Genomic DNA, 72089 nt, shown 5'->3' on the forward strand with positions numbered 1-72089 from the left:
AGACAAGGTGAGCGCTACCATCAGTCCTGTGTCATGCCAACAGTAAAGCATCCTGAGACTGTTGGCATGACTTCTCAGCCAAGGGAGTGGGCTCACTCACAATTTTGCCTAAGAACACAGCCATGAATAAAGAATGGTTCCAACACATCCTCCAAGAGCAACTTCTCCCAACCATCCAAGAACAGTTTGGTGACGACCAAGGCCTTTTCCAGCATGATGGAGCACCTTGCCATAAAGCAAAATATTGACTCTTTGCATAAACTTTATGTAATTGTCAATAAAAGCCTTTGACACTTATGGAATGCTTGTAATTATACTTCAGTATACCATAGTAACATCTGACAAAAATATCTCATAACACTGAAGCAGCGAACTTTGTGAAGACCAATACTTGTGTCATTCTCAAAACTTTTTGACCACAACTGTACAGTCCACACATTCCATACAGATTTTCAGTACACTTCATAATGACTAGGTTGCATACTGCACTCTCATATCTAAAACAATCATGTCTAGCATCAAATGTTTTGATGAAGGGGCCTGCTTCGTGTTACAGAGAGGCAATAGCTAGTGGAGTAGTCTCTCAAATGTAGGTCCTTTGGCAGTTATCATTGCCAGACCGAATGCCTTGAATAGCATGTCATTAGCTACTTTGACCCTGCGTGTCACAATAATTGCAGCACTAAAGGAAGGCAATGGAAAGGATCTGAATTTCATGCGTAGCGTGAAGTCCCTGGGTGGAATGAAGGAATGTTTACATTTGCTGACTAAAATGAGGACTGTTGTTTATGGACTATCCAGTATGAATGTATTTTTTGACTTTTTGACCACGAGTAAAAGACACCTAATAAATACAATGAACAAAGGTATTAGAATAATGTTTTATGTAAGGGACAGAAACTCCTCTTTGAACACTATATGTACAAAAGTATGTGGACACCCATTCAAATTAGTGGATTCTGCTATTTCAGCCACACCCCAATGCTGACAGGTGTATAAAATTGAGCACACATTCATGCAATCTCCATAGACAAACATGGTCTTACTGAAGAGCTCAGTGATTTTCAACGTGGCACCGTCATAGGATGCCACCTTTCCAACAAGTCAGTTTGTCAAATTTCTGCCCTGATAGAGCTTCCCCGGTCAACTATAAGTGTTGTTATTGTGAAGTGGAAACGTCTAGGAGCAACAATGGCTCAGCCGCAAAGTGGTAGGCCACACAAGCTGAATGCCGCAGCGCGCAGCGCGTAGCACGTAAAAATAATTTGTCCTCAGTTGCAACACTCACTACTGAGTTCCAAACTGCCTCTGGAAGCAACTTCAGCACAATAACTGTTAGTCGGGAGCTTCATGAAATGGGTTTCCATGGCCGAGCAGCCGCACACAAGCTCGCAGCCATTGGACACTGGAGCAGTGGAAGCGCGTTCCCAGGAGTGATGAATCAAGCTTCACCATCTGGCAGTCTGACGGAAGAATCTGGGTTTGGCGGATGCTAGGAGAACGATACCTGCCCGAATGCATAGTGCCAACTGTAAAGTTTGGTGGAGGAGGAATAATGATCTGGGGCTGTTTTTCATGGTTCGGGCGAGGCCCCTTAGTTCCAGTGAAGGGACATTTTTACGCTACAGTATACAATTATATTCTAGACGATTCTGTGATTCCAACTTTGTGGCAACAGTTTGAGGAAGGCCCTTTCCTGTTTCAGCATCACAATGCCCCCGTGCACAAAGCGAGGTCCATACAGATGTGGTTTGTCAAGATCGGTGTGGAAGAACTTGACTGGCCTGCACAGAGCCCTGACCTCAACCCCATCGAACACCTTTGGGATGAATTGGAACGCTGACTGCGAGCCAGGCCTAATCGCCAAACATCAGTGCTAATGCTCTTGTGGCTGAATGAAAAGCAAGTTCCCGCAGCAATGTTCCAACATCTAGTGGAAAGCCTTCCTAGAAGAGTGGAGGCTGTTATAGCAGCAAAGGGGGGACCAACTCCATATTAATGCTCATGATTTTGGAATGAGATGTTCGACGAGCAGGTTTCCACATACATTTGGTCATGTAGTGTATGTGATGTTTGGCCTATAAATGACATTCTCAAGCCACGTGTCTGGTTGTGTTTCAGTAGATTTAACGAGCGATACATTAGCTATCTAACTTAATCAACCTCATTTGATTCAACATAATAATAATAATAATAATATACGCCATTTAGCAGACAGTTTTATCCAAAGCAAATTATAGTCATGCATGCATACATTTTAGGTATGGGTGGTCCCGGGAATCGAACCCACTATCCTGACGTTACAAACACCATGCTGAAAACCTCACTGAATATATTGCTTCTAGATTCTAAATGAAGGATGAAGGTCAATGGAGAACATATTAAGAAATATCTTACAGCTTCTCAATAACAGTCTTTCAGTTTCTACATGATTTAGCCTGTGTGTTTGCATGATCTTCACCGTTTGAGGTCTAACTATCCAAAAAGCAAAATCCTTTTTTTTTCTTTGCATCTTGGCAGTGTTTGTGTTGGAGGTCATGCGGGCATTGATGTAGATTTTCTCAAGAGGGCTTGGAACACCAACATACAGAACCTTCCAAGAGTTGAGAAACATATTTACTTGTCTACATTGTCAGTAGACGTGGCTGTCTATGACAAGTATTCGCTGTGTCCTTTTGGGTAAAAAGTGAATTAGTAGAGGGAAATTATTGAGAAAAAATAAATACATTGGTAGAAGGTTCATTGCAGTTATTTGTGACTGCCATTAAATGTCTGAGAATTGCAGAGCCTTCAATCTGCAGCTACTGATTGCTGCTTAGCTGTATCTAAATCAAGCACCCACATGCAGACGCTCTGTGCCAACATTGTGTAAGTCTGCTATAGCACCACTTCCAGCTCCATATCTGCTTTAGTACATCCCAAGTTATCAGCTTGACTTAGGCAACGCTTGACTTCCCTTCTTAGGAAAATCTACACATTTCCCATGAAAGATTTACACTAATTTAAATCACAGCCATGTGTGAATAGCCCCCCCTTATCATTGAATAACGTTGCAAACGACAGACGTAAAAAGACGGCTGTGTGTTTTCCTTAAGACTTGCCACAGACCCAGATATGTCTTTAAACTGTGAGAAAAATGAACTGTGTTTTCGAATCGTACGTCTAAACAGCAACGGCTACCTCAGGGATGCTTTCGGAATCTGTGGATTTTCTTGGCACTTTCGCTGAAGATGTTGTGTTGGCTTATCGTTTGGCCATACCATTCGGCCAGTTGCTGTCGTCACTTTGACTCGCTTTGGAGCACTTCACCTCATTATAGAACGTCAAAAAACTGTCCTATATCCTCCTTCCTGTTGGATATCTTGGATAAACAAACCACTTGGCTTGTGAACCACAGGCCTCTGTTTCAGAAGGGGGAGTCGAGTTTATAGCTGTGTTGTCCCGAGCAGTTTCCCCAGCTACTGGTTACGCAAGGCTAGGTCAATAAAACCCAATCCCCCAGAAATGTTCTCTCAAATTTTACAGGGCACTCCGTTTTTTTTTTCTTCTTCACTTTGTGTAAAACAAATGAGCAAGGTAATAAAGTAGATAGATATTTTCATCTTTGGGGCCAAGTCCAGCATAAATACATGACTTGATGCAGCGAACAACTAAATAACAGTGAGACAACGGTAGTAATCCAATACCAGTGGAATGATGTAACTAAAATGCGGTCTGTAGCCTAATAATGTCAACGCTAATAACTGTATTAATTTGTTTTATTGAGTCGGTGTAATGGTGAACTGAACATGACACGTTATGCTACTCTGGGAATAACAAGTGATTCTAAGTTTGAGTTTCAAACTTACTCACCAGAAAAGTCCCCCCCAAAAAAGGAAATGACATGCATTCCTTCTCAGTTGCTGTATTGCACATGTACACAAAACAGAAGTTCATATAAAAATGTAGCGAATCAAAATGCAGGAATACAGGCTTTACCTGCCCCCAGTGTAGGCCTACATGATTGAGAGGCCATTCAAACATGCATTAGAAGGTTTACTATACACTACATTGAGGTGGCCAGCAATATATTTAATCAAAACTGCATGCAGTGCACTTTGAAAAAAAGTTGTAATGCATTTAAAGCTGCAATGTGTACATTTTTGGGTGACCCAACAAAATTCACATAGAAATGTCAGTTATAGACCTGTCATTCTCATTGAAATCTAAGTCTAAGAAGCGGTAATGTGTTCTGTGTGTTCTATTTCTATGTGTCCCGTTCTTACTTTCGGTTTTGTACACCGGCTTCAAACAGCTGAAAATAATATATGTTTGGTTATGGAAAATATATTTCACAACAGTTTAGATTAAACCGTGATTCTCTACACTACACTTGCTTGTTTTCTCACATAAACTGAAATTAGGCGAACTATTAGAATTTGAGCAACCAGGAAATGGCGGAGCGATTTCTGCATAGTGCCTCTTTAAAAGGTAGTAACAGATCTTATTTGTTGATTGGAGCCTACACTGTAAGTCACACAATAAGGAATTGCAATACTTGGTAGCATAGATTACCTCCACTTATGAGGCACCAATGCGTTATGCATCATTAATGACATATTATGTTCCAAAATTAGGCTTATTTTCTTTATTTGTTAAACAAACAAGATTTATCTTCAATGAGAAATGCCCCGAGACCTTTTCTCAGCGATAAAGATGGACCGGATAAACTCTGCTATACCCTTGGATCTCCAACTTGTTTTCAGGCTTGTCGGTGCTCCTTCTAAATGATCCAGAAAATGCCCCTAATGGAAATTGCAGGTGGGAAATGCATTATAAATCTGGGGGTCTTGCAACCATTTCATTTGGAGAGAAGTGGTTAATCTACCGTTAATATAGAGAGAAAACATTCCTGAGTAAATTACTGTGCATTATAAAACACTGTATACAGGTCAAGCAACTAGCATGGCTGATTAGGGCCTAACTGAGTTCTAAAACGGCACCGATTTAGGACCTATTTTTCCTCCAAAGTGAGTCTGTAAACGAAGCCAGTCCATAAGGTTTATTCAATTATGAACGGACAATAATGGACCCTTGTATTTCCGCACTATGAGGAAAACTATCCAATATGAACTCATCCCTGAGAAAGGTTGAGGCCTTTTCATTTCTGAAAAATGTCAATGGATAGATACTTCCGAAAAACAAACACACTGAAGGTGATGCACACCACCGAAACATCTGTGCAATTTCTCCCCAACCTGCTGTCAAAAATTAATAATAAAACAAACAAAAAATATGCCATTTAGCAGACGCTTTTATCCAAAGCGACTTACAGTCACGCGTGCATACATTTTTACGTATGGGTGGTCCCGGGGATCGAACCCACTACCCCTGGCGTTACAAGCGCCGTGCTCTACCAATTGAGCTACAGAGGACCACAAAAAAAAAGCATTAAAAAAAAAAAAAAGACATTAAAACAATAAATAACACGCTTTTTGAGTTTGTGTGTTTCCATGCTACATTGGGCCAAAGCAGCGTGGAAGTTATTTACATCACTACTTCAATTAAGCACAGGCTGAACTGGAGACAGCAAAACAACAATGATATGCAAGCAAATCACTTATTCATGGCCAGCTAGTAGCTTTAGTCAGTGCATCACAGGTTTGAAAACCACTCAAACCAATCATTGAAATAGGAGGCTCCATTACAGAAGTGGCATTACCCTGTATTCATCAAGAGACATGAGTTACCGTTAACAGGATAATTTGGCATGACTGGTACGTTGGGCATTAGGTTACATTAGGTACATTGTGCGTTAGGATAATTCAAGTCCATTCATAATGGCATAGTTTCATACATAAGAATTAGGTTGATCACAAAAACCCATCTCAGAATTCACTGATAATCACAGTGATAGTACTGAATCAAGAGTTCTCTATAATTCCCCTAAACATCAAAATAACCCCGTGCAGCATGTCATAGTATATTGTTTCATGTTGTGATTGTATGTTTCAGTTAATACAGTGTGTTTCATGTACATACAGTTGTGGTCAAAAGTTTTGAGAATGACACTAGTATTGGTCTTCACAAAGTTCGCTGCTTCAGTGTTATGAGATATTTTTGTCAGATGTTACTATGGTATACTGAAGTATAATTACAAGCATTCCATAAGTGTCAAAGGCTTTTATTGACAATTACATTAAGTTTATGCAAAGAGTCAATATTTGCAGTGTTGACCCTTCTTTTTCAAGACCTCTGCAATCCGCCCTGGCATACTGTCAATTAACTTCTGGGCCACATCCTGACTGATGGCAGCCCATTCTTGCAAAATCAATGCTTGGAGTTTTCAGAATTTGTGGGGTTTTGTTTGTCCACCTGCCTCTTGAGGATCGACCACAAGTTATCAATGGGATTAAGGTCTGGGGAGTTTCCTGGCCATGGACCCAAAATGTCGATGTTTTGTTCCCCGAGCCACTTAGTTATCACTTTTGCCTTATGGCAAGGTGCTCCATCATGCTGGAAAAGGCCTTGGTCGTTACCAAACTGTTCTTGGATGGTTGGGAGAAGTTGCTCTCGGAGGAAGTGTTAGTACCATTCTTTATTCATGGCTGTGTTCTTAGGCAGAATTGTGAGTGAGCCCACTCCCTTGGCTGAGAAGCAACCCCACACATGAATGGTCTCAGGATGCTTTACTGTTGGCATGACACAGGACTGATGGTAGCGCTCACCTTGTCTTCTCCGGACAAGGTGTTTTCCAGATGCCCCAAACAATCGGAAAGGGGATTCATCAGAGAAAATGACTTTACCCCAGTCCTCAGCAGTCCAATCCCTGTACCTTTTGCAGAATATCAGTCTGTCCCTGATGTTTTTCCTGGAGAAAAGTGGCTTCTTTGCTGCCCTTCATGACACCAGGCCATCCTCCAAAAGTCTTCGCCTCACTGTGCGTGCAGATGCACTCACACCTGCCTGCTGCCATTCCTGAGCAAGCTCTGCACTGGTGGTGCCCCGATCCCGCAGCTGAATCAGCTTTAGGAGACGGTCCTGGCGCTTGCTGGACTTTCTTGGGTGCCCTGACGCCTTCTTCACAACAATTGAACCTCTCTCCTTGAAGTTCTTGATGATCCGATAAATGGTTGATTTAGGTGCAATCTTACTAGCAGCAATATCTTTGCCTGTGAAGCCCTTTTTGTGCAAAGCAATGATGACGGCACGTGTTTCCTTCCAGGTAACCATGGTTAACAGAGGAAGAACAATGATTTGAAGCACCACCCTCCTTTTAAAGCTTCCAGTCTGTTATTCTAACTCAATCAGCATGACAGAGTGATCTCCAGCCTTGTCCTCGTCAACACTCTCACCTGTGTTAACGAGAGAATCACTGACATGATGGCAGCTGGTCCTTTTGTGGCAGGGCTGAAATGCAGTGAAAATCAAAACTTTTGACCACGACTGTAGAGTCATTGAACACTGGTCACTTTAATTATGTTTACATACCGTTTTACCCACTTCTTATGTATATACTGCATTCTAGTCATGGCTCATCCTATATAACTACTGCTGTACACACCACTTCTATTCATATACTGTCCATTCTGTCCATACACACCATTATACACTGAGTGAACAAAACATGACATAGAATGACCAGGTGAACGCAGGTGAAAGCTATGAACCCTTATTGAGGTCACTTTGTTAAATCCATTTCAAATCAGTGTAGATTAAGGGGAGTGTAGTGTGTATTGTTAGGTATTACTGCACTGTTGTGTATGTGACCAGTATCATTTTATTTTGATTTGATATTGTAAATGGTATGTTTCAGTTAATACAGTGGATCATGTTGTGATGGTATGTTTCAGTTAATCCAGTGGATCATGTTGTGATGGTATGTTTCAGTTAATCCAGTGGATCATGTTGTGATGGTATGTTTCAGTTAATCCAGTGGATCATGTTGTGATGGTACGTTTCAGTTAATCCAGTGGATCATGTTGTGATGGTACGTTTCAGTTAATACAGTGGATCATGTTGTGATGGCATGTTTCAGTTAACACAGTGGATCATGTTGTGATGGTATGTTTCAGTTAATCCAGTGGATCATGTTGTGATGGTATGTTTCAGTTAATCCAGTGGATCATGTTGTGATGGTATGTTTCAGTTAATACAGTGGATTATGTTGTGATGGCATGTTTCAGTTAACACAGTGGATCATGTTGTGATGGTATGTTTCAGTTAATCCAGTGGATCATGTTGTGATGGTATGTTTCAGTTAATCCAGTGGATCATGTTGTGATGGTATGTTTCAGTTAATCCAGTGGATCATGTTGTGATGGTATGTTTCAGTTAATACAGTGGATCATGTTGTGATGGCATGTTTCAGTTAACACAGTGGATCATGTTGTGATGGTATGTTTCAGTTAATACAGTGGATCATGTTGTGATGGCATGTTTCAGTTAATCCAGTGGATCATGTTGTGATGGTATGTTTCAGTTAATACAGTGGATCATGTTGTGATGGCATGTTTCAGTGTGACTTGACACCACACACACAGAATCAAATGCAGGTACATTCTGCTTGAGATCATAGCAACAATCTCCCTTCACTTAGAGAGTTTAATATAATTGACGGCATGGTATAACAACATACCAGTAAAAAAAACAATTGTGTCAAGGCAATATAACCACAATGCATAGCAACAGGCATCCACGGCACAGTTCTCTGCAGTACATTGGCAAGGTCTAATATTTGGAGACAGTGAAAGGTAGACATTATTTATCACGTGGTTACGCCCACCATGACTTCACTGATATCCCAAAGTTTCCCGGCCACCTCTTGGTCCGTAGCCTTGGGCAGAAGTTTCTGCTCCTGGCAGTCCGCAAAGCACTTCCCCTGGACCTCCTCCACGTCGGGCGAGCAGGCCAGGTAGACAGAGGTCTGCGCCCCCTCCTCGGGGCTCTTGAAGAAGACCCTGGATGCCAGCTCCCACAGGGGCTTGGCCAGCAGCGGGATATTGACATGCCTCCCCAGGTTAGTCCTCACTATCCCCGGGGTCAAGGCATTGACCACCACCCCCGTCCCCTCGAGGCGGCGGGCCAGCTCGCAGGTGAAAAGGAGGTTGGCTAGCTTGCTTCGGCCGTAGGCGAAGGCTTTGTCGTAGCGCTGTTCGCTGTTCAGGTCGTCAAAGTCGATCTCGCCGTACTTGTAGAGTTTGGACGAGACCACAACCACGCGGCTGGGGGCAGAGCGCTTCAGGAGGTCCAGGAGGAGGTGGGTGAGGAAGAAGTGGCCGAGGTGGTTCACCCCGAACTGCATCTCGAAGCCGTCCTCAGTCTTGGTATAGGGGCACTGGTAGATGCCTGCATTGTTGATCAGCACATCAATCCTGGGCTCTTCCTGTTGGAAAACAGAAACAGAAAAATAAGATTGGTTACAAGATTTAATAATGCTCTGTGTTGCTGTAATGCCATATTTATAGATGTGTGTATGCTTTATTAGTGCTTCCAAACAAGGGGTACTAGTACCCTGGGGGTACATGGCCTATCCACAGGGGGTACTTAAGAAGACTCATGAGACCATAGGCCTACTGGTAAATTTCACAAAGGGGTATTCAGTTGGTGGTTCAGTAACCGAAAGCGGCTGGGAACCACTGCTTTATTATATAGGTACAGTTAAAGTAAGGTAGCTATTTATGACATTAGTGCATGTGCAATAAGCCCCAGATTTGACAAACTCTTCCAAAAAGGTTTCTTTGGCTGTCCCCATAGGAGAACCCTTTTTGTTTCCAGGTAGAAGCCTTTTGGGTTCTACATGGAACCAAAAACTTTTTTTTTTCCAAAGGGTTCTCCTATGGGGACAGAAGAAATAAACTTTTAGGTTCTAGATAGCACCTTTTTTTCTAAGCATGTACAGTAGAGCTCTAGAGTGATGCAAATGTTATTGTACAGTGAAATGGTACCTGTGATGTCACCTTCTTCTACTGCTCTCTGCAACAGATGTATTGCTAGCTAGCAAGCTGTTTTACCCCTTCCTCTTCTGGCAAACAAGTTAGCTAGTAGCTATTTGTATTGATTATGGATCCCCATTAGCTGCTGCCAAGGCAATGCATTCACACATTAAGTGTGTGCCCTCAGCTACTACTCTACTACCACATATCTACAACACAAAATCCATGTGTACGTGTGTGTATAGTGCGTATGATATTGTGTGTGTGTGTGTATGCATGTGTCTGTGCCTGTGCCTGTGATTGTGTCTCTTCACAGTCACCGCTGTTCCATTAGGTGTATTATTATCTTTTTTTTTTTTTTATCTAATTTTACTGCTTGCATCAGTTACTTGATGTGGAATAGAGTTCCATGTAGTCATGACTCTATGTAGTACTGTGCGCCTCCCATAGTCTGTTCTGGACTTGGGGACTGTGAAGAGACCTCTGGTGGCATGTCTTGTGGGGTATGCATGGGTGTCTGAGCTGTGTGCCAGTAGTTCAAACAGACAGCTCGGTGCATTCAACATGTCAATACCGCTCACAAATACAGGTAGTGATGAAGTCAATCTCTCCTCCACTTTGAGCCAGGCACAGCAGCGATTTTCTATGGACAGACTTCTTCCCATCTTAACTACTTTTGGATCAATATGTTTTGACCATGACAGTTTACAATCCTGGGTTACTCCAAATCAAATTGTATTTGCCACATGCGCCGAATACAACAGGTGTAGACCTTACAGTGAAATGCTTACTTACAAACCCTAAACCAACAATGCAGTTTTAAGAAAATAAAATAAAAGTGTTAAGTAAAAAATAACAATAGCAAATAATTAAAGAGCAGCAGTAAAATAAAATAACAGTACAGAGGCTATATACAGGGGGTACTGGTACAGAGTCAATGTGTGGAGGCATCAGACAGTGCAAATAGTCAATTAGTTTTCAAATGATTGAAGATTGGCTAATAGGATTGATGGAAGAGGCAGTTTACTCGCTCGCCGTCTGATCCTTACAAGGCACCCAGACCTACGTCCACGATATCTCTGTCTCTTTCTCATGCGAATGACGGGGATTTGGGCCTTTTTGGGTGTCTGTAGAATATCCTTCGTGTCCGACTTGAAGAAAAATCTTCGTCCAATATGAGGTGAGTAATCGCTGTCCTGATATCCAGAAGCTATTGTTGGTCATAAGAGACGGTGGCAGAAACATTACGTACAGAGTAAATTACAAATAACGTGAAAAACACACATAATAGTAAAATTGGTTAGAGGGCAGCCATCTTCTCCGGCGCCATCTTATGAAGCAGTTTAGTCACCTCAACTTCCTCAATTTCCACATGATTTATTACAATATTTAGTTGAGGTTTAGGGTTTAGTGAATGATTTGTCCCAAATACAATGCTTTTAGTTTTTGAAATATTTAGGACTAACTTATTCCTTGCCACCCATTCTGAAACTAACTGCAGCTCTTTGTTAAGTGTTGCAGTCATTTCAGTCGCTGTAGTAGCTGACGTGTATAGTGCAGAGTCATCCGCATACATAGACACACTGGCTTTACTCAAAGTGAAGATTGAAAAAAGTTAGGTGCCTAGACAGCTGCCCTGGGGAATTCCTGATTCTACATGGATTATGTTGGAGAGGCTTCCATTAAAGAACACCCTCTGTGTTCTGTTAGACAGGTAACTCTTTATCCACAACATTCACCTTATTTAAGAACCTGGAAACAAAACAATGTCTGAACGTTCTGTTTTGTGGAGGACTTCTGTTGTGGCGTTCTTGACGTTTTGCGAACGTTAGCTAGCTAGCTCAAAATGTTGTGGGATCATACCAAGAAAAACCTTTCAAAGTCGAATGGCAAGTCTGTGCCACATCCGCGGATTATTCAAGAGTGGGAAGACGATATGAAAAAATGGCCAAATATCACCTAACATCTTCAATTATTTTGTCTTGTCTCTCTGTGGGTCAGAGATGTGGAGCTACAAAAGCACAGAGGCATATTAATACCTCCACAGCGGCAAAGTTGGCGGGTGCTTATTCACGGTCTTGAGGATGACAACCTGGTGTTCCTCAGCAGCTGTCCAGCCCAGTCAGAGAAAAACACACCATCATTCTGTCTGGATTCTTGTATCATCTGTCGGGGCACGATGGAGACTGCAGGGAGTTCTTGTGTTGCAGGGCAGGGGAAGTCTTGCAGCCATGCAGCTGCAATACTATGGAAGGTAGCTAGCTCGCTGGCTTTTTTGTTTATCGTAACCCTTTTCTATGACTGATACGTTTGACGTTAGCTAGTTGCTTAGCTAGCTAGCTAATTGTGATGATACCATATCACTGACCAGAACTGATAACGTTAACTATTACAACATGCACACACGGTTTTTGGTTTCAATGACTCATTGTGTAAGTATATCAGTCTAATCTCGAATGGGAATGAGGTAGATACAGAATCAAGGTGAGTTTTACAATCAAATATGAAATTACCAACATAACCTAAACCTACTAGTTAAAAAGGAAACTGTGTACACTAGTCAGCTGTGAACACCATATAAACTAGTGTTCTGTATTGTAATTGACTATTCTAACAGTAGTGTTTCATTGAAGGTGCAGAATGCTGTGTATGGAGGATTGACAGGGGTGTCCTGTACAGATGAGCAACGCCAGTGGAACTCGGGGACGCAGCAGAATTTAGCTCCAAAAAGGTTGAGCGAGATCCGTTTCAAACGTCTGGTAAACTCACAGATGTGAAGCTGGTGGATGGGGTTCCTCAGCTTCCACCTAATGGAGACTGTAGGTACTACATGCAGGTGCAAATGGGCATGTTCTGCACAGGACTGGAGAGATGCAAACTGCTTGTCTGGGCTCCATCCAAGCAGGCTGTTACTGATGTGCCTTTTGATGTGAAGTTCTGTGCTGATGTCATCCCTAAACTGAAGGTATTCTATTTCACACATATGCTGCCAAGGATAGTAGATGAGTTCCAGTGAGGCAGACTAACTCTGTGCTCCAAATATGTTCATCTACAGTGGGGGAAAAAGTATTTAGTCAGCCACCAATTGTGCAAGTTCTCCCACTTAAAAAGATGAGAGGCCTGTAATTTATCATAGGTACACGTCAACTATGACAGACAAATTGAGAAAAAGATTTCCAGAAAATCACATTGTAGGATTTTTAATGAATTTATTTGCAAATTATGGTGGAAAATAAGTATTTGGTCACCTACAAACAAGCAAGATTTCTGGCTCTCACAGACCTGTAACTTCTTCTTTAAGAGGCTCCTCTGTCCTCCACTCGTTACCTGTATTAATGGCACCTGTTTGAACTTGTTATCAGTATAAAAGACACCTGTCCATAACCTCAAACAGTCACACTCCAAACTCCACTATGGCCAAGACCAAAGAGCTGTCAAAGGACACCAGAAACAAAATTGTAGACCTGCACCAGGCTGGGAAGACTGAATCTGCAATAGGTAAGCAGCTTGGTTTGAAGAAATCAACTGTGGGAGCAATTGTTAGGAAATGGAAGACATACAAGAAGCATGGGGGTGGAAACATCATGCTTTGGGGCTGTTTTTCTGCAAAGGGACCAGGACGACTGATATCATTGGGATCATTGTCATGCTGAAAGAATGAATGGGGCCATGTATCGTGAGATTTTGAGTGAAAACCTCCTTTCATCAGCAAGGGCATTGAAGATGAAACGTGGCTGGGTCTTTCAGCATGACAATGATCCCAAACACACCGCCCGGGCAACGAAGGAGTGGCTTCGTAAGAAGCATTTCAAGGTCCTGGAGTGGCCTAGCCAGTCTCCAGATCTCAACCCCATAGAAAATCTTTGGAGGGAGTTGAAAGTCTGTGTTGCCCAGCGACAGCCCCAAAACATCACTGCTCTAGAGGAGATCTGCATGGAGGAATGGGCCAAAATACCAGCAACAGTGTGTGAAAACCTTGTGAAGACTTACAGAAAATGTTTGACCTGTGTCATTGCCAACAAAGGGTATATAACAAAGTATTGAGAAACTTTTGTTATTGACCAAATACTTATTTTCCACCATAATTTTCAAATAAATTCATTAAAAATCCTACAATGTGATTTTCTGGAAAAAAAATTCTCAATTTGTCTGTCATAGTTGACGTGTACCTATGATGAAAATTACAGGCCTCTCTCATCTTTTTAAGTGGGAGAACTTGCACAATTGGTGGCTGACAAAATACTTTTTTTCCCCACTGTATGTGGTATCTAGGGGCCTAATACTTCTGTGTTTTTAAATAGTTCCTATGTTTTGTGCCTTGTAAAGCTCTCTGTCAGCGCTACATTATTATCTAAGCATAACTCTTGATTGGTGTTTTTTTTGTCTTGCACAGTTCTCTTCATATGCACATTTACCTGATTATATTTGCATAATTCTTTTTTTTATTTTTTTATATATCTTGCCTTGTACATCGCTTCTTACATGTTTATCTAATGCCTACGGATAACTCCTTATGATTTATGAATATGTTTATTGTACCTTGTATAGGTTTCTTTTCATTTGGCACTTTATGAACTTATCTGAGCATACCGTAATTCATCTTATACTTGGCAAATTATTGTGTTAATAAAAACACTGAAATTCAACTTTGTTGACATTTTCTTCGACACTTAACATTTTGAAATGAAGGAAGAGGAGGCGTGTCTAAGGGTTTCAAATGTGTTTTCAGTTTGATTCTGGGTTTGGTTTTCAAGGGCACTAATTAAGAAAACAGTGCGACACTTCATAAACAGTTGGCTTCCCTCTTGGTCTGTTAGAGACAGTTTGGTGTTGAAGAAAATTTATTTTAAATAGATTGAAGGAGGCATGATAGCATCACCTATTGGATGCCTGTAATTATCAGGAACAGGCGAAGTTACAGTACATAACTAATGTAGGAACATTAAAATGATTCTGATTAAATAGGAAACGATATATATACACACAGTATCTCATGTGGATGAAATTATAGTGTATAAAGTTACATTTCACATGTATGAACATTCTCACCGCTCACTTGGCATCCTCATGGATGATCTCACCCTGCATGTTAACAAGTGCTTCACAGATTCTAAGGACTTTGTCCATTTTGTGCATCAGGTTGATGGGAACAGTCTGGGAGAGGATTTTGAACACCTTGAGTCGTCTGATAACTCTCTCAACATGTATACGTACATTAGCCATCCTACTCGTGCTTGTGACTTCCTCGTCAGACAGCTGGTCTCCTTTCTGAGTGAAGGCTGGTATGGCAAGGATTACCTTCCTCTCATACAGCAGATCTCGGAGGGTGAAGCCCCCGTCTGTCATAACTTCATCGCCAGGCCTAAGGTATTCCAGGAAACCAGAGTTTTGGGTGATGAACTTGTCACTGCAACTGCAGGAGAACTGAACATAACGAGTCCACATGGAGCAATGGAAACCAAATACTTGAGAGTATTGCTGGAATAATAGTGGCTGTATGACTCCCCTCTGGAATCGAGATTGTGGGCTTTCTGAAGAGTGGTTTCAGATTGTTGGCTTTCTGAAGAGTGGTTTCAGATTGTGGGCTTTCTGAAGAGTGGTTTCAGATTGTGGGCTTTCTGAAGAGTGGTTTCAGGGCAGTCGATGATACGAGTGGGCTTGTTGACGGGTTCTCCTGACACGTAGCTGTGATCAATCAGTGCTGGAACCTCCCATTGAGTATCAGCATCTTTATGCTGCGGTGGCATTGGCACACTCTGATCAGACTCTGCATCACCACAGTTGTCTTCATCTGTCAAACAAACATAAGAGAGACCACAAGTTTAACACAATAAAATACACAGACAGCCTACTGGTCATGGTTAGGAAATAAAAAATAAAAACACTTTTCATGAGCATCACCAGTGGCATGCCAGCAATGATGGGGATCATCATGGCATGGGGGAGACATTGTCAGACAGCAGTTGTTGGATAGCTAACAATGTAGGGACTACCTAGCTAGGCTAGTTAGCTGGCAACACTATCAGATGGGCTGCCCTCAAGCTAGCCAGCTAAGTGAATAAGCTAGGCAACAGTTAGCTAGCTACAGTATGTTAGGACTTAGGAGTGGCTACCAACTAGTAACACAATTAGCTAAGCTAGCTAACTTCTGCCTGATTCAGGACACCCATCTGTGACGATAGCCAGCGAGTAGCAGCTAGCTAACAGCTACCTGTATGTGTTGATGTCCTGATCTGATGAGATGTCGCCTTCTGGTCTGTACTGGATCATCATAGCCCAGCCACGTCTCAGGGATGCGCTTCAGTCTGCCTTTTGTCCACCAAGTGATAGGAACACACATAGGGTCGGTTTGGTGGTTTCTTCAAGTTTAATGCTTTGAGCCAAAGCCCGAAGAGACTCCTCGTCCTTAGGAGGTGGGTGCAAATCAAAAGGCGCCTCACAACTGCACTCGCTCCTCAAAAAAAGTTTGGTGGTCAAAACACTCCTGTTCCACAGCTTCAGTTTCTGCCAGTTATTCTGGCATCCCCTTACCGAACATTAAAAAAAACCTGTTGTGCGTCAATCCATGTTTGGAAAGTTGTGAGAAGCGATACCGAGTTAGTTAGCTAGCTGCGAACTATTGGCTAGAAGTGCTTAACCGGAAGTCCCCCACAAAAACACCTAAACAGACCCCGCCCATATTTCCTTTGAAAATAAGGTGAATAGCAGGGGGTATAAAGCGATAACACAGATGTTTTTCCAGCGGCTGACTATGATCGATAATGTCAAAAGCCACACTGAAGTCTAACAAAACAGCCCCCTCAGTCTTTTTATCATCAATTTCTATTAAATAATGTATATTTATATTTATCATCAAAACTATTCAAAATGTCACCTAGTCAGACCATTATTACGGTTCAAGCTGGCTGATAGGAATTATTAGGTAGGTAACATTAAGAGTAGCACATAATTTGTTCGCCTAAGCTAACATATGGAATTGTTTTAAGATGGTCATACCATGGATCGTTTGCTATTTTATTTTGAATTTTAGGCCCCTTTAGGTATAAAAAAATAAAAATATTTGATAAAATATAGAAATTTGGCCTTTACTACTATAGCCCATAGAAATGTCATGATGACACCCACCTGTCTCAATCAATGAGAGAAATAGTTTGTTCAAGAAAAGCAGAGCCATATACAGTGGGGGAAAAAAGTATTTAGTCAGCCACCAATTGTGCAAGTTCTCCCACTTAAAAAGATGAGAGAGGCCTGTAATTTTCAACATAGGTACACGTCAACTATGACAGACAAAATGAGAAAAAGAAAATCCAGAAAATCACATTGTAGGATTTTTTATGAATTTATTTGCAAATTATGGTGGAAAATAAGTATTTGGTCAATAACAAAACGTTGTTATATACCCTTTGTTGGCAATGACACAGGTCAAACGTTTTCTGTAAGTCTTCACAAGGTTTTCACACACTGTTGCTGGTATTTTGGCCAATTCCTCCATGCAGATCTCCTCTAGAGCAGTGATGTTTTGGGGCTGTCGCTGGGCAACACAGACTTTCAACTCCCTCCAAATATTTTCTATGGGGTTGAGATCTGGAGACTGGCTAGGCCACTCCAGGACCTTGAAATGCTTCTTACGAAGCCACTCCTTCGTTGCCCGGGCGGTGTGTTTGGGATCATTGTCATGCTGAAAGACCCAGCCACGTTTCATCTTCAATGCCCTTGCTGATGGAAGGAGGTTTTCACTCAAAATCTCACGATACATGGCCCCATTCATTATTTCCTTTACACGGATCAGTCGTCCTGGTCCCTTTGCAGAAAAACAGCCCCAAAGCATGATGTTTCCACCCCCATTCTTCACAGTAGGTATGGTGTTCTTTGGATGCAACTCAGCATTCTTTGTCCTCCAAACACGACGAGTTGAGTTTTTACCAAAAAGTTATATTTTGGTTTCATCTGACCATATGACATTCTCCCAATCCTCTTCTGGATCATCCAAATGCACTCTAGCAAACTTCAGACGGGCCTGGACATGTACTGGCTTAAGCAGGGGGACACGTCTGGCACTGCAGGATTTGAGTCCCTGGCGGCGTAGTGTGTTACTGATGGTAGGCTTTGTTACTTTGGTCCCAGCTCTCTGCAGGTCATTCACTAGGTCCCCCCGTGTGGTTCTGGGATTTTTGCTCACCGTTCTTGTGATCATTTTGACCCCACGGGGTGAGATCTTGCGTGGAGCCCCAGATCGAGGGAGATTATCAGTGGTCTTGTATGTCTTCCATTTCCTAATAATTGCTCCCACAGTTGATTTCTTCAAACCAAGCTGCTTACCTATTGCAGATTCAGTCTTCCCAGCCTGGTGCAGGTCTACAATTTTGTTTCTGGTGTCCTTTGACAGCTCTTTGGTCTTGGCCATAGTGGAGTTTGGAGTGTGACTGTTTGAGGTTGTGGACAGGTGTCTTTTATACTGATAACAAGTTCAAACAGGTGCCATTAATACAGGTAACGAGTGGAGGACAGAGGAGCCTCTTAAAGAAGAAGTTACAGGTCTGTGAGAGCCAGAAATCTTGCTTGTTTGTAGGTGACCAAATACTTATTTTCCACCATAATTTGCAAATAATTCATTAAAAATCCTACAATGTGTCTGTCATAGTTGACATGTACCTATGATGAAAATTACAGGCCTCTCATCTTTTTAAGTGGGAGAACTTGCACAATTGGTGGCTGACTAAATACTTTTTCCCCCCACTGTAGCTAGTTAGCTACAGTGCTATGTAAGCTAGCTAAATATGAAGTACGAAACATGGCTAGCTAGCTAAGTTAGTAGCTACGTATGCTATGCTAAAAACAGTTAGCTAGCTAGCTAGCTAGCTAGCTAGCTTGACCAGATTCAGATCTCATCTCACAGCCTGAATTGACAGATTACCTTGATGATGTCTTCGCAGAAACTGTGCACGGATTTCAGTGATGCGAGGTCCAGGTGTTTGATTAGGAGTTCTCCCGAATCTGGACCTGTCTCCAGTCTTATCTCCTGTGCCGCTTCCTCAGTCCTCTTCATGTCCCTGCAAGCCATGATCACACGACCCCCGCGCCTCAGTAGGTCAACTGTTGTGGCTTTACCTATGCCACTGTTGGCACCAGTCACTATTATAGTTTTTCCACGCATCATTTAGAAGGATACAGTCAATGACAGTACAGTATGAAGATAGGCTAAAACTGCTTCTCCAATAGAAATCCCCGATCACACTTGTACAAGCGATGTCATGGCTCCGTTGGCTAGCAAAGCTCACGCGTAAAAAACACGTCACCGGTCGTCTATCTATCCCATGTGCAGGCCGTCAAATCAATGTTGTTCCTTAGATATAAAGTTGTTTTTGACGAAAAAAAAAAAAAAACGTGTCAGTTTGTCACTTTCACGACGTTGGAGTAATAACATGTTCAACTACTTAAGACATTGGCTCGAATCTAGGTTGTGCCTTTAGATTTCGAGAAAATAACAACTAAGGAAGCATTTTTCACTTCACTCTTTGACTTCCCAAATCCCAAACCCCTGCTTGGTCTGTTAAGGAAGCGTTCCCGGAAGTCTCGCGATGTTGCCCCTGTGGGTTTAGAAAATGTGATACAGTGCGTTTCGGTCCACCAGAAGTACATTCATGTGAAAATGTGATACAGCTGCGTTTGCCTTTGCGTTGTCGTGCGTTCTGTGTGGTGCATACGTTGGATTTATCGAACGTATTCGTCAAAGTGTATGTGTAAACGGGTTGACAGAAATGGTAGCAGAAGGTGAATGTTCAACTTTTGTTGCACACATATCTAGATGGTGCTGCATATTATTTTGCGCCATGTTACAGTCGGTGTGTTCAGAGCGTAATACCTTTATCCCGAAGAGGAGAGAAACTAAGCTCTGTGGAAGTCAATAACAGCTGGACTGAACACTACATTACCCATAAAGCGCAGTAAATGTCAAGCAGTAGTGCACGAAGAGTCACTCTTTCTAAATAAAAGTCAGCAATTGAATTCCTACAACTTTTATTACTCCACAACAATTAAATGCAATGCTACTGGATGCAACATTAGGATTTACCTAAATTAGTAAAACCCTTTGTACTCAATTGACAACCGTGAATTTATCCAACCTTTATTTAGCCAGGTAAGTCGTTAAGAAACAAATTCTCTGTGACGCATTTTACAGCTTGTTGTAGGCTATCTTTTATATATATATATATATATATATATATATATATATATATATATACACACACGTGGGCTTCAATTAAATAATATAATTTACTTTTGTTGTGTTTCAAAATAGACAAAGTGAAGTCGCTATTCAACGGCTCAGACATGTATGTGGCAGGGACTCCAGACAACCACGCATTATAAAGGGAAGGCCAGCCACGTCGCGGACACCGAGGCCCCACTCCCAGACAAGCTAAACACCTTCGCCCGCTTCGAGGAAAACACATAGCTGCCGTCACGGGCCACCGCCGCTCACGAGGACTGTAAGCTCTCGTTCTCCGTGGCTGACGTGAACGTTTAAGCGTGTTAACCCACGCAAGGCTGCCGGCCCAGACGGCATCCCAAGCTGTGTCCACAGAGCATGTGCGAGCCAGCTGGGATGGAGTGTTTATGGACATATTCAATATCTCCCTATCCCAGTCTGTTGTCCCCACTTGCTTCAAGATGGCCACCATTGTTCCTGTCCCCAACAAGCCAAAGTAACTGAACTACACGACTATCGCCCCATAGCACTCACTTCTATCATCATGAAGTGCTTAGAGAGGCTAGGACCATGTCACCTCCACCATACCCTACACCCTTGACCCACTACAATTTGCATACCTCCCAAACAGATCCATGGGTGACGCAATCGCCATCGCACAGCACACTGCCCTATCCCATCTGGACAAGAGGAATACCTATGTAAGAATGGTGTTCATCGATTACAGCTCAGCCTTCAACACCATAGTGCCCTCCAATTCAACCATGACTGTGTGGCCACGCACGTCTCCAACTCAATCATCAAGTTTGCTGACGACACAACAGGGGTAGGCCTGATTACCAACAACGACGACATAGTCTACAAGGAGGCGTTGAGGGCCCTGGCGGAGTGGTGCCAGTAAAAAAAAAACTCCCCTCAACAAAACGAAGGAGCTTATCATGGACTACAGAGAAAGCACGCCCCCATCCACATCAACGTTGCAGCAGTGGAGAGGATCAAAAGCTTCAAGTTCCTCGGCGTGCACATCACTGACAACCAGAAATGGTCCATCCACACAGACAGTGGCTGACGAAATTCGACTTGGCCCCTAAGACCCTCACAAACTTTTACAGAGGTACCATTGTTCTTAGTTCTTAGTAGCTAGCTAACTTTTTAGTTTGGATCCCGCGACACAGTTGGCATCAGTTGCTGGGATTGCTAGTCTCTGTCCAGTTATCCTGCCGACCAAGGACGGGTCTGAGGAGCTATTTGGCGTTGCAGCTAGCCTAGCAGCTAGCTTGCAGCATATCAAGCTAGCGGGGTTTTCTTGAGGGCTTGAACGCAGCCCGCGACACGGTTAGCCATTGTGGCTGGGACCGCGGATTGTCCCGGGTTTGTGGCTGTCTAGATCCCTGCTGTTTGTTGTTTTCAATCTTCCCTGTGACCTGCCCTGTCTGGAACCGATAGCTACCATGTCAAAGACCAAAGCCGGCGGGAGTACCGTTGTCAAGGACAGTGGTGTCTCTCTATCACATGTGAATGATCTTTTAAACTAAAAAAAATAATTCTACAAGCAGTTGTTACAACAACAAGAAAATAGCTTCAAGTGCTTTGTCCAAATACTGGTGGATTCGACTAATAAAATAATGGATGACCTGACCAGAGAGGTCCAGGACCTAAAGAACAGTTTGCAGTTCTCCCAGGGTCAGCTCGATGAGTTGAAACAGGAGAATGGCAAGATTACAGCAATCTGTAAGTCATTGAGAGAGGACATCAGTTCTGTCTGTGAATCCATGATAACAATGACGGATAAATCAGACTATCTTGAGGGACAATCAAGGCATAACAACATGGTTGTGGACGGAATTGCAGAATCTCCACATGAGACCTGGACGGAGTCTGAGGACAAAGTGAGGGAAATGATCTCTGAGAAATTGAAGATGGACCACAGGAAGATTGAGGTGGAGCGCGCCCACAGGACTGGAAAACCCACCACCGGCCCACGTGACAGACCCGATAGTGGTCAAGTTCCTGAGGTTTAAGGACAAGGTAGCTGTTCTGGAAAGAGCCAAGAACTTGAGAGGAACGTATATCTTTCTCAACGAGGACTATCCTGAAGCTGTGCGCCAGAAGAGGAAATAACTTATCCCAGCCATGAAAGCTGCCAGAGCATGTGGGGACATTGCTTACATCCGCTATGACAGGCTCATTGTCCACCCTCCTTCCCAGAAGCCTGGAAGGGATGAGAGAGCCAAGCCTATGGGTTCGTAGCTTCAACCCCGCAGCACACACACACCAATTGATTAATGGACTGCTGAATGTATATTTTTTTCTCTTGCTTTGTTTGCTCTTTTCAGTATTATGTCTATCTCTGATAAGCTACGCAGGAAAGGGCTGAAAATAGCCCATATTTATATATGTAGCCTTAGAAATAAGGTTAATGAAATCATTAACTTCCTAATATCAGATAACATTCATATATTAGCCATTTCTGAGACTCACTTAGATAATTCATTTGATGATACAGCAGTAGCAATACAATAATGTAACCTCTATAGAAGATACAGAAATGCTTATGGGGGAGGTGTTGCTGTATATATTCAGAGCCATATCCCTGTAATGCTTAGAGAAGATCTTATGTCAAGTGTTATTGAAGTGTTGTGGTTGCAGGTTCATTTTCGAATAAGGCTGTAACCTAACAAAATGTGGAAAAAGTCAAGGGGTCTGAATACTTTGCTCAAAAAAATAAAGGGAACACTTAAACTCCAAGTCAATCACACTTCTGTGAAATCAAACTGTCCGCTTAGGAAGCAACACTGATTGACAATAAATGTCACATGCTGTTGTGCAAATGGAATAGACAACAGGTGAAAATTATAGGCAATTAGCAAGACACCCCCAATAAAGGACTGGTTTTGCAGGTGGTGACCACAGACCACTTCTCAGTTCCTATGCTTCCTGGCTGATGTTTTAGTCACTTTTGAATGCTGGCGGTGCTTTCACTCTAGTGGTAGCATGAGACAGAGTCTACAACCCACACAAGTGGCTCAGGTAGTGCAGCTCATCCAGGATGGCACATCAATGTGAGCTGTGGCAAGAAGGTTTGCTGTGTCTGTCAGCGTAGTGTCCAGAGCATGGAGGCGCTACCAGGAGACAGGCCAGTACATCAGGAGACGTGGAGGAGGCCGTAGGAGGGCAACAACCCAGCAGCAGGACTGCTACCTCCGCCTTTGTGCAAGGAGGAGCAGTAGGAGCTCTGCCAGAGCCCTGTAAAATGACCTCCAGCAGGCCACAAATGTGCATGTGTCTGCTCAAACGGTCAGAAACAGACTCCATGAGGGTGGTATGAGGGCCCGACATCCACAGGTGGGGGTTGTGCTTACAGCCCAACACCGTGCAGGACGTTTGGCATTTGCCAGAGAACACCAAGATTGGCAAATTTGCCGCTGGCACCCTGTGCTCTTCACAGATGAAAGCAGGTTCACACTGAGCACATGTGACAGAGTCTGGAGACGCCGTGGAGAATGTTCTGCTGCCTGCAATATCCTCCAGCATGACCGGTTTGGCGGGGGGTCAGTCATGGTGTGGGGTGGCATTTCTTTGGGGGGCCGCACAGCCCTCCATGTGCTCGCCAGAGGTAGCCTGACTGCCATTAGGTTCCGAGATGAGATCCTCAGACCCCTTGTGAGACCATATGCTGGTGCGGTTGGCCCTGGGTTCCTCCTAATGCAAGACAATGCTAGACCTCATGTGGCTGGAGTGTGTCAGCAGTTCCTGCAAGAGGAAGGCATTGATGCTATGGACAAGCCCGCCCGTTCCCCAGACCTGAATCCAATTGAGCACATCTGGGACATCATGTCTCGCTCCATCCACCAACGCCACGTTGCACCACAGACTGTCCAGGAGTTGGCGGATGCTTTAGTCCAGGTCTGGGAGGAGATCCCTCAGGAGACCATCTGCCACCTCATCAGGAGCATGCCCAGGCGTTGTAGGGAGGTCATACAGGCACGTGGAGGCCACACACACTACTGAGCCTCATTTTGACTTGTTTTAAGGACATTACATCAAAGTTGGATCAGCCTGTAGTGTGGTTTTCCACTTTAATTTTGAGGGTGACTCCAAATCCAGACCTCTATGGGTTGATGAATTTGATTTCCATTGATCATTTTTGTGTGATTTTGTTGTCAGTACATTCAACTATGTAAAGAAAAAAGTATTTAATAAGATTATTTTATTCATTCAGATCTAGGATGTGTTATTTTAGTGTTCCCTTTATTTTTTTGAGCAGTGTATGTATATATATATATATATATATATATATATATATATATATATATATATATATATATATATATATATTGTAAATATATACACTACTGGTCATAGGTTTTAGAACACCTACTCATTCAAGGGTTTTTCTTTATTTTTACTATTTTCTACATTGTAGAATAATAGTGAAGACATCAAAACTATGAAATAACACATGGAATCATGTAGTAACCAAAAAAGTGTTAAACAAATCAAACTATATTTTCTATTTGAGATTCTTCAAATAGCCACCCCTTGCCTTGATGACAGCTTTGCACACTCTTGGCATTCTCTCAACCAGCTTCACCTGGAATGCTTTTCCAACAGTCTTGAAGGAGTTCCCACATATGCTGAGCACTTGCTGCTTTTCCTTCACTCTGCGGTCCGACTCATCCCAAACCATCTCAATTTGGTTGAGGTCGGGGTATTATGGAGGCCAGGTCATCTGATGCAGCACTCCATCACTCTCCTTCTTGGTAATATAGCCCTTACACAGCCTGGAGGTATGTTGGGTCATTGTCCTGTTGAAAAACAAATGATAGTCCCACTAAGCCCAAACCAGATGGGATGGCGTATCGCTTCAGAATGCTGTGGTAGCCATGCTGGTTAAGTGTGCCTTGAATTCTAAATAAATCGCAGACTGTGTCAGCAGCAAAGCACCCCCACACCATAACATCTCCTCCTCCATGCTTTACGGTGGGAAATACACATCCGGAATCATCCGTTCACCCGCACAAAGACACGGCGGTTGGAACCAAACATTTCCAATTTGGACTCCAGACAAAAGGACACATTTCCACCGGTCCATTGCTTGTGTTTCTTGGCCCAAGCAAGTCTCTTCTTCTTATTGGTGTCCTTTAGTAGTGGTTTCTTTGCAGCAATTCGACCATGAAGCCCTGATTCACACAGTCTCCTCTGAACAGTTGATGTTGTGATGTGTCTGTTACTTGAACTCTGTAAAGTATTTGGGTTGCAATTTCTGAGGCTGGTAACTCTAATTAACTTATCCTCTGCAGCAGAGGTAACTCTGGGTCTTCCATTCCTGTGGGGGTCCTCATGAGAGCCAGTTTCATCATAGCGCTTGATGGTTTTTGCGACTGCACTTGAAGAAACTTTCGAAGTTCTTTACATTTTCCGTATTGACTGACCTTCTTGTCTTAAAGTAATGATGGACTGTCATTTCTCTTTGCTTATTTGAGCTGTTCTTGCCATAATATGGACTTGGTTTTTTACCAAATAGGGCGATCTTCTGTATACCAGCTTCATGAGGTTGTCACCTGGAATGCATTTCAATTAACAGGTGTGCCTTCTTAAAAGTTAATTTGTGGAATTTATTTCCTTCTTAATGCGTTTGAGCCAATCAATTGTGTTGTGACAAGGTAAAGGGTGGCTACTTTGAAGAATCTCAACTATAAAATATATTTAGATTTTTTTTTAACACCTTTTTGGTTACTACATGATTCTATATGTGTTATTTCATAGTTGTGATGTCTTCACTATTATTCTACAATTTGAATGAGTAGGTGTCTCCAAACTCTTGACTGGTAGTATATATACATATATAGAGAGAGAGTCTGGGATTTTATATATATATATATATAATTCCAGACTCTGACATTGCTCGTTCTGATATTTCTTAATATATTTTTGTATTTGTGTTTTCTGTTGTTAGAAACATAAGCATTTCGCTGCGATAACATCTTTATAATATATGTTCGCGACCAATAAAATGTTATTTGATTTGGTTGAGTTTGATTGACCTCTGTACAGCATCTATTGGGCTAACTATTCATGTCCCCCCTCGTTGTTAATTTGTACTCTGCAGTTGGCCAAGAAAGGCAGCACAGCATTTGTTTATGCACGTTTTTCCTGGGATTATCAGGTACGTCATGTGTTTTGACAATATTTTACTGTTCGCAAGTGTACATCACTGAACGTAACGCCTGGCTGTCATTGATAAAGATGTCCCAGGACAATAGGCTATACTATACATTTCTATTTCATACTGTACATTGGATTTACATTATATTTACATTTACATTTTAGTCATTTAGCAGACGCTCTTATCCAGAGCGATTTACGGTTTAGTGAGTGCATACATTTTTCATACTATTGTATTAAGTCATTCATTCGATTATTGTTATATTGTGCCCTGTCTAGTGTACCCATGTGGAAGAGAAGAGTTTGGCGTATTAGGGAAGCACAGCTTTTGTTTATGGAAGTTTTTTTTCTGTCAGAGAATAAAAGATCAACACCAACATATGTAAGCCGGTCAATGCAGAGGCAATCAACACTGGTCACACAGAGCTAGCAGCACTGCAAGCTGTCACCAGATAAGTACGGATGGGGCAGTTGATACGTCCTTGGCATGTAGAACTTGCGTTGAAGTTTCCGCAAAGCCTCCAGGAAGCATTTCAGTGGACCCTGTAGATACTAAGACTGGGTTTACCATGTCATAATGTGTGGCCCATGCTTTAGGTTTGTTGTCTTCTGGACAGAAAGAGTACTGCTGTATTACCTTTTGATTGCTAATTTAAACTGTCACTTCCTTGTTCATATATGAAAATATATAGTACATTGCACGGCCTACATTCTTTACAAATGGGGGAGAACCCATTCAGAACCCCCATTCAGAACCACTGTCTATTGGATAAAATACCCTGGGCAAGAGGCTTGCTCTCAAACTCCTTCTCATGAAAAAAAAAAAGTGTCAAGTCCATTTTTGTTCACGATGATCTCAGACTCATCTGAAAATAGGACCTGTCAAAAGCGACTCAGTTTGTTTTCCCTGTCACAGGCAAACATTGTGGCTTCTGCAATCCCTGCCAATCAAGTGTTCTTTTTTTATATTGGCATTATTCAGTCTTCCCTTCCTCAATGGCTTTCTGTACCTTCTCCGAATCCTTTGAAAGGTAAAGATTAGTCATGTAAGCCTTTAAATTGCCAATTTCCCCACCACTCATGCAGAACCTCTCAATTGTAAAATCTGAAGATAATGACAGTAGATCTCCAAGTCATGCATGTTATCAATACTCCCAAAACATGTCATTTGTGTGTGCTCAATCTATTGCTTTCATATGGTTGGTGAGTTGATTATAACGTTCCATGTCAGGCCACGAGGCATTCAGGAAACTCACCACAGGACTGAAGCCCTTGTCCTTACCAATGTGATTGATGCTGTTGATGAGGCGTACTCCAACCTGGGCATGGTTATTAGTCATCAGAATGATGTCGAACAGTTCCTCGCTCTCCGGATAGAGCTCCCGCAGATGACTGTTCAGAGTAATCGATAAATAAAATCTATTTGTAAAGCACTTTTTACATCAGCAGTTGTCACAAAGTGCTTATACAGAAACCCAGCCTAAAACCCGAAAGAGCAAGCAATGCAGATATAGAAGCATGGTAGCAAGGAAAAACTCTCTAGAAAGGCAGGAACCTAGGAAGAAACCAAGAGAGCAACCAGGCTCTGAGGGGTGGCCAGTCCTCTTCCGGCTGTGCCAGATTATAAGACTACATGGCCATTAGGCCAGATCGTTCTTCAAGATTTTCAAATGTTCATAGATGACCAGCAGGGTCAAATAAAAAGCACAGTGGTTATAGAGGGCGCAACAGGTCAGCACCTCAGGAGTAAATGTCAGTTGGCTTTTCATACCCGAGCATTCAGAGGTCGAGACAGCAGGTGCAGTAGAGAGAGGGGGTCGAAACAGTAGGTCCGGGACAAGGTAGTATGACCGGTGAACAGGTCAGGGCAGAGCAGCAGAAACTGGATCAGCAGCATGACCAGGTGGACTGGTACGGAGAAAGCCAGGAGTCGTCAGCCAGGTAGTCCTAAGACATGGTCCTAGGGCTCAGGTCCTCCGGGAGGGAAGAGAGAAAGAGAGATGGAGAGCAAACCTAAGATCACACAGGACACCAGATAAGACAGGAGAATTACACTCGATAGGACAGGCTGACCCTAGCCCCCCGGCACATAGACTATTGCAGCATAAATACTAGAGAGCAACAGCTTTTTCTAAAATGTTTGAGAGGAATGGGAGATTCGATATACGCCGATAGTTTTTAACAGCTCAGTGACCTTCAACGGGGCATTGTCATAGGATGCCATTTTCCCAACAAGTCAGTTCGTCAAATTTCTGTTAGTCGGAAGCTTCATGAAATGGGTTTCCATGGCCAAGCAGCCGCTCACAAGCCTAAGATCACCATGCGCAATGCCAAGTGTCGGCTGGAGTGGTGTAAAGCTCGCGCCATTGGACTCTGGAGGAGTGGAAACGCGTTCTCTGGAGTGATGAATCACATGTGAATATACTGTAAATTAGGGAATTCTGATTACGATTGACTGAAGCAAGACCCCCCCCCATTAGGACCACTGACATGCCCCAATTGCTTCACAACACTTATCGTATACACAAAACACATTAGGGCACTGTGTTTACACAAAACAACATCAGGGCAATGTGTTTACACAAAACACATTAGGGCAATGTGTTTACACAAAACAACATCAGGGCAATGTGTTTATACAAAACAACATCAGGGCAATGTGTTTATACAAAACAACATCAGGGCAATGTGTTTACACAAAACACATCAGGGCAATGTGTTTACACAAAACAACATCAGGGCACTGTGTTTACACAAAACACATCAGGGCACTGTGTTTACACAAAACACATCAGGGCACTGTGTTTATACAAAACAACATCAGGGCACTGTGTTTACACAAAACAACATCAGGGCACTGTGTTTACACAAAACAACATCAGGGCAATGTGTTTACACAAAACAACATCAGGGCACTGTGTTTACACAAAACACATCAGGGCAATGTGTTTACACAAAACACATCAGGGCACTGTGTTTACACAAAACACATCAGGGCACTGTGTTTATACAAAACAACATCAGGGCACTGTGTTTACACAAAACACATCAGGGCACTGTGTTTACACAAAACAACATCAGGGCACAGTGTTTACACAAAACACATCAGGGCACTGTGTTTACACAAAACACATCAGGGCACTGTGTTTACACAAAACACATCAGGGCAACGTGTTTACACAAAACAACATCAGGGCACTGTGTTTACACAAAACACATCAGGGCACTGTGTTTACACAAAACACATCAGGGCAATGTGTTTACACAAAACAACATCAGGGCACTGTGTTTACACAAAACAACATCAGGGCACAGTGTTTACACAAAACACATCAGGGCAATGTGTTTACACAAAACACATCAGGGCACTGTGTTTACACAAAACACATCAGGGCACTGTGTTTACACAAAACAACATCAGGGCACTGTGTTTACACAAAACACATCAGGGCAATGTGTTTACACAAAACACATCAGGTTACTGTGTTTACACAAAACACATCAGGGCACTGTGTTTACACAAAACAACATCAGGGCACAGTGTTTACACAAAACACATCAGGGCACTGTGTTTACACAAAACACATCAGGGCACTCTGTTTACACAAAACAACATCAGGGCACTGTGTTTACACAAAACAACATCAGGGCACTGTGTTTACACAAAACAACATCAGGGCACTGTGTTTACACAAAACAACATCAGGGCACTGTGTTTACACAAAACAACATCAGGGCAATGTGTTTATACAAAACAACATCAGGGCACTGTGTTTACACAAAACACATCAGGGCAATGTGTTTACACAAAACAACATCAGGGCACTGTGTTTACACAAAACAACATCAGGGCACTGTGTTTACACAAAACACATCAGGGCAATGTGTTTACACAAAACACATCAGGGCAATGTGTTTACACAAAACAACATCAGGGCACTGTGTTTACACAAAACAACATCAGGGCACAGTGTTTACACAAAACACATCAGGGCAATGTGTTTACACAAAACACATCAGGGCAATGTGTTTACACAAAACACATCAGGGCAATGTGTTTACACAAAACACATCAGGTTACTGTGTTTACACAAAACACATCAGGGCACTGTGTTTACACAAAACACATCAGGGCACTGTGTTTACACAAAACACATCAGGGCACTGTGTTTACACAAAACACATCAGGGCAATGTGTTTACACAAAACACATCAGGGCAATGTGTTTACACAAAACAACATCAGGGCACTGTGTTTACACAAAACAACATCAGGGCACAGTGTTTACACAAAACACATCAGGGCAATGTGTTTACACAAAACACATCAGGGCAATGTGTTTACACAAAACAACATCAGGGCACAGTGTTTACACAAAACACATCAGGGCACTGTGTTTACACAAAACACATCAGGTTACTGTGTTTACACAAAACACATCAGGGCACTGTGTTTACACAAAACACATCAGGGCAATGTGTTTACACAAAACACATCAGGGCAATGTGTTTACACAAAACAACATCAGGGCACTGCGTTCACACAAATCACATCAGGGCACTGTGTTAACAACACGTCAGCCTTCAGTAATCACAACCTCACAGAATATCCAGCTAGAAATGGCCCATACAGAGAACTATGGAGAACTGTATACGTTCTATGGACTCAATTTCTATGTGTGTCATTCTGTAACGTTGCATCCCAAAAATAAAACAAGTGACAATGTCTAGAATTATTGATGAACCTGACAAACCAGACCTGTTTACATGTATTTTCCTAATAACATTTTGTTATGCAAACTACTTAAACACCACACATTTACAGTTCAAGTGACTGTATTGTACATGGTAGCCATTATTAAAAAAATCACAGATGAAAGACAGACCGGTACCTTCACAAAAGGAATTGCCACTCCAGGCATTAGGGGCTGGTCTTCATGCAGGTGCTGGTGCTCAACATCTCTAGTCCTTCGTCCTCATTCAGTTCCCTTTCCTTTACCATATTAAATAATGTACAGGATGAAACTGCAACGGTGACCGCATGACTCGGTTCAGGCTGCAGGTGACACAATTTGTATTTTATTTGATGAATACTAGGATACAAGCAAAGGAGTTAAAATGTCACTTGTTGTTTTGAATGACCTAGTTTGACTGCCTCATACTGCGATGTGAACACAAATAAACTACTCACTGGTTGAGGCTTTTTGGTTGTTTTTAAAGCTTCAAAGAAGGCTTTTTCCACTGTCCACTCTTTCACCCTGTCAGTGTCATAAGCCGGCTCTATCTCTGGATTCTTGTCGTCGCTAATTTCACTCATACTGCAACAAGTGACACTTGTTGCTACAAGGGAAAAGCCAGGCACGGTGCCCTAGAGCTATTCAATTCACTGAGGTGACGGGAGTGCAATGAATTGGATAGCATGCAAATACTTTTATGAAAAGAAAAAACACTGTATAACAGAATGTGAAATATTGAGAAAAAAAAGTTTAAAATGAATAAAAATATGTTATTGAAAAATATGTTTTATTATCATATAATAACTTAATTATACCAACTTGCCAGGCCAATGTTAACATTATGTTAACATATAAAACAAATGCCAATGTTAACATAAAATACTATAACAATGTGTGGTTTGGTTTGAGTTTATCTAAATAGTTTGCTCTGCGTGATTAGAACCACATTTTCTTGGTCAGTCAATGAATGTTAAAAAATAATCGGAGAAAATGAACCGGTATCCCCTTAACACACAGGGGGTTGGTGCCACCTTAATTGGGGAGGACGTTCTCGTGGTAATGGCTGGAGTGGAATCAGTGGAATGGTATCAAATACGTCAAACACATGCCGTTCCATTCGCTCCAACTGCAGTTCGCTCTAGCCCTCTCGGTAGAAGGCATCTGTAGCCTTACACTCCAGCCCAGACACTTTCCTCTCTCACCACACTCTTTCAGTTTTCCTTTAATTAAACAATTCCCACCGCCTCTTTTTTCTTCACTGTCCAAGTTCTTAAGAAAATAAACCAAACACTTTAGAGGTCCTCTGTGGCCAAGTACAGCATGTTCCCAGGTCTGCAGTCACTCACACTATCACTTCCCCCCTTGGTACTGGAGACATTCCTGAGGTGGACGGGGTCTCCTGATGTGGTGTCCTTTCAAAATTGGATCTAACCCGGCAGCAATACGTTAATAGTAAGCTTATACCGTCTAGTAAATGTCTGTTTTAATGTGAGAGGATTTTCTTTCTTCTCAACACAGTATCTCTCTTTCTCTCTGTGTCTTCATGGTTTATACACACACACACTGTGCCTGGCACTCAAACTGCAGTAGGCTGGCTACACTTTATCTCGGGGCCCATAAGAGTTATGATGTCATGGCATCCCATCACCTGGGGATCACTTACATGAAAATGGAGGCAGTTTTCTGTCAGCACGTCTTGATTTGCTTTCCTGGTATAACACCATCCATACGATCGGGCGAGCACTTGCCGTTTATTTTACTTGCGACTGAGCCCGCAGATGAAAAATCATTGCTTGAATTGGACCCATGGAGTAGGGCCGTTCTCAGCACTGACCCACGGCAATAGAATGCAGTGGTGTTTGTTGTTTCAAACAGAGCGCTCTTAAAAAGTAAGAAAGAATTAGAAGTCAGGGCTTTTTTTCTCATTTTTAAGCATTCCCTCATGTCGTTGAAGCATCACCTACTGAAGCCCTATAAAGGTCATTTATAGGCATATTACAGATAGATTTGGATATGCATCGTCTAAGTTGGACTTAGTGATTTCAAAATACACAACCACTGACTGAGAGAATGAAATATATCATACTGATACTCCCCATCATCTCTCGTTCTATTTAATGATTATTTTCTCTAAATCGTTTTGGAATGATTTCGTAAAAATAATTTATGTGATCTGGCTGTTAAAAACAATTGGGTTACAGTGAGTTGTACTCTCTCCTTCCTTTCAATTTAGATCTCGGGATAGATCTAAAAACGTATTTTCTTAAAAAGACAAGTAAGGAGTGGCACAGTTTGTCTACTGGGGTTAAGCCAAAAAACAAACAAAAAATAAATAACATGTATGCTTTGGATAAAAGCGTCTGCTAAATGGCACATTATTATTATTATTATTATTATTATTATTATTATTATTATTATTATTATTATTATTATTATTATTAAGCCAAAGGTCACACTTTATCCAAACCTTCACATAAACACTGTTGCCAGAGTGCAAATCACTGTTGACAGCAGATCACTACGTCTACCTTGGAGGAGAGTGTCCAAAACCCTGATTCGGTTTATTTATTTAAAGTAGAGATACGGGTCAGATGTTCAACTGAGACCCGTCCAAGTCCAAATGTCATTGGAACACTTCATTTGGAACCTGGCTGTGATATCCCCCTGAATAAAAAAATATATATTAACAATCTATTTTCAATTAAAGCAAATTAACGGCAATAAAAGGCAGCTCACTTCTCTCTTCTCCAAGGTCTCCATTCTGACCTTTGCAACGGCCTTTAAATCCAGCGATTCCCACGATCCATCCAATCTTTTCCCACATGAGCAGAAATAATAAAGAGAAAATAAAACAATTAAAAAGCAATCAGTCATGCTGTTAATAAAAAACAGCTTTAACTGACATAATGTATGGCCTGGATGACAACTCTAGTCCCGGTGTGTCCCTAGCGCTGGCAAAGGCTTGGCTGTGATTAATGGATGCCGATGTTGGGGCGTGGAGGCTGCAGAATAGTGATAGGCCTGTCTCCACTCTGGATGTTAACACTCGTTGCTAAGACGTCCCAGGGCAAACGTCCGTCCGTTTCCTCGCGTCCCCATGACCGATGCGACCAAAGCGATACGTCAACCGGCCCTCCGACGGACTCAGGTGGCTTGGGTTTCAGCACTTCACGTTTCCGTCAGGTTTCTTGTTACGAGCCCAAACATATGCTGTGTGTGTGTGTGTGTGTGTGTGTGTGTGTGTGTTTGTGTGTGATTGTAGCTCGTTGGGGACCAGGGGGGACACTGAAGGGAACTTCAGTTGTCATCATCCAGACGGCCCACGTGTTACTGATCAAAAACAAGAAGCAAATGTATCCATGGAGATGAAAAGATAATTAGTAGATCTTTACCAAGACAGAGTAGGTCAACTGACCCTGCTCTCTGTATGACCTCTCTAATCCTAGATTCAATCAGATCAAGCATTAAAAACCAGTAACGTCTGTTGGAGCTTCAAATCAGTCAGCAGCAGCTCTGGCGATCATTGTCACGACGCCACACCCGCCCCATTCCTGTTAGGAGTTCAGAACGAGAAAGGAATGGGGCGGGTGTTGCACCTTCAGCATGAAGTAAACAATGTGCTCTGTTGATGATGTGACAACAGCTGGTGTAATGGTGTAAGGTGAACTTTCTGGGAAGTTGTCAAATAAATCAATTATAGGTTGCCGAAAACTACAGAGAAAAGATTTCAGTGGATGTCAGATAAACTTTTCAATTTCCAGCTCGTGCACTGCAGTGCAACCAAGCTTTGGCAAGTTGGACCAACTCGCATCGCCATTGGCTAATTAGCTTCCTGTTTCCATAATGGTCGTTACACTAATATGAAAATGGGTTTCAGGTTCAATCACTTCCCAATTGCGTCCGGCAGTAGGTTGAATTTTGGGCAATTCGCCTCATGTCTTTCTTGAGAGAAAAAAAAAAGTTTGACCTCACACGATCCTGCACCTGATTCCCATTCACCGGGAGGTCTTGGAAACCTGAGCAAAGACCTTTGGAAAGAGAGTGAGTGTGAAGAAATGCATTCTTTCTACCATACTTTTTGAGAGGCGTCACATTTGGCGCGTCCTTCTCACACAGCAGAATTTGATCCACATTGTTGCATGTGTGTATTCTTATGATAAGTGGTGATCCAAGTGTTTTGGTCCCAGAATACTTATCTACCTGTTTGAGAGGCCAGTGGAATAAGGATGTGTCAAGCAAAACAAAATAAATGTGTTTTCATTCAGTGTTTTTAAGGTACCTTCCTGCTCACTTCTGGTTCTGATGGTAATCATGTTTATAGGCCATGGAGACAAATCAGGAGGTAAGAGTGAGTATGTATTGTGTGAGAGCTCAGGAGTGCACTAATGCTATATCCAACCCTGTGGTCCAAACCGTCGCTTACCGAGGGGCTCCCATTATGACTCCCAGAGCCATTCATCATTGCATGCAACAATAAGGGAGATATGGATGGAGAGAGTGAGGGGGACACTTAACCTCTTTCAGACTCCCCCTCTGCGCTGCTTTGCCTAACTGTGTTGACCTTCTCCCCGCTTGTCTTTCTTGGCACTGCTGACTGCAGGAGTAGCCATGAATTACGCTTTTCACTTTTTTGTCAGCTGAAAATCCCCCAGTCGCCCCATTTTGAAACATTGTCATAATCACCCAGAGACTGAATGGTAGGCAGCCTGCCACCTTTCACCGTCTGTAACAACCAAAATGGCTGGTACCAGGTTTTGCTTTTCTCCACTTTCAGTCTAAAAATAACTGAACGCTCTCTGACTGGTTGCTATGCTACCTATGACAGATACAGGGCAGTGGCCTGTCATTGTGAGTAGAGGTCGGTTGGTCAACCAATCTCCTTACAGGTTGTGGGATTGAGTTTGACATGAGGTACTGCAGAGCACTCCAATTTAGACATTGGTTCACCTGCGGTTCTACTGCAAACATGGTGAGGCCTAGCTCCAGGAGGGTTATTCACCTGTCTTGGTATTTAATCCAGGGTTTAAAATAAACATTGTGTGTTAGCGCATGACTGTAATACTCACTGACTGGTGCGTGTACTTCCTTCGCTTGAGGCGTGTCGTCTTGACGTAATAGTACACCTGTGATTCCACCACTCTCCACGTCTCCAAGGTCAACATCTCCTGTTTTTTCAGCTTTGGGTACATTTGAAAGACAATATACCGTCGAGCCGCGCTGGTTCCCTTTACATAGAGGGAAAGGGTCTAGTTTTCCCTCTTTTTTTAAAAGATGAAATGGGATGTTGTATTTCTTTTCTTTCCCTTACTGTGGTTTTAATTGAAGTCATTGTGGTAATGACCCTGGTGTGCGTATTACTTAATTGTTTACATGTTAATGAATGATGGCGTGAGGACTACATTTATAGAGCAATTGGAGCACTAGTGGTATACAGTAAGAGAGGGATCCTGATTTGTGACCTTACCTCAGCGTACTGCTACCAGAGTAGTGGAAAAATCGACTCCCTGTCCTCGTAAGCAAGCTAGGATGTTGTCATGATGAGGCAATGTTGGTATTCAATCAATTGCAGTCCTTCAGAGAGTGGCCTTCCAGTCTTCCAAGGTGTGCTGTCAGAGGTGCATTTAATTTGTACGCCAGCATGTCCCGGACTGAGTGAGAGAGAGAGCTGACACTTGAAATTGTCTGTCCTAGTTGCACATACTGAATGACATCTCAGTCAATTGAAACTTAACAGGAACATATATGTCTTGGCTTGGTTAAAGTAATGGGGAATCATGTATTTTCTTATCCAATCAGATTCAGTTTGATCCAAGATGGATCAGTTTGGATTGTATACATCCTTGTGTCAAACTGAAACCACATAGGGGCGACATTTCCTTATTTTCTTTTTGGGGTTTTGCTTACGGAGTCTGCACTTACCCACAATGCAGTCCTTGCACCATCCTGTCCCTCAGACAAGAAGTTACCCAGATGATAATAAAGTACTTCACTGTAATCTAATCAGTGACTATCTGGTCAGGGACCCTACTTATGGAAACATCCATCTCTCTCTCTCTCTCTCTCTCTCTCTCTCTCTCTCTCTCTCTCTCTCTCTCTCTCTCACTCTCGCTCTCTCTCTGGGTCCTTTTTGTGTGTAGTTCTCATTCCTCCACGGCTCCTCCCCCCGTTTGGCTGCTATGCCATGTTTGGGAGAGCCACCTGCTAGCCAAGCAGAGCAGACGTGACCCGGACCCCTTTCTCTCCCCCTCGTCCCATAATAAACATTGGCTGTTTTATCTAAGGGGGGCTCTTGGCTGTTTGGATGACAAGGAGTTCCAGGAGTAAGCCCCTCATCTGCAGCTGGAGGACTGGGGGTCGATGGGGGGAGCGAGATGAAATACATGAGAATGGCAATGCAATTTACATGAGATCTGGTTGAGGTCAATTTCATTTCAACTAATAAATAAACTCTATTACCATGTAATTGCAAAGCAGTTACTGCATGTGAATACAGTGCTGTTACTACAGGTATTAATTACGTGGGTATAATGGCACCTTAAGGTAAAGTGTTACCAATGGGGCTTCCAATTCAATTCCCGAATAGACTTGCATTGAAATAAAATTGATCCCAACCTGTGTATTACGTAATGCCATTGTAGTCAATTTAATACAGTAAACGTGACCAAACGTATTTATGTTCATTTGTTTCCATAAATCCCGGTTGGAGGATTACGGAATTTTCTGCTTGTTCCCTTCTGATTCTGGGAATCTTCCAACCAGGATTTCTAGATAGAAAATCTGGGAATTTTTGTAAAGTTACCGGAATTTTACAACCCTTAAAAAATCGTTTTGAGGTTGTCTTAAAGACAATTGAATGGTTCCAGTGGTTAATAATGCAACAGGGAGCTGGTGAGGGAACACGACTTTGAGCATGGCCTTGAGCAAAATTATTAGGACTCCAAACCCAACAAGTGGGACGCAAGCTGAATAAACTTGCTGAATTACGAAAAATGTATGACGCGGGCTTGTAGAAGTTCCACGTGTGTCTGAAATATGCCTCACTCAGATCCCATGGAAATGCACCGGTTAAGTCAACACAATAACCCAGAAACCTGGCAAATTAAGGGGGTAAAAAACACTGATGTCTGTCATAACACAAATGGTGGATTTCAAGACCAGTGCTACCCCATTGAGTTCCTAATATCGCCATTAATCATTTTCTTCAGTGACAAAGCGTTCCAAATAACATCAGACTTCATCTCTGGGCGATGTGGCCATTTTACCTCAGCTGAGCGCTGTTGAGTGCCTTCAGCTTCCTCCAAGAAACAAACTAAAGTACAACAAATATCCCTTGGTGTAAATTCAGCCCTGTATTTTCCCTCAACCAGTCATTTCAATGAAGATTGATTCTGTTTGGTTGAATAATTGCCCTTTGTACAATTCTTTCCAATGTCATTATTCACAAAGCAAAAAACGTACAGTCAAGCTGTCTTTTGACACATTACAGGGAGCGACTTTAAGGGAAATAACAACAATGGCTTTGCTGCACGACCACGGCCACTGCTTGAATCAGCACCATCAGATACCTGACAGCCCTTTCCACCCAGGGTAATATGCTGGTGGGACAGAGGCATTATCAGCACCATGAGAACTGTGTCACATAGTCTTCATAACCCTTTATAAGGCCTTCATAGATGCTTCACAACTAATTTATAAAGCAAATGTTATAAAGGGTGATGAAACGTGTCATTTCGTCTTGTACTAGCTGTAAACCCGCTGATACAGTATCATGATCATATCTTTAGGTTCAGAGGAAGTCTAACAGGGAACGTCTGGCTCCTCCAGGTGCATGGCCTGGGTTGAAGACCGGGGTCCAGGTTCAATCAAACAGGCGTGGGTTTAAGACCGGGGTTCAGGTTCAATCAAACAGGCCTCGGTTTAAGACTGAGGTCCAGGTTCAATCAAACAGGTGTGGGTTGAAGACCGGGGTTCAGGTTCAATCAAACAGGCGTGGGTTGAAGACCAGGGTTCAGGTTCAATCAAACAGGCATGGGTTGAAGGCCAGGGTTCAGGTTCAATCAAACAGGTGTGGGTTGAAGACCGGGGTTCAGGTTCAATCAAACAGGCATGGGTTGAAGACCGGGGTTCAGGTTCAATCAAACAGGCGTGGATTGAATACCGGGTTCCAGGTTCAATCAAACAGGCGTGGGTTGAAGACCGAGGTACAAGTTCAATCAAACCGGCGTGGGTTGAAGACCGGGGTCCAGGTTCAATCAAACAGTCCACTGTACCGTAGAGTGTTTCCCAGTGCAATCAGAACCGGTCTCACTTGTGTGTAAACCATCCCAGTCCGGAATCAGTGACTCAACACAACCTTGGATGTTCCCAATGTCATGAAACACAGACTCTGCTTTTTCCAACTGGCTGTGGACAGAGGAAACCAACATTATGTCCATATTCTAGTCGGCAACAAACAGCGAGACTCTCTCTGGAATAAAGTGGGCTTTTCTAGGGGAATCTCTTGCCTTTGATGCATCGCAGATGTCTGGTTGGAGCACTTCAAGGCATTATTCACACAGAGCCATCTTAAATACACCCCATAGTTCCTTCCTGCATTTCTGAGGCTTCCCTATTTGTGTTGGTCTGTCCTCGAATGATATGTTTATACATTTTGGTCGCAGGAGAAACATAAAATTGCTGGCAGGCTTTTTGAGATGGAAAAGCTTTCGGTCATCAATCAACCACTGGTAATGTTGCCAGTCATCTTTGAGATTTAGGCATAGCTAATAAAACCACACTTTACTTGTATAAGAAACAAAAATATAAATTGGAACAAAACTTTAAAGCTTTGGATGAATGACATGAAGATGGAAGTGAGGTTCTGTAAATTCCTCAATATAGACAGTATCAGTGGCGGCTCCTGAAAAAATTCTCAGGAGGGGCAATTTTTCTGATGATTTAGGTGACCTACACACATTTAAAAAAAGATATGTCCAGCAACAACATGAAGACAGGGGCAGCATATAAGTCAATACCAGAAGCATTTATTGACTGATCTCAAAAGTGTTGGCTTACCAGGGTTGGTGGAGCCCTCAGTTTCATCTTTGCCTCGCAAAGCTAACTCAAACACTCCGCAAAACTTCACACACTGGATTAGCCGGCTGAGGATGTGGCGGTTCTTGCTAATGTCGTAGTAAATATATTTGTTATAGTGAATATGGAATATGATATGTTGAGTAAAATGTTGTGCTAAGATCTATTTAGGTCAGGAGCTGGTTATAAGTTATGTTCCTATCCAATAACAATGGACAAAAGGGTCCTATCTTGTCAGCCTTGTCAGCAGGTGGCCAAGGACAACACCCACGCCATAGGCCTCTCAGTTCTTCCAACTCACGAGTTCTTGCTCTGAGGACACACACACACACAAACACACACACACACACACATCATCACTGTTAAACACACACACACACACACATCATCACTGTTAAACACACACACACACACACACACACACACAAATCCCCTCTCTTAGGCTGAACATTTGAAGACAGAGAACCCGACTCAGAGCCAATGCAACAGTGACAGTAGCCTGGAGGGGACCTCGCCCAACTCATCAGGACCAATCAGAAGATCAGAACTACTAGATTGAACCTACTTCATTTATTGCATAAAATGTCTGCACACAATGTTTCGGGGCTCTCTTCAGATAATAATAATAATAATAATAATAATAATAATGCCATTTAGCAGACGCTTTTATCCAAAGCGACTTACAGTCATGCGTGCATACATTTTTGTGTATGGGTGGTCCCGGGATCGAACCCACTACCTTGGCGTTACAAGCACCATGCTCTACCAGCTGAGCTACAGAAAGTGGATACTCATGGATGCGCATTGCAATTGTAAAATGTCAACACAATTGGAGACACCACGTCATTTTTGGAGACATGTTATTGACAGTAAACTATTGTAGATGCGACTGCTAACTAAATAAAACATTTTAGCTGGCTAGCTAATCATCTTAGCTAAATGTGGGGCAAACAATTCAGTTATTTACCGTTAATTTGAGGGATTGGGGTGAAAGAAATCGAGTTACATAGTGATACTTTACGATATACTGTATTGACAATATCGCAATATTTTAGCGCTAGTTGGCTGTACCTGCACCAAAACACCATTATTGTTCCTTCATAGCTTGTTCTCAATCTTTTCACATTGGGAGCCAATTTGTTTTCAGCACTTTTATTTCCATGACTGATCAAAACTCGTTCTCATGGCTTTCTGATCCCTCTGCAACAGACATATGGTGCGCAATAAAATCACAGTATCGAATCGCAATACGTATAGAATCATGAGACTCGCAATGCTGATGCATATATCTTATCGTGAGGTTCCTGGCAATTCCCAGCCCAAGTTCATTTGCCACAACAAATCTCTTCGCTAGCAAACGCAATGCGTCTCCAGCAATGTTTACTTTTTTGACGTTCTATGGCATCTCCACTTTCCAAGCATATATGACCACATGTAATATTTTGGTAAGTGATGCAAATAGTGAACTATGTAGGGCCAGGATGTAAAATATATGTAGCTGCAGCAATTTCTCTTATCTGATATGGTAAGTAATGGGGCTTGATTTATAGCTCCCTAAGAGTTTGACGAACGGGTCCGTGAACGCGATTGCAGATATCTTTACCTCTGAATAAACTGCCTTATATTATACAATTATCCACCTTGTCCAAAAGTCTCTACTTTTTCTCCGTTCTCCAGTAAACTTGTTTTATCAACAATAGTAAGGTTCAATGACACAGAAAGCAGTTCAATGTCGGGGTACAGTCGCTCTCTTACCAGGATCACGGTCCGCTCTGACCAGGGTGAAGGTGGCCGGCTCCACCTCTCTGCCAGCAGCGTTTTCATTATTTAGTCCGTTCAGTAGCGGGTATGTACACGATCAACAAGATCAGTCCAAAACCGAAGATCAGTCCAAAGCAGAATGTTTGCAGAATGTTTGTAAACTAAGTCTACAAATTAAAAACATAAAATAACGCCACACTGCAGGTCGCAACATAGACGCTGATAGCCGCCATTGTCTTAGTTACGTTTCAACGTTACGTCACGTATGACGAAAGCGCGTAAGTGCATGCACACAGACACCCATAGAGAATGTATTGAAAGCTTTGAAATGTGAAAAAAATAAATTTTACATGACAGGCTATGAGAGACTTCTGGGCGATTTTCAACCTGACTGAAATCGCCCAAAAAACGGGAGCGGGCCATTTGAAGCACGACTTTAGCCTGATTTGACATTTAGTGGCTGGCAGATCAGACGTGAACACTGATAACTGCTGTTGCCGTGATATAATTTTTTATAAATTTATAAAAAAAAATTATATATATATATTTTTTTTTTTTTATAATTGATTAGAAAAAAAATCCCTTCCTTTTCCCGTTTGGCAGTGCGTCGCCCATATCGCCCTATTGAACAAGCCGTCCCTGGACAGTATGATGCAGGTGAGAAAAATGGCACTTAAACATAACTGGTCACTTTTATGTTCTTTGAAGAAAGCTCGTTGTTGAGTGATCTTCAAAAAACAAGTCTGAATCCATATTCAAATGATTTCATGCATGTTCAAGTGAGTAGCTGCAATGTCTCATAGTTACTCCTCAGGACATTTCCCCAAAGTTAAGGTCTCAATATTTCGCTACAGCACATACTGAATGTACACAAATGCCTTGCCAATGATGCGTTAATAACCTGTGTGCAGTCGTAAACTGTGGCACGTTGATTTATCCCACCTGGACAAAGATAAATACTTATGTAAGAATCATGTTCATCAACTACACCACAGCCTTCAACACCATAGTGCCCTCCAAGCTCATCAGTAATCTCAGGGCCCTGGTTCTGAACCCCTCCCTGTGCAACTGGTTCTTGGTGAAGGTAAGCAACAACACCTCCGCCACGCTGATCCTCAACACAGGGGCCCCACAGGTGTGTGTGTGCTCAGCCTCCTCCTGTACTCCTTGTTCACCCATGACTGTGTGGCCACGCACGTCTCAAACTTAATCATCAAGTTTACTGATGACACAACAGCGGTAGGCCTGATTACCAACAATGATGAGACAACCTACAGGGAGGAGGTGAGAGCTCTGGCGGAGTGGTGCCAGGGTAATATCTTCTCCCTCAACGTCAGCAAAACGAAGGAGCTGAACGTGGACTACAGGAGACAGCAGAGAGACCACGCCCCCATCCACATCGACGGGGCCGCAGTGGAGAGAGTCATTAGCTTCAAGTTCCTTGGTGTGCACATCACTGACAATCTGAAATGGTCCCTTCACAAAGCCAGTGTGGTAAAGAAGGAGCAACAGCGCCTCTTAAACCTCAGGAAGCTGACATTGACCTTACCGTGACCTCAGTAAACAGGAAGTTTGTTTCTCTAATGGAAGAAGATTCTGCATACAATACCTATGTAATCTCCATCTCTATGCAAGGGTCATATGCCTTTGATAGCATTGTTGGTACGTAACACATTCTTTAACTGCTTACCTGACGTTGTGGACACTGGAGTACCACCCCCACGCAAGGGTTGGGGTCCCCCCAGAGGTCGGGCCCTGCAGATGGCATATGAACACATCATAAGCCTTGAAATAAATGTTTAGAATTACAGGAAATTAGCTTTAAAACTGCAACATTTTCTCTCAGCCTGATCGCAAAATGTGCACAATAGCAGGAGGTTAGCTCAGAGATTCTTGAAAGTTGGGACAATCCTTTTTTTTGCATTATTTGAATTTAAAATGTACATAATTGGAATTTTCAAAATACTTTAAATATTATTCCTTTCCATGTTGGCTCTATGCCTGGAAATAACCTTGTTCGGAGCAAAGGATCCCAATTTGAAACGCTCCAATAATGGACATTAACTGAAACATGTTCTCATGTGGTTCCTTGCCATAGCCCTCTGTGACTTTTAGGAATATTTATCTTAAAACTGTGATTCATAAAAGAGATTTGGTCAACTCCGTCAGATCTGTCTAAAATCCTAAATGAATCAGGAATGAGCAGGGTCAGCTATATCATAAGGACCCCTTCTTCATGTCCTCATTACATGTAGGTTAACAAGACATTTTTTTTTTACATTTTAGTCATTTAGCAGACACTCTTATCCAGAGCGACTTACAGTTAGTGAGTGCATACATTATTAGACATTTTTTCATACTGGCCCCCTGTGGGAATCGAACCCACAACCCTGGCGTTGCAAACGCCATGCTCTACCAACTGAGCTACATCCCTGCCGGCCATTCCCTCCCCTACCCTGGACGACGCTGGGCCAATTGTGCGCCGCCCCATGGGTCTCCCGGTCGTGGCCGGCTACGACAGAGCCTGGATTCGAACCAGGATCTCTAGTGGCACAGCTAGCACTGCGATGCAGTGCCTTAGACCACTCATGTTCTGTAAAGTGCTCTACTTTTGATATAATTAAACAAACAATATTGGAATCACCATGGTCACAACCATAAACTGTCAACTCCATCGGCTTGATAGATTAAGATAGAATATGAATTTAGGTTTAAATAGGTTACATTTAATTACGTTTTAAATTGTTGAATTGTTGAGTGTTGAATGTTGAATTAAGAAGAAAAATGAAATTTTTGTCAACTCCGTAAAACATTAACTCCATCAGATTTTGTCTAACGTCAACTTCGTCAAAGTTATGAAAGGAGTGATAGAATGTTTTTTTTATTGGGGATTTTCAAATGAATAATGTTCCTTATTTTACAAATGTTTGTCTTTAACTTTTATTTTTAGAGGTAAAAATATGTGTTTTGAGTATCCATTGTCAACTCCAGCAGTGGCTTGTCACCTTCGTCACTGATGGAGTCTGTTTTTTTCCCTGCAATATATGCTTAAGCAATTGAAGTATTTGCTGCACTAGACCTATTGGATAATGTTTGTTTTATGTTCTAAATCTAGAAAAACATGCCAAAATGCTAATGAAATTAACCCTGAAAATTAAATAACACCCTATCCTTTCAGCCTGTTGCAGGTATGGTCAGTGTTGTGCTATAAAACAAATCAAAAGTTTGGAAATTTGTATTACATATTTGAATAATCTAATATTAGAATTAAACAATCAAGGCCTTTGAAAACTTGTTGGACAATAATTGTAAAAACGAATTGCCTTTTATGGTGCCTGACAGAGTTGACATAAATTCAGTTAGCTGCATTATATGATAAAAAAATAAATAAAACAATTGGTTGTTCCTTTACATGGTGTGATAGCTGATACTTTGGTCTATCAAAATATACAGTATATTTCAAATGCTGTTAATATTAAGACAAAGTGGATGTAATATTTTTCTAAATATTCTCTGGTTTTAGCAGAATTCTAGGTATTACCATCTATACACAAGTATAAGGTACTATATTTAGGAAAATGTCTCAATCTTTTTGGACAGACAGGTTTTGGACAGACAAATTCCTGGCCTATTGCGGTTTAATTATACAATACTGTCTCTCGTTTTGAAAGTTTGATAGGAATTTACACGAGGTAATATAGTACCTTCAAAAAGTATTCAAACCCCTTGACTTTTTACACATTTTCTTGTGTTACTGCCTGAATTTAAAATGTATTCAATTTAGATTTTTTTTGTCACTGGCCTACACGCAATACCCCATAATGTCAAAGTGTTTTTAGAAATTGTTACAAATACATAAAAAATGAGAAGCTGAAATATCTTGAGTCAATAAGTGTTCAACCCCTTTGTTATGGTAAGCCTAAATAAGTTCAGGAGTACAATTTTGCTTGACAAGTCACACAATAAGTTGCAATTAGTTGCCGGAGAAGAAGGAAACCGCTCAGGGATTTCACCATGAGGCCAAAGATTACTTTAAAACAGTTACAGAGTTTAATGGCTGTGATAGGAGACAACTGAGGATGGATCAACAACATTGTAGTTACTCCACAATACTAACCTAATTGACAGCGTGAAAAGAAGGAAGCCTGTACAGAATACAAATATTCTAAAACATACACCCTGTTTGCAACAAGGCACTAAAGTAATACTGCAAGGAAATTTGGCAAAGCAATGAACTGTTTTGTCCTGAATAGGTTGTTATCAATAAAACATTACAATACGGCGCAGAGCGTTCGATTTGGCTGCTGGGGGGCAAGAAGACACCCAGCTCTGCTAAAACCATTGACAACTACGTGCCGTTATCAAGGGATTGTTAAATAAATGTTGTTGTAATATCATCACCTCTTGAAGAGCATAGTCAGAACTACACATTTCAGATTATTCCACATTTAGCGCTATCAGAGTAATACAGCAAGTAGCTGCATGCTTTTCATGATCAGTAAACATCAATTGATCATGTATTTTCAGATATGTGAGGGTAGCCTGTCCATTTGGCATGTAGCTAGCTAGCAACATGTATCATTAGCTTGCTTCATCAGAGATTCGCCTTTTGGAAAGAGCTTGACATCGGCAAGTCCTCGTCCTGATAAAGTTGTCAGTCGGACTTCTGTCATCACCACTATAGATGGCAAACAAATATAGCCATCTAGTTTATCCCCTGAAAGTTAGCTTGTTAACTAGCCATATTGACGTGATCTGCTATCAGCTAGCTAGCCAATTTGATTTGGTCCATCAATCAATGTAGCCAATTCATGTCTGTCAGCAGCAATCGTGATGTAACACTTAAAAACAATGTTGAAAAGGGGATTATGTTAGCTAACTTCGCTTGGTAGGCCTATGTTGGTTGGAGAAAAGATGACATTATGTCTACTTACCACTATGTTTAGCCAACTGTACAAAGTTTCTACCGGTAGCTCGCAAAGTAAACATTACCAGCTAACAGTATATCGGCAAATGAGCCCTTCTGCTGCTTGACAGGCAGAGCCCACAAAGGATGGGAAATTAACCTAAACCACTCATACTTGTCAGGTATAGTTCAGTTTTATTTTATATCACTCAAATATCCAATTAATGGTGGACAATATTGAGAGATATGTGATGTTTTATTGAAAACGACTTATACAAAGTGTTATGTTTGGGGCAAATCAGATGAAACACATTACTGAGTACCGCTCTCCATATTTTCAAGCATAGTGGTGGCTGCATCATGTTATGGGTATGCTTGTAATCGTTAAGGACTGGGGAGTTTTTCAGGATAAAAAAGAAACAGAATGGAGCTCAGCACAGGAAAAATCCTAGAGGGAAACCTGGTTCAGTCTGCTTTCCACCAGACACTGGGAGATGAATTCACCTTTCAACAGGACAATAACCTAAAAGACAAGGCCAAATCTACACTGGAGTTGCTTACCAAGAAGACAGTGAATGTTCCTGAGTGGCAATGTTACAGTTTTGACTTAAATCTACTTGAAAATCTATGGCAAAACTTGAAAATGGATGTCTAGCATTGATCAACAACCAATTTGACAGAGCTTGAAGAATTTAGAAAATAATAATGGTTGCACAATCCAGGTGTGGAAAGCTCTTAGAGATTTACCCAGAAAGACTCACATCTGTAATCGCTGCCAAAGGTGCTTCTACAAAGTATTGACTCAGGGGTGTGAATACTTATGTTAATGTGACATTTCTGTATTCGATTTTTAATACATTTGCAAAAATGAAAAAACATATTTTCACTTTGTCATTATGGGGTATTGTGTTTAGATAGGTGAGCAAAAAAATTATATTTAATCCATTTTTTATTCAGGCTGTAACAACAAAATGTGGAATAAGTCAAGGGGTATAAATACTTTCTGACGGCACTGTGTATCATCTGTAAATTATCTATATATAATTCTGCTAACAGCCAGACACCAGCGGCATGAGTTGGTGATGTATCAAGTCTGAATATGAGGCCGGTTGGAGATGGTATCTCATAAAAGTTTTATGTATGTCATGTATCCAAATAAACACAGGTATTTTATTTGTTTTTAATAGCACCTTGCACTTTAACTTTTCATATTCTTTTGAGCATGGATTAAATTAAGTATATTATTTTTGCATCTCGGCCTCCTTGGGTTTTTTCGTTTTCATGGTTTTAAGTGCGAGTACCTTTTGAACGCTACATTCAAAGGAAAACACCATTAATAACAGACCGTAATGTCATATATATAGAAATGTATTACTGCAGTGCCCAAACAATCGTGTGTGCCGACTGGTGGGGCGATTGGCGCTATTTTCATTTCCATCAAATATTAGGGAAAGAGAGCGTGTGCGTGGAAATGAATCAGCTAGATACATTTTGGTGTTGGCTCTCCTGGCTTGGACACCCGTAGCATTACACGCTGCTTTAGTCCTAACCACAAATGTTCCTCATTTTCTTGGCAGCCTGCAAGGGAAACAAAGTGCTTGAGAAAATGACAAGAAAACACATAACAGCACCAAGACATCACACACCGCCGTTATTTTAGGTAAATGCCTTAGAAAAATAAAATCAGCATAATTGCTGAATTAAAAAAAAAATAGCCACTTTTTTAATTGCTTGCAGACTTTTTAGAGATCGGCTGATATTTCAGCAGTTTTTTTCCCCCCCGACTCCAGTGTGCACCCTTTGAATGTTTCAAGTCAGTCAAACGCAACCGTTAAACTGCAATTATGCCACCTGGCTCCTTGGTAGTTTACACCGAAGGCAACAATCTTTTCAGGCAGGCATTTACGCAGAACAGCTTCGTTTTAGGCCCCCCCCCTAATGTAATTTCAAACAGATAAGTCTTATCTGATTCTTCGAAGGAGGTCTCAATAGCTGAGAGGAGGGGTGCAATTCCACCTTTTCCCTACAGTTGGTACATTGTTTGACATGTTCCCAGGCAAGACATTTGTAGTCACGCATCTGATGGACTACAGTAATACAGAGGGAAGGTCATGAAAGTGAGTACGAAAGATAAACATATTGTTCAGTCCCAAGAGTTGCTGCCTACCAAATAACCTTTTTTCCCGTGTACATAATCCAAACTGTTTCTGATCGTTTAGATCATTTAGTGATCATAAATCTTGTTTTCTCCTCCTCAGTTTAAATGACCAACCATGACATTGGCATGGTCACTCCCGTCTCCCTTAACATTTAATAACAAAAAAAGATATGTAATGATAGTACAAGATAATTTGATTTGAACAGGATTACATTTTATGGGACTCAACACGTGACCTCTAAATGACATTTTTATTTTTTTTGTTTGCACTATAGGCTCAAAATTACTTTATTTGTTTTAAATCAAAGTCGTTCTAACTTGTCTGAATGACTCAACTTCCACGGACGTGTGATGCTGTCCTAATATGGACACCGTACAACAGTTCATTGAGTTGCATTTCAATAAGTACACTTTACGTACACAATATGCTATATGTACTCCTCCTGTTGCTCTAATCCTCATGGGGATGTACACGTAAGTTATACAGCGATTGGTAAAGCTATTTTCTTATCAAATCCCGCTTGAGCAAGATTAAATGTTTTAAGAGCACCCTGAGCCATATTGGCCCCGAGGAGCTAAGAGGGTATGATAAGACCAACCAACATCTTGCATCAGAGTACCTCACTATATTCCCCCAATACTTTCAGGGTGAGGCACTGTTGGTAAGACATCCAACCGGTAAAAACAGCTTAAGTAAATGTGTCGTCTGTGAGCGCCCGTAAAACTGTAGAAGTGTAATGAGTAAGTCATCATTTTGCTGTTGGTGACGCTCCATGTAAACATATATTTCAGTCAGTGAGCCAGTGTTATTAAATGGCCCCATATCAGTGGTGGATTATTAAAACCATGTGGCTAGGAGCCAGTGTTATTAGATGGCCCCATATCAGTGGTGGATTATTAAAACCATGTGGCTAGGAGCCAGTGTTATTAGATGGCCCCATATCAGTGTTGGATTATTAAAACCATGTGGCTAGGAGCCAGTGTTATTGGATGGCCCCATATCAGTGGTGGATTATTAAAACCATGTGGCTAGGAGCCAGTGTTATTGGATGGCCCCATATCAGTGGTGGATTATTAAAACCATGTGGCTAGGAGCCAGTGTTATTAGATGGCCCCATATCAGTGGTGGATTATTAAAACCATGTGGCTAGGAGCCAGTGTTATTAGATGGCCCCATATCAGTGGTGGATTATTAAAACCATGTGGCTAGGAGCCAGTGTTATTAGATGGCCCCATATCAGTGGTGGATTATTAAAACCATGTGGCTAGGAGCCAGTGTTATTAGATGGCCCCATATCAGTGGTGGATTATTAAAACCATGTGGCTAGGAGCCAGTGTTATTGGATGGCCCCATATCAGTGGTGGATTATTAAAACCATGTGGCTAGGAGCCAGTGTTATTAGATGGCCCCATATCAGTGGTGGATTATTAAAACCATGTGGCTAGGAGCCAGTGTTATTGGATGGCCCCATATCAGTGGTGGATTATTAAAACCATGTGGCTAGGAGCCAGTGTTATTGGATGGCCCCCATATCAGTGGTGGATTATTAAAACCATGTGGCTAGGAGTCAGTGTTATTAGATGGCCCCATATCAGTGGTGGATTATTAAAACCATGTGGCTAGGAGCCAGTGTTATTGGATGGCCCCATATCAGTGGTGGATTATTAAAACCATGTGGCTATGAGCCAGTGTTATTAGATGGCCCCATATCAGTGGTGGATTATTAAAACCATGTGGCTAGGAGCCAGTGTTATTAGATGGCCCCATATCAGTGCTGGATTATTAAAACCATGTGGCTAGGAGCCAGTGTTATTGGATGGCCCCATATCAGTGGTGGATTATTAAAACCATGTGGCTAGGAGGCAGTGTTATTGGATGGCCCCATATCAGTGGTGGATTATTAAAACCATGTGGCTAGGAGCCAGTGTTATTGGATGGCCCCATATCAGTGGTGGATTATTAAAACCATGTGGCTAGGAGGCAGTGTTATTAGATGGCCCCATATCAGTGGTGGATTATTAAAACCATGTGGCTAGACCGTGTTATTGGATGGCCCCATATCAGTGGTGGATTATTAAAACCATGTGGCTAGGAGGCAGTGTTATTAGATGGCCCCATATCAGTGGTGGATTATTAAAACCATGTGGCTAGACCGTGTTTTTCCCATGAAGGTCGGTCAGAGCAGGCGCATTAACTGGAGAGGTTTCCTCATGAGCGTTATCAGCGAACATGTTTCCAAAACGAGACATCAGAGGCCGTGTCAGGCTCAATCGGTACAGTGTGAAGACAGACTTGGGAGCCGGAACCATCTCTCGTCAGAGGCCTGTCGCATCTAGTTGTGCGTGAAATTGTAGCCCTGATTGGAAACAGCGACTGTTTCATATTAGAAGCGGTGACTGCTGTTTATCGTGTTGAAAGAAACTCTGTTTACCAACCACCATCATGTTTTAATGGATTTGTTCACACTTACAAGACCCACATGTAACTCTTCTTCACACCTTCTGGCCTCCCTGTCGTAGCCAGGTCATAGCAGCAGTGTTGCTATTACAGGGACAGTGACATCACAGGAGTAGTTTTGTTGTCTAGATTGATGGGTAATGTAGGCCTACAGTGTAAAAGCAGCGTCAGGCATCTGATTCATTTACGTGAAGGAGAAAAATGGCTCTAATACATGCAGAAATATAATTTGGTGCCAATTCATTAAGTGTGTTAGATGTCACATCGACGATTGGCTGTTGGGTAAACTATGCATTTGAAAGGACAAATGAGAGAGTATGTATTTGTCTTTTGTATTTATTTTTTTCAGTATTTTGAAGCTTTAAGACCGTTGCAGAATCAGAGCAATTGAGCGTGGCCCCGCCTATTTGGGCCCCCGCTCACGAGAACTGTGTGCTCCCGATCTCCATGACCGATGTGAGTAAGACATTTAAGCGTGTTAGGCCTCCTGTAGCTCAGTTGGTAGAGCATGGCGCTTGCAACGCCAGGGTTGTGGGTTCGATTCCCACGGGGGGCCAGTATGAAAAATGTTTGCACTCACTAACTATAAGAGCGTCTGCTAAATGACTAAAATGTAAATGTAACCCTCGCAAGGCTGCCGGCCCAGTTGGCATCCCAAGCCGCGCCCTCAGAGCATGCGCAGACCAGCTGGCTGGAGTGTTTACAGACATATTCAATCTCTCCCTATCCCAGTCTGCTGTCCCCACTTGCTAACATATATCCACCATCGTTCCTGTACCCAAGAAAGCGAAGGTAACTGAAAATAAATTACTATGGCACTCACTTCTGTAATGATGAAGCGCTTTGGGAGGCTAGTTAAGGGCCATATCACCTCCATCTTACCTGACACCCTAGACCCATGTCACACCCTGATCTGTTTCACCTGTCTTTGTGATTGTCTCCACCCCCCTCCAGGTGTCGCCCATCTTCCCCATTATTCCCCAGTGTATTTATACCTGTGTCCTCTGTTGGCAGTTCGTTTTGTTTCGTCAAGCCTACCAGCAGTTTTCCCCCCTTACTCCTGTCTTTCTCAAGTTCCTGTTTTCTAGTTTTCCCGGTTTTGACCATTCTGCCTGCCCTGACCCTGAGCCTGCCTGCCGTTCTGTACCTTGTCACACCACCCTGGATTATTGACCTCTGCCTGCCCTTGACCTGTCGTTTGCCTGCCCCCTGTTTTTGTAATAAACTTTTGTTATTTTGACACTGTCTGCATCTGGGTCTTCTCCTGAAACGTGATAACCCACTACAATTTGCATACCACCCCAACAGATCCACGAACGACTCAATCATCATTGCACTGCACACTGCCCTATCCCACATGGACAAGAGGAATACCAACATACGAATGCTGTTCATCGACTACAGCTCAGCCTTCAACACCATAGTGCCCTCCAAGCTCATCTCTATGCTCAGGGCCCTGGTTCTGAACCCATCCCTGTGCAACTGGGTCCTGGACTTCCTGACGGGCCGACCCCAAGTGGTGAAGGTAGGCAACAACACCTCCACCACGCTGATCCTTAACACGGGGGCCCCACAGGGGTGCTTGCTCAGCCCCCTTCCTGCGTGGCCATGCACATCTCTAACTTAATCATCAGGTTTGCTGACGACAACAGTGGTAGGCCTGATTACCAACAATGACGAGACAGGGAGGAGATGAGTGCCTTGGCCCATTGGTGCCAGGAAAATAACCTCTCTCTCAACGTCAACTAAACAAAAGAGCTGAGCTACAGGAGAAAGCAGAGAGAGCACGCCCCCATCCACATCGTTTGGCCACAGTGGAAAGGGTCAAAGATTAAAGTTCCTCGGCATGCACATCACTGACGACCTCAAATGGTCCCTTCACACAGATAATGTGGTGAAGAAGGCGCAACAGCGCCTCTTCAAACCTCAGGAGGCTGAAGAAATTTGGCTTGGCCCCTAAGACCCTGACAGACTTCTACAGGTGCACCATTGAGAGCAACCTGTCGGGCTGTGTCACCGCCTGGTACCGCAATTGCACTGTAAGCGACCACAGGGCTCTCTAGAGGGTTGTTTGGTCAGCCCAACGCATCATCGGACATCTACAGCAGGACATCTACAGCACCCGGTGTCACAGGAAGGTCAAAAAGATAATCAAGGACCCCAGCCACCTGAGCCACGGCCTGTTCACCCCACTACCATCTAGAAGCAGGAGACAGTACAGGTGCATCAAATCTGGGACCGAGAGACTGATAAACAGCTTCTATCTCCAGGCCATCAGACTGTTAAATAGTCACCACTAACCGGCCTCCGCTCAGTACCCTGCCCTGAACTTTAGACACTGTCACTAGCCGGCTACCACCCAGTACTCTACCCTGCACCTTAGAGACTGCTGCCCTATGTACATAGAGTCATTGAACACGGGTCACTTTAATAATGTTTACATACTGTTTTATCCACTTTACATGTATATTCTGTATTCTAGGTTGTGTCTACACTTGACACTTACATGCGACTTCTGCTATCAGAATACGAAGATCGCATTGAAAAGACAGGTCTAGACGCAAAAGAGTTCGCACTGTGGTCTGATTGTGGTCAGATCTGGCTGACCTCTTCAGGAGGTGGTCAGGGATGCATTGTGTGTGGATTTCTCCTCAGTCTGGACGCAATCAGGCTACCGAAAGCGCATACAGTGTGCGACGTCAACAGCACTCCTCCCACAAGTGTTTTGGGACCGAGAGGCACCGTTTCATTATAAAGTTGGGGGAAATACATTCCTAGCGTGTGAGGAACCTGTTTGCTGGACTCATAAATGCTAGCCAGCTAGCTAATATTTAGATGTTTTATTTTTTTCTGGCTAGAGTTATGCTAACCCGTTTGCAATTCCTTTAGCTTTGCTTGCTAGCTTGCTGGCTAGCTACAGAGGTTAGCTGGTTAGTTAGCTACAGTAGTTAGCTACTGCCATCAGTTGTTGTGTTATTGTAATATTTTGCCTATTCCACCGTTTGTAGAATGCGTACTGGCATTTGAATATAGCGCGGGAAAAGGGAATCCGGACACACTTTGGACACGGTAGACATATTTAAATTATCAGAACTCTATGATCAGAACACTAAAGCTGCATGAACTGTCAAGTCTAGACACGGCCCTAGTCATTGCTCATCCTATGTAACTTCTGTTATACACACCTTTCTATTCACCTGGCACCTACTACCATACCCCATTCAAAGGCACTTAAATATTTTGTCTTGGCAATTCACCCTCTGAATGACACATACACAATCCATGTCTCAATTGTCTCAAGGTTTAAAAATCCTTCTTTAATTCTTAAGAGTCTATTGACGCACCTGTGTGTCAATCTAAGGAACATAATAAATAAAAAAACATAAAAATCCATCAATTTAAGCTAGAGATATCCGTTTTTTTGCTGCGTCTCAATCCACCACATCCGCCGATGGTGGCAGAGCTACAGCGGTGTTCGTCAGACCATGGGACATCCCGAAAATCGGTCTTCTCCTGAAAACGTCTGTAGCACCCGAACGGTTTGGCCTACAAACTATGATGACCACTCTATGGAAAGGGGAGACTATCGCGAACACGATGTTCTCCGTTTTGCTCTACGACCCCCCACAAGGGTCACGGGACTCGTCTGAAGGTAACCCATACAAAAAGGTTGTATCAAAAGGTTGGCTGGTCCTCATTAACCCTCCCGTTGTCCTAGGGTCAAAATGACCCGCCACTGTGTTGAACCAACTTTATTTAATTCATATATTTTTTGGATAATTTGTGAGAAGGAGGCAGTGATACTTTCTTTAAAGTCTCACTGCCTCCTTCTCACAAATGATCCCAAAAATATACAAATTAAATAAAGTTGGTTCAACACAGTGGCGGGTCATTTTGACCCTAGGACAACGGGAGGGTTAAAGTCCTGTAGGTCACGTCACTATTGCCTTTTTGTTTACAAGACTCAAATACACAAGCTTCCGACTTACCTAACTTCGTTGTTGAAGTATAAAAACATGAGTTACCAAACCCGTTCGCAGGGTTGGCTAACTCTTGAGGTTCCTCCACCGAATTAGGTAAATCCAGTTTTAGTTATAATGCGCAATTTGCAGAACTCATTACAATTATATGTTCTGGTGCCGCTCGGGCAGTTTAGGGTGTTAATTGAGGACCATGTAGCTGAGTGGTTGTAAGTGTTTTTTAAAATGTATTATTGATTTTGGGTTTTGCATTAATTGGTGATTGGTTTACATTGTATTGTTTGTATTGTTGTGATCAGGGAATGAGATCATGATCTCAACAGGTTTACCCTGAATAAATCCAAGAATAATAGAAAAATAAAAATAAAAATCAACAACAGCAAAATGAAGAGGGAGGGGAAAACCCCCCACCTGACATTCATACCAAAATTGTTCCCATTACAAGAACATGTATTTATTCTGAAAACTAAAATATTACAAATATTTTTGTGGACGGTGAACTTGCGAAACCAGACACAAAGGTTCAGCAAATTACAAGGAACTGTAAACAGGTGGTCGAGATTGAGCTACACTAAAATAATTATACTTCCCATTCATTTATTGTGGGGAACTTACTGAAGGCAATTAAAAGAAATGGTATGCAAAGAATGAAAATGTGGTGCACTGCACAAACAATGCATCCAACTCTTCCTGGGATCCAAACAAGATTAAAACACCTCAAGACCGTGGGCAGACTCACAGCAAATGCAAGAGAAGAGAATTATCATCAACAACATCTTTAAATAGACTTGAGTTTAGAGAAATATGTAATTTTGTGACCAGTGCTGGTGTCTGTGTCCTGATGCACTTCAACAATGTCAAACCACCTGGGACTGACATGTTGGATGGAAAATTACTGAGGATTATAGCGGAGTATATTGTCACTCCTATTTGCCATCTCTTCAATCTAAGCCTACTAGAAAGTGTGTGCCCTCAGGCCTGGAGGGAAGCAAAAGTAATTCCGCTTCCCAAGAACATCAAAGCACCTTTTACTGGTTCAAACATTAGACCAATCAGATTGCTACCAACCCTCAGTAAACTTTTGGGAAAAATGATGTTTGTCCCAATACAATGCTATTTCACAGTAAACAAATTAATAACTGATGTTCAGCACGCTGTGAAGAGACCTCTGGTGGCTGTGAAGAGACCTCTGGTGGCATGTCTTGTGGGGTATGCATGGGTGTCCGAGCTGTGTGCAAGTAGTTCAAACAGACAGATCGGTGCATTCAACATGTCAATACCTCTCACAAATACAAGTAGTGATGAAGTCAATCTCTCCTCCACTTTGAGCCAGGAGAGATTGACATGCATATTATTAATGTTAGCTATCTGTGTACATCTGAGGGCCAGCCGTGCTGCCCTGTTCTGAGTCTATTGCAATTTCTGTAAGTCCCTCTTTGTGGTACCTGACCACACGACTGAACAGTAGTCCAGGTGCGACAAAACTAGAGCCTGTAGGACCTGTCTTGTTGATAGTGCTGTTAAGAAGGCAGAGTAGCACTTCATTATGGACAGACTTCTCCCCATCTTAGCTACTGTTGTATCAATATGTTTTGACCATGACAGTTTACAATCCAGAGTTAATCCAAGCAGTTTAGTCACCTCAACTTGCTCAATTTCCACATTATTCATTACAAGATTTATTTGAGGTATGACTCCGACCTCCATGATTCTTCTTTTAGACCCACCAGTATTTTAGTATTTTGGAGTCACACATCGGCAAGCTCCCAGTGGACATCAAAGGGTGTATGTTTTCTTAAGCTTTGCTCTCGGCAGCATAGTCGTACTATTATCGTTTAAACATACGTGTCCTGTGGGACAAGTGTGGGTGTATGATCTCAGCTGCTCCCGTCCTCGCTCGTCTGCTCATTTCAATGGAGGGGATGGTCAGTGTGGTAGGTTGGTCTTCATTGGAGGGGAAGGTCAGTGTGGTAGGTTGGTCTTCATTGGAAGAGATGGTCAGTGTGGTAGGTTGGTCTTCATTGGAAGAGATGGTCAGTGTGGTAGGTTGGTGTTCCAGAAGAACCTGGACTCCAGGGTCGTGTTCATTAGGGCACACAAAATATTTCAAACGTGCAACGGAAAATGAAAATGAAAATGTCTTATTGGACAAGTTCAGATAGTACCTCCCTGTTTCAAAACGTTTTCTTACAATGGTGCCTACTGAACACAATCCTGGCCAGCATAAGACAGCCCCAGCTCCCCACCCCTAACCCTAACCCAAGAACCATTCCCCCCTTTCACTTCCCCCCTCCCGCTACAAAAACTTCCTGAGGGAGCGCTGGGACGAGAGGAAGCTGAATCAACATCAACGTGGCCTGGCCTCCTTGCCAGGGTCTCTGTCTTGGCGCGGTCAAACTCACGGGGCGCACAACAAGAGGCCAAGAGACAGGTGGGTAAACTTGAAGGGATCGTATTACTTCCAGTTCCCAGGAGGAAGTCACACGGTGGCCCTCGGAGGCAAAGGGGGGGGTTGGGGGTGAAGGGGGGTAGAGACGTAATGTTTGTGGATCTACGCTTCAGTCATCAAACATCCGCTCGCGTCTGTCTTTGAAGATCGACCAGCTAGCATGTGGAAGTGGCACCCGACTTGCTTACTTCAAAACTACGTTGAGATGTGACTGGGCGAAGCCTTGGCACACAAAGAGGTTTTATACATAATACACACTCTAATCCAAATGGACTTTCACTTACCAACAATATGCTCAGTGTATGTGGCCCATGCAGGAAAGACAGACAACCTTCATTGTTGCATTCACCATGTTCATAACTAGTTGAGCCTTAGACTCGACCAACTTACTTTATGCTCTTAAAAAAGTTCTTAAATAACTAATGATGGGCTCCGATATGGAAAATCGACATTGATGTTTCAAAATAATAATTATAGTTCAAACGTGTGTTGGGACTGAACGTTACACCGGTGCTGCAGGGCAGAAAAAGAGCAGCAGGGGTCAGCACATATGACGAGCCAAGCCACAGGAGTGAGCTGTCACACTGCGCGACACCGCGAGCTGTCACACTGCGCGACACCGCATGATACAGACAAAAAACGCATGACACGGGCACGTGACAGCAGTTGAGAAACACTGCTTCCATGCAACTGGGGAAAACAAGGCCAACCGAATACAAATAAACTCCTTCACATCTGCAGATAGAAGGGACTTAGAAGGGATATTGGGGAGTTAATTGTATCTCCTAAAGTCATGGAGGCTGGGCAGCATGTGATCTGAGAGTAAATAAAACAAACCGCATGAGTCAAAACGATGTGGCGGAGGAATTTGGCCCCCACGAACAGACGGATGCTCGTCCCCACGGTAGAGACTGCCCTTCCACGGGACTCTGAGGCCACAGCTGTGTTTTCACAGCGTCTGCCCCTGATGGGCATGAAGTGGCTTAAATAACTGGGCCCTAATTCTTATATTATAATAAGTATAATTCATATACATCGGCCTGACCGCAAAGGCCTCAAGGACTCTCAGGGTTGGGGGATGTGAGGAGACTGAGAAGATTTAGGAAGTAATGAGTTCAATTTATGAATTGTCATTAAAAAAACAGCTAATGTTTTGAATACATATACATCATTTAGACTAAATAAAAAATGAAATTGATATCAAGGAATTTTATTTACTACCACAGATATACGCTGAGTGTCCAAAACATTAACAACACCTTCCTAATATTGAGTTGCACCCCCTTTTGCCCTCAGAACAGCCTCAATTCGTTGGGTCATGGACTCTACAAGGTGTCGAAAGCATTCCACGGGGATACTGGCCCATGTTGACTCCAATGCTTCCCACAGTTGTGTCAAGTTGGCTGGATGTCCTTTGGGTGGTGGACCATTCTTGATACACTCAGGAAACTGTTGAGCGTGAAAAACCCAGCAGTCTTGCAGTTCTTGACACACTCAAACCGGTGTGCCTTGCACCTACTACCATACCCCGTTCAAAGGCACTTAAATATTTTAGTCTTGCCCATTCACCCTCTGAATGGCACACATACACAATCCATGTCTCAATTGTCTCAAGGCTTAAAAATCCTTATTTAATCTGACTCCCCTTCATCTACACTGATTGAAGTGGATTTAACAAGTCACATCAATAAGGGATCATAGCTTTCACCTGGATTCACCTGGTCAGTCTATGTCATGGAAAGAGCAGTGTACATTGGCGTTCTTGGCTATTTGCAGGTGGAATTGTTGCATAATGTACCCTTTAAATGATGAAAAGCCAATGAAAACTCAATTGTATTCAACATTAGGTGTTCATTCCCTCCGCCTAGCAACTAGCAGTGGACAAGCCAAGGTAACGACTACCCCAACAGCATACAGTAGGCTACGTTAGCATACGATGCCAGCCAGGCTAAAGAAGAACATGACCAACATTTTAGTCATTTAGCAGACGCTCTTATCCAGAGCAACTTACAGTTAGTGAGTATATACTCTGTCAATTAGGTTAATATTGTGGAGCAACTACAATTTTACATTTTAGTCATTTAGCAGACGCTCTTATCCAGAGCGACTTACAGTTAGCGCATACATTATTTTATCGAACCCACAACCCTGGCGTTGCAAACGCCATGCTCTACCAACTGAGCTACATCCCCTGCCGGCCATTCCCTCCCCTACCCTGGGCCAATTGTGCACCGCCCCATGGGTCTCCCGGTCACGGCCGGCTACGTCAGAGCCTGGATTTGAACCAGGATCTCTAGTGGCACAGCTAGCACTGCGATGCAGTGCCTTAGACCACTGCGCCACTCGGGAGTATATGACCAAACAATTACACCACACAATAAATTCAACGGCACAGTCTGGCTCGAGCTCCACTGCCACATTATCCTCGGTATTTATGTACAGAAGCCTCCCACAACACTCTTAATGCACGCAACCCGGAGCCTTTTTCTGGCACGTCGCAGGCTTCTGGTTGCACTCTCAATGGCCGTTTAATGAGTATCTCTTTTTAATGTGGTTGCCCTGAACGGGGGTTTGTGAAATGTCTCTGCAGTGTGAATGGTCTCCAAATGTAGCGTGTAATGGCTCTCAAGTGGGTACGCCACAGTCCTGGGGGTGCCAACAGTGAACGTCATAATGTATCCATGTGCTATGCATTATGGATTGATGCAAACATTCAGCCCGAGCCAAAAACAGCAGGTCTATTTGGTGGGTCTGTCTGGGTGTATTTGTATTTTGTATTTATTAAGGATCCCCATTAGTTCCTGCCAAGGCAGCAGCTACTCTTCCTGGGGTCCTGTAACATTAAGGCAGTTATATACAATTTAAAATATTACATGACATTACATTTCATAACACTTTACCCAATACATTTAGTGTGTTCCCTCAGGTCACTACTCCACTATCACATATTAACAATATAACATCCGTGTGTACGTGTGTGTGTGTGAAATGAAACTGTGCTATAGTGACTGGTGTTCTTCAAGTTTAAGGTTTTGTGTATATGGGTACTCAGTCAGATCCCATAGTATACTTTGTAATATAGTTTTTATTATACTTTAAGTGGCACACATTTTGCATCTCAATGCACACTTTTCACTCACAGGGGCATCCTCCTTGAATCCAAGAATATCTAATAAAATGCCTGGGCTCGTTCTGTCACCAGTTGAGGGCATCCTTTCCCCGAGTTTGAGGGAAGGTGAAACCGTAATACAATTCTGGCAAGTCTCATTTACAGTAGAAAAACATTACAGTTTACATTTAGTTGTGCTTATACCTGTGCTAATAGAATTGAGCTGTTTTTTTTTTTTAATATTACAAGTGAAATAAGGACCATTACTCTCCAATTACAAAGCCTTTATTTCTGTGTAACAACATGTTAATTCAACATTGTTACTACCCCATCTTGAGAGAAACTTTGTACTGTTAAAATACTTAGTAAGTCTTCGTCAAATAATCCATAATGCAGCAGCCATGGAACCCTCTGAAGAAGCACAGCTGTAACTGTGAGGAGCTCAGTCTTTCTGTCATTCCTTGGCTGTGCTTACACCCATTTTCCTTGAGCATTCCCAGAAGCCAATGCATCATCAATTCCTTTTCATGCTTTCCGAGTAAGTGTGACCAACAGGGTGAACCTGGGACATCAGCGTGCGACAAGACTGTGTTAGCCTGCTGAGCTTTTAACGCAGGGAGCTAACACACGGCCTTTACATTTCACCCCTTTGGACTTTTTTCTCTGCACAACGACCCCAGCAGCTGATAGGCATCAATTGACCGAATCAGAGTCATGGCACCAATGTGACGGTCTTGGTTTGAGGCTGGGTTGGTCTCGTGCTACAAGACTGTGTTAACCTGTTGAGCTAAAGCCTAAGCATCAGCTCAGGGAGTATGTGTTTAGATCGCAGGCAAGGGTATTTATCACACAAGTGTAGTTCATCAAACCACCTCTGTTACCCATGGGTGGAGTAGTATAACAATTAGTGCACAGTTGAAATACTATTATAAACTGGGTGGTTCGAGCTCTGAATGCTGATTGGCTGAAAGCCGTGGTATATCAGACCGTATACCATGGGTATGACAAAACATTTATTTTTACTCCTCTAATTACGTTGGTAACCAGTTTATAACAGCAATAAGGCACCTCAGGGTTTGTGATGTATGGCCGATATACCACAGCTAAGGGCTGTGTCCAGGCACTCTGTGTTGCATCGTGCGTAAGAACAGCCCTTAGCCGTGGTATATTGGCCATATACCACAAGCCTTATTGATTAAGTATCACATTTAAGAGTTTACTCATTTGTTTGATGCTAAACATGAAAGGAAGGAACATCTGCTCCAGCCAGAGGATATTAAACTCTCCCTGCTCTAACCTCTCAGAGTAGCCAGCTAGTGCTTCATTTGTTATTGTTGCAGACGTTCCTGAGGGGGATCCTCTCACACTCGTGAGTATCCTCTCTCAGATCGGAATTTATGTGGAAGATTGATGTGCAATGGGGTATTTTCACACATACTCTCCTTTCCCCCCGACTGCACCCCCACGCCACTTAAAGCATGGAGGAGAAGGTAAACTGGAATATTAAGGAGGCATTTCTCTTTGCATCCCGACAGTAAAGCACAGGAGAGCATTGCCTGAGCTCCCTCCGTTCCTAAATCATGATATGCGCCCCCCATGTAAATCCTTGCTGCGTTGAAAGGCCTGTTTAGGAAAAAAAGGGCTTTGGTGGCTGAGTCCCAGACAAGGAAAATCCCTCCTAGTTCTCCCCTGGAAATCCCTACCAGCTCTCCTATAGCTCTGGAACTCCAGAAACAGCCTCTGAGGAAGGAACTTCTAATCGGCTTATCCGCAGACTAGGCGAGAGGAGAGAGATGCTTCAGAGTGGAAGTAGTGGTGTGGTGGAGGTGTTATGAGATAAACAGAGACCTCCATGATGGTCAGGTGCAGAAGACAACTCTGGAGTGCTGGCAGAGGCACTTTAAATAAATAAAAAAATATTTTTCAAAATAATAATGAATAACAATAGCAGGCACATACTGTATGTGATCATAACATCAATAATAACGCTTTCATTCAACGGCCAGTACATTCCCAGAAGCGGTGACAAACAGCCACGTCTAGCATGTCAGTGTATGTAAGCTCATCCAGACGTGTAATGAATTAATCAAATGTGCAGTTGAACAGTGAAAATATAAGCAAAATGAGGAAAACATCTGCATTCAATCTGGAGAGAAAAAAAAAAACAACACATAAAAGACATGTCAGTTCTTCCAAACTGGGAGAGTAAGCAAATGTGTTCTTTTCAGATCTATGTGCTGTTTTGAAATGTGCTCCAAACACAGCTTGAAACTCCAAAGCCCCTGCAAATAAACAGAGATAAACAGATCTTGTGTGTCCCGTCTTGCTTTGCATAAGCCACAGCTAAATAACCACAAACTGTATGGTGTCCATTTTAGGACAGCCTCAGAGTCCCAAGGAATTGCTGTCATTGTCACTCTGACCTGTCATTGTTAGTCACACAGGAGTTGATTTAATTGACTCTGAAGCTGTCCTAATATGGATACCGTATGTGCCACTGTCCACAAAGTGCTTCTCAGTTCAGTATCCACAACATATGGAGAAAAGGGATTTGAAAAAAACGGTAAACAGAGAGAAAAGAGACGTTCAGTTAGGTAAATAGGAGGTTGAAAGAACTTGAGTTGTTCTCAGACCAGCCTGCTAGTTCAGAGGCTTTGATAGGAATGATCTTGCCGACTGTCAACAGGAGCTGAGTCAGAAAGGCCAGAAAACCTCAACCAAAACCGAGCTGGAACACCAGCTCCAGCTCCTCACTGTTTTCAATGACGCAGGGAAGACCTGCCAAGGACAATAGACCACCATCAAACTGTGCTGGCTAGAGGGACATTTACACAGAGGATTCTGCTCATGCAACAGGAATGCCACTGTAAATGTAAACATATAAAATGTGTTTACTTCTAGATCCCTGGGCATTTTAGTTATTTCATTATCTGACATTGTGCTTTGTGATTAGAAAACAGTTAATTTATTTTGATTGTCTTAACACTGTCTCTTATGTACTATACCCTTCTCAATCTTCTTTGGATGTGATTGAGGAGCACTGTCAGTGTGGTTTCTGTGTACAGTACACACATACTGCACGTACAAAGTTGGACTGAAAACGACAAAGGAACAGTAGTCAAACAATCCAAACTGATCCCTTGTTTGTGCCTCTTGCTATCTCGTTTTCTCTGCTTCTAACCTCATCAGCTCGTTTCCCACGTAGAATGGCTAATTAGAGAGTCAAATAAGCAGTTGCTTCCTGCCACACAACCCAGAAGCCACACTCCGTGGAATTTACTGTGGCTATTGGGATTGGTGGTATGGGTTGTTTCACATCTGTTGGCCAAACCTCAACGCAGATCCAGGTTGGGGGGAGGAGGGGGGAGATTTGGGAGGCAGGGGGCCTCCAAGGGCTCAGTTTATGGCCCCGAGGGACAGCCTGGCAATACCCGCCTGGGTCAGAGGTCACAGTCAGAGATTACACAGACAGAGACTGTAAACAGGTTCACACAAACGATTCTCCTTTGTGTTTCTACTGTGGCAAAGGACAGGAGATCTTTGGCTGATTGTGGGTCTCCGCACAGCATAAACGATGGACCTGTAGATGTATGAACAAGGTGGCTTTGTGCAGAGTCTGTAGAGACAACTTCAGAGATATGGTTTTATAGCAACATTACAATTACCTGTGGATATATTTTGTGAAGTGCCTCCAGTATCCAGAATCTGCAGCAAGAGAGCACGTGTTTGGCAGTCAAGAAGAATTTGGGTTCTAACCTCGAAACCTGCTTGCTGGGTATCCATTTTGTGTTATTGACGTCTTTGTAAGTGCTTTCAAAGGAGGTGAGCTATGCAGAATCCCCAAATGGATTTCAAATAGACTTGAACTTGTACACGTCTAACCTTCAAATTATTCCATTTTGTGTTCAGCGCAGCTGAACTTCAAACTCAGGTCATTTGCCAATAATGGTATTGCTTTCATGATAACATCTTTTATTTTTGATTAGAGTAATGTTTCATATTATAATTTCACTGTTGGGGTCAAATGGTCATCGCACTACCACAGGTGTAAGTTCAAACAATTCAGAGTTTAAGAAAGTACAAATATACAGTACTGCATAACAAGTCTGAGATTTCCGCTGATCAATCAATTATTGAATTGAAAGGTATGTTCAGTTACTGAATACAATCTACGGCATACAGTACATTACTTGTAAGGATATTGAGTGAGCGCTAGCTAGACAAAATAATTAAGTAAACGATGTACAAAGGCTTTTTACATGAGAAGTCAATCACAGTTCAAAACAATCCAGTCACACAGATCAAATATTTAAACACTGAATCATTTAACAGGTTTAGTTTTCACAGTGTAAAGTTCATCATTACATCCCACTGAAAGTACATTGTTAGTACCCAAGCATTTAGCCAAGCATTTAGCCAAGCATTTAGCCAAGCGTTTAGCCAAGCATTTAGCCAAGCATTTAGCAAGCATTTAGCCAAGCATTTAGCCAAGCGTTTAGCCAAGCATTTAGCCAAGCATTTACCCAAGCATTCAGCCAAGCATTTAGCCAAGCGTTTAGCCAAGCATTTAGCCAAGCATTTACCCAAGCATTTAGCCAAGCATTTAGCCAAGCATTTAGCCAAGCATTTACCCAAGCATTTAGCCAAGCATTTTCAGGTTTTCCTCAAACGCTATTGCATTAAAACTGACGAATAAAATATGTTTACTGTAATAGTGTCAGGAACATTGTCTTTGATTTCCTTTTCTCATATTTTATACACGATAACCTTTGGGATTGATGTTGGGCAGAGCCTGTTTGCAAAGTCAGAAGAAACAGGTGGTGCATTTAGCATTTCATGATAAAGAAAACACACATTATTCAGTAGATAAACCTGTTACAACAAACAATGTTTTTCCAAAAGCCAACCCCTATACCCCATAAGCCAACCCCTATACCCCATAAGCCAACCCCTATACCCCATAAGCCAACCCCTATACCCCATAAGCCAACCCCTATACCCCATTGTTGAGAGCCTATAAGAATATTTCAAACTATACCAAAGCATGTTTATTCAGTTTAATGATCGCACCAATTTGCCCCTTTCTTTCTAAAGAAAGCACACTCACCTTGTCAAGTTTTATGTCACTGGAAGTTCACACTGCAGTGAACCATGTAAATGAGCTTGATTCATTGGGACCTAATTACAAGGGGTTTTCGAGTGTAAAAGAAAACAGTTGCATGCATTATAGTTTTCCCTTTCATCACAATGTCTGCTAGCAATATCTGCTAGGCCAAAGAATGTGACTCCCATTATATTTTGCTCAATTATGCAATAGTTCTTCCAAAAATACAATGAACCATGAATTTCAATGAGGGAAGTGTCCGGCATGCCTTAGTAAACATGTTATACAACATGCCATCACACATCAAGAATTTGGCACTTGCTGATATGTGACTGATTCTCTAGAGGTTCTGTCTCTGGCAAAAGTCAAATACTGGTAACACTTTAATTTGAATGTTCTGTCACGACGACTGCATAATGTTATCATGAAGCAACAGCCTCATGTTGTGTGTTGAAACGTCTGTTCTTCCTGGTACATCCACTGATTGATGATGCATGTTGGTATGCTCTGAATAAAGAATGGTACAGGCTACAGCAACAAAGCTTATGCTACTCTCAGCCCATCTCTTGACCCAGTCCAGTCACGTCCCTAAGCGTGTTCTGTGCAGCCCCTTTACAAAAGCTGCTCCTCTACCTGTGCACTAACACTGTAAGTACTACAGCATTGTAATGTAAAGCGTTAGCAACTTAAATCACGGCACTCTCCTTTTTCCTCCATGCAAGTACATTTTTGAACTTGTCAGCAGTTGTTTCCAGGTCTGTCTGTCGGAACGACTGAGCAACAGCACCCCATTTTTCCCTCTAGAGTTGGACTCCAGAGAAAAGGCTCTCCTGATGGAATTACTCCATGTAAATAAATAAGCAGTAGATCCTGTGGGAGATCGCCGCTGTGCTGTCAAACAGGAGTGGCCAGCTGGTTGTAATTGAGGACCAAAGGCCCGCCACAAGGAACAAGGAATGTCCCCTTTGCCTCAAAACATAACCCAATACACAATGCAACATGAATATGTCCTGTGGCTCTATGGGGGGCCATTTGTAACATGCTACATTTCATGGCACAAAATTCATATTTTTGTACACATTTAGCGTGCTACAAACGGGGCCCCATATGGCTCTGCTCTGGCTGTGGAGGTAGTTACAAACAGTGCCTCAAATTACTCTGCTCGAGCTGGGGAGTCAGTTAGAAATGGGCCCCCATTTGGCTCTGCTCTGGCTGGGGAGTTAGTTACAAACGGGCCCCCATTTGGCTCTGCTCTGGCTGGGGAGTTAGTTACAAACAGTGCCTCATATAGCTCTTCTCTGGCTGGGGAGGTAGTTAGGGGTCCAGGCCAACTTCATCAGTTTACCAGAAGCAGATAAATAATATAAAAGGTTGACTCTGTGATATGAGAGATTGGGGGAAGAGTAAGTACAGCAGACCTGGACGTGCTAGAATAGATAGGTCTGTTTAACTTGGGGGTTTTGACACTTTCTGGCCATTGTAGTTACTTCCTTAGACCCTAGAGGGCTCTAGCAGTGTTTCAACATGTGATTACATGTCAAGTAGTCTTACTTTCTGTGACTATCTGGTGCACTGACAGCCTCTTGTGGTGTTTATTGATCAGTTATGTGATACAGACATCATTGCCAACATTGGCCTGAAAGCATTTACTGTACTTGCTAGTGTCTATCATTATTATTATTATTATTATTATTATTATTATTATTATTATTATTATTATTATTATTATTATTATTATTATTATTAATATCATTACTATTATTATTACTACTTGTATTAATATCATTACTATTATTATTATTATTATTATAACTATTATTACTATTATTATTATTACTATTATTTATTTTACTATTATTATCGTTATAATTATTATTACTAGTATTATTATTAATAACAATATTATTATTATTACTGTTATTATTATTATATTACTATTATTATTAATTGTATTACTATTATTATTATTACTATTAGTATTACTTTTATTATTACTATTAATATTATTACTATTAATAATATTATTATTATTATTATTATTATTATTATTATTATTATTATTATTATTATTATTATTATTATTATTATTATTATTATTATTATGTCATTTGCTCTGTAGAGCATCAACAGGGAGCTAGCTATTTGAATAGTTTACAAAAATGTTTCAACGGGGAGACAAGAAGAGATACCCAAAACTAAAGATTAAGACAGTATTGTGGGCCGGCTCTGTCGTAGCCGGCCGCAACCGGGAGACCAATGGGGCGGCGCACAATTGGCCCAGCGTTGTCCAGGGTAGGGGAGGGAATGGCCGGCAGGGAGGTAGCTCAGTTGTTAGATCATGGCGTTTGCAACGCCAGGGTTGTGGGTTCGATTCCCACGGGGGGCCAGTATAAAAATAAAAAAAAATAAAAAAAAATATGCACTAACTGTAAGTCGCTCTGGATAAGAGCGTCTGCTAAATGACGAAAATGTAAATGTAAATATTAAGGCGCTGAGAAGTAGACATATTATTATGGGGACTGGGAAGTAGACATATTATTATGGGGACTGGGAAGTAGACATATTATTATGGGGACTGGGAAGTAGACATATTATTATGGGGACTGGGAAGTAGACATATTATTATGGGGACTGGGAAGTAGACATTATTATGGGGAGTGAGAAGTAGACACATTATTATGGGGACTGAGAAGTAGACATATTATTATGGGGACTGAGAAGTAGACATATTATATATGGGGACTGGGAAGTAGACATATTATTATGGGGACTGAGAAGTAGACATTATTATAGGGACAGAGAAGTAGACATATTATTATGGGGACTGAGAAGTAGACACATTTTGTCGTTGTTTTCAATATGTTTCTAGACAAGTAATCGAAGGAGAAAGACACAAATGAAATACGAAAGATAAAATGACAACGTATTTGCCATCTCTGCGAAACATTTGTACATTTACATTTTGCAGACGCTCTTATCCAGAGTGCATACGTTTTTCATACTGGCCCCCCGTGGGAATCAAACCCACAACCCTGGCGTTACAAGCGCCATGCTCTACCAACTGAGCTACAGGAAACATGAGGCTATCTATTGTTCCAATCCTCCCACCAGGCTTATTTATGTGGGAATAGTCTACTGCTCATGCAATCGAGGAAAACTCATCAACGTATTGTGTTACATGAGTTATTTTTCAACGCTGGCTGGAAATGACAGCTGGCACGGTTGTAAAGTTCTAACTCCTAATTGAGTTTCTTCTTCTTCTGACTCTCATGACATTGAGGATTTTGGCAGCCTATGAGTGACCGCTATCTTCTTAAGTGTGGGCAGGGACGGCCTGTTCAATAGGGCGATATGGGCGACGCACTGCCAAACGGGAAAAGGAAGGGATTTTTTTTCTAATCAATTATATCACGGCAACAGTAGTTATCAGTGTTGTAATCTATACGTCTGATCTGCCACAGTGCCACACTGCCACTAAATGTCGAATCAGGCTAAAGCCGTGCTTCAAATGGTTCCACCCCCTTTTGGGGCGATTTCAGTCAGATTGAAAATCGCCCAGAACTTCTGTCATAGACTCCCATGTAAAATCTATTTTTTTCAAATTTCAGAGCCTTCAATACAATCTCAATGGGTGTCTGTGGGCTTGCACTTACGCGCTTTCGTCACATGAACGTAACTAAGAAAAGAGAGGGTAGCAGCGTCAATCAATTCACTACTACTATCAACATGGCTAGGCTTCAGTGCAACTCGATTGTGTCTTTGAAAGAATTTCCTTTTTGTCGGCGAACAAATGAAGATAAATTGGCAACGAAACAATTAGGACCTCCCAGACCAAATTTAATAATTCAACAGGTTTCTACTAAAGGGGGAAGTCCTACACCCGAGGATTTTCCAAAAAATGGTACGAACGAAAAAATAACATTGCCACTCAACTGGATGAGGGATACAGGCTAGCTGTCCGCCGCCACAACGATGAGGTTAGTGTTGATAATCACAAGTTTACTGGAGAACTGAGACCAAGTAGAGACTTTGGACAGGGTGGATATGGTTATATTGCGATATTGTCAATACAGTATATCGTAAAGTATCACTATGTAACTCGATTTCTTTCACCCCAATCCCTCAAATTAACGGTAAATAACTGAATTGTTTGCCCCACATTTAGCTAAGATGATTAGCTAGCCAGCTAAAATGTTTTATTTAGTTAGCAGTCGCATCTACAATAGTTTACTGTCAATAACATGTCTCCAAAAATGACGTGGTGTCTCCAATTGTGTTGACATTTTACAATTGCGATGCGCATCCATGAGTATCCACTTTCTGTAGCTCAGCTGGTAGAGCACGGCGCTTGTAACGCCAAGGTAGTGGGTTCGATCCCCGGGACCACCCATACACAAAAATGTATGCACGCATGACTGTAAGTCGCTTTGGATAAAAGCGTCTGCTAAATGGCATATTATTATTATTATATTATTATTATTCCAGCCTTGTGTAGGTCTCCAATTTTGTCCCTGACATCCTTGGAGAGCTCTTTGGTCTTGGCCATGGTGGAGAGTTTGGAATCTGATTGATTGATTGCTTCTGTGGACAGGTGTCTTTTATACAGGTAACAAGCTGAGATTAGGAGCACTCCCTGAGATCAGTCAATAAATGATTCTGGTATTGACTTATATGCTGCCCCTGTCTTCATGTTGTTGCTGGACATATCTTTTTAAAAATGTGTGTAGGTCACCTAAATCATCAGAAAAATTGCCCCTCCTGAGAATTTTTTCAGGAGCCGCCACTGAGTGTGGGTGGTGGAAACGCGGCTGTTGGGATTGAGACGACGGGCTCCAAAGTAGCTCCAAATGGGCCTGAAGGACCTCGAGCTGCTCTGCCGACAGCGCCGGCCACTAGTCAACACTTGATATGAAGCAATTACCAATAATGCCTCCGACGTTTGAGTATTTGTTTTGAAATCAATATTGGCTCATTCTGGGGTCCGAGCCGGCCACTTTGGGGATATTTATTATTTTTACAGCTTACTTAAAAGCTCTCGGCATGTCAGTGTGATAGAAGCCAGCCTTCTATAGCTGCTTCTGCTGGGAGCCAAAGGCGTAGCGGCCCACTCTGTCTCCGTCATTAAAGTCTGTTTACAGTTGTTTAATGGCACCAGCCCTTGTCCTTTAGCCCCTATCCTCTGGCAGGGAGACTCTGCTTGTGTTATTGATGGTGGAGAACCACTCGGACACTCACGGTGACCTCTGAACATAAACCCATATCACTCCAGAGGCGATGTTTAGGTCTAAATGGAGTAGGATGAAGTTGCCTGTAAATGCAAGGTTTTGAAGTTTTCCTCCAATTGGATTTAGAATAGGTTTGGGGGAGAAGGAGCTGATCCTACCTAATAGATTTGACCTAAGAATTCAATGTCAACTTTCCAAATGAAAGTGGGCTGCAACAAACTATATTAGAGCATAACATAATGTATTCATACTCCTGCACTGCCAGGGCTCAGGCTGAGGATTTAGTTATTCCCCCCCACCACCCACTGTGGATATCAAATGACCACAGAGTCACCAAGCGTGAATCCCCACCAGACACAAAGTACTTCAAACATTTCCATGCACGACAAAATGAAAGGATCTGTTACTGGACGCTGGCCTAAACATTCAATAAACATGTCACAAAGCATTCACTTATCTCTCCCTGTCTTTGACTACGCCTCGCTAGTTCTCAAGTCACTTGTATCCCAGGCAGAGAAGTAATGGCATGGGATTTATGGATGGTTTTACGGCAAAGACAGTATTCCAATGGTAACCAGCATTGTGTGACCAGCTATGTCATACAGTAGAGACATTTGCATTTAGTCTTAGGCGTTTACAGTGTGTGGAGCCCTAGGGTCATAACAGAAACATATTATTGCTTTAGTCAGAACCATGATAGCCAGCATAGACTGAGCATGGAGTAGTGAATACATTTGGGACTACTGATTCCAAATGAATAAAATGGTCATAAACAGAATAGGCCTAGTCTCATGAAATGAGAACCTAATGTTTACCAATGTTAAGGACCATTCTCTTCTC

At 42.3% G+C, this 72089-nt stretch overlaps 1 protein-coding gene and 1 pseudogene across 1 annotated transcript; both read right to left on the bottom strand.

The window, feature by feature from the left end:
* Window positions 1-8545: 8545 nt before the first annotated feature.
* On the bottom strand, window positions 8546-19302 carry rdh14a (retinol dehydrogenase 14a). Its single transcript, XM_041847246.2, has 2 exons — window positions 18829-19302; window positions 8546-9364 (listed from the first exon to the last, which is right to left on the bottom strand). The coding sequence occupies exons 1-2, from the start codon at window positions 19069-19071 to the stop codon at window positions 8747-8749; spliced, it is 861 nt and encodes a 286-aa protein (XP_041703180.1). The 5' UTR covers window positions 19072-19302; the 3' UTR covers window positions 8546-8746.
* A 7406-nt stretch (window positions 19303-26708) lies between these two features.
* Window positions 26709-36189, bottom strand: LOC121539712 (annotated as a pseudogene).
* Window positions 36190-72089: the final 35900 nt, after the last annotated feature.

Source organism: Coregonus clupeaformis, chromosome 21 (assembly GCF_020615455.1).
Source record: "Coregonus clupeaformis isolate EN_2021a chromosome 21, ASM2061545v1, whole genome shotgun sequence".
In the NCBI taxonomy this organism is placed as follows: domain Eukaryota; kingdom Metazoa; phylum Chordata; class Actinopteri; order Salmoniformes; family Salmonidae; genus Coregonus; species Coregonus clupeaformis.

What these genes read in the sequence shown, in the direction of transcription:
- rdh14a (XM_041847246.2), bottom strand. Translation starts at nt 19,071, where the DNA reads ATGATGCGTGGAAAAACTATAATAGTGACTGGTGCCAACAGTGGCATA. An exon ending in TCTGCGAAGACATCATCAAG is followed by an intron (nt 9,365 to 18,828) that starts GTAATCTGTCAA and finishes GTTTTCCAACAG; the next exon opens with GAAGAGCCCAGGATTGATGT.